General features: G+C 33.6%; 4 protein-coding genes and 1 long non-coding RNA gene across 10 annotated transcripts; 3 read left to right on the plus strand and 2 right to left on the minus strand.

Annotated features, from left to right (window-relative positions):
* Nucleotides 1-12212: 12212 nt before the first annotated feature.
* On the plus strand, nt 12213-20879 carry LOC114186802 (WD repeat and SOF domain-containing protein 1). Its single transcript, XM_028074824.2, has 17 exons — nt 12213-12444; nt 12555-12644; nt 12760-12871; nt 15212-15239; nt 15872-15970; nt 16066-16135; nt 16222-16256; nt 16358-16432; nt 16535-16630; nt 18361-18424; nt 18668-18721; nt 18860-18945; nt 19028-19088; nt 19177-19241; nt 19694-19799; nt 20327-20415; nt 20544-20879. Exons 1-17 carry the CDS (start codon nt 12379-12381, stop codon nt 20704-20706), a joined length of 1359 nt encoding a protein of 452 aa, XP_027930625.1. The 5' UTR covers nt 12213-12378; the 3' UTR covers nt 20707-20879.
* A 1740-nt stretch (nt 20880-22619) lies between these two features.
* On the plus strand, nt 22620-24487 carry LOC146885808 (uncharacterized). Its single transcript, XR_014995855.1, has 2 exons — nt 22620-23030; nt 24061-24487. It is a non-coding gene; the product is annotated as an uncharacterized LOC146885808 (long non-coding RNA).
* Nucleotides 24215-29013, minus strand: LOC114187946 (glucose-6-phosphate/phosphate translocator 1, chloroplastic-like). 2 transcript variants are annotated; one of them, XM_028076383.2, is made up of 7 exons: nt 28836-29013; nt 28731-28748; nt 27875-28563; nt 27183-27408; nt 26600-26822; nt 25435-25648; nt 24215-24624 (listed from the first exon to the last, which is right to left on the minus strand). In XM_028076383.2, the coding sequence occupies exons 3-7, from the start codon at nt 28379-28381 to the stop codon at nt 24613-24615; spliced, it is 1182 nt and encodes a 393-aa protein (XP_027932184.2). In that variant the 5' UTR covers nt 28382-28563; nt 28731-28748; nt 28836-29013; the 3' UTR covers nt 24215-24612. The 2 variants fall into 2 exon arrangements, with proteins under 2 accessions (XP_027932184.2, XP_085530940.1); XM_085674814.1 differs by having other exon boundaries at nt 28731-28984.
* An 8761-nt stretch (nt 29014-37774) lies between these two features.
* On the plus strand, nt 37775-44449 carry LOC114186954 (uncharacterized). 2 transcript variants are annotated; one of them, XM_028075039.2, is made up of 3 exons: nt 37775-37984; nt 39090-43430; nt 43736-44449. In XM_028075039.2, exon 2 carries the CDS (start codon nt 39094-39096, stop codon nt 43411-43413), a length of 4320 nt encoding a protein of 1439 aa, XP_027930840.2. In that variant the 5' UTR covers nt 37775-37984; nt 39090-39093; the 3' UTR covers nt 43414-43430; nt 43736-44449. The 2 variants fall into 2 exon arrangements, with proteins under 2 accessions (XP_027930840.2, XP_085530678.1); XM_085674552.1 differs by lacking the exon at nt 43736-44449 and having other exon boundaries at nt 39090-43616.
* A 151-nt stretch (nt 44450-44600) lies between these two features.
* Nucleotides 44601-53428, minus strand: LOC114187733 (Nucleotide/sugar transporter family protein). 4 transcript variants are annotated; one of them, XM_028076069.2, is made up of 14 exons: nt 53257-53409; nt 52735-53116; nt 51921-52612; nt 51643-51812; nt 50838-50923; nt 50456-50505; nt 49967-50034; nt 49045-49145; nt 48877-48889; nt 47218-47402; nt 46920-47006; nt 46070-46164; nt 45389-45532; nt 44601-45039 (listed from the first exon to the last, which is right to left on the minus strand). In XM_028076069.2, exons 3-13 carry the CDS (start codon nt 52442-52444, stop codon nt 45421-45423), a joined length of 1491 nt encoding a protein of 496 aa, XP_027931870.1. In that variant the 5' UTR covers nt 52445-52612; nt 52735-53116; nt 53257-53409; the 3' UTR covers nt 44601-45039; nt 45389-45420. The 4 variants fall into 4 exon arrangements, with proteins under 4 accessions (XP_027931870.1, XP_027931869.1, XP_027931874.1 ...); XM_028076068.2 differs by lacking the exon at nt 52735-53116 and having other exon boundaries at nt 51921-52734; nt 53257-53428; XM_028076073.2 differs by lacking the exon at nt 52735-53116 and having other exon boundaries at nt 44601-45070; nt 51921-52734; nt 53257-53428.
* Nucleotides 53429-53824: the final 396 nt, after the last annotated feature.

Raw genomic sequence — 53824 nt, forward strand, 5'->3', positions numbered from 1 at the left:
ATTGTTAAAAAAGCTTATTACACTTGTTTTTGCCTAAAAAGATGTGATATTGTAAATTTTATTTTTTAATCTATATACTATCGTGAACTTTGTTCTGACGTAATTAAATTGTCACGATGAAAAAAAAATTCCATGTAGACAATGTGAGTTTTTAAAATTTGGTGATACAGTTTTAAAAGTAAATTTTATAAAAAAAAATTCACAAAATTATTTAATTTTGGAGGAAAAAGAAGGAAGACAAACTTTTTTTTTGTAAATATTTCATATTTTTATTTTACTCTTAATTATGTTTTCAAATTAAAAAGAAGAAAAATATTTATATCATGACAAATAAATAGAATATGGCATTTAATATACACATTTCATGTTTCTATTTTAGTTTTGGTCAGATTCGTAGATGTCTAGAAAGAAATTACTCTATAGAAACTTATTTTGATTCTAGAGGGAGGGGAGAGAATCTGAAATTCCTCGTTTATTTATGGTTGAAAGTATACAAGAGAGGAAAGGTGAGGAGAGACAAGCGGGAGACAAGTAGAGAGAAGGCAGAGGTAGAGAGAGAGAAGGGTTAAGAGAAAGAGGGGGTTCAGAGTTCTTGCCCAGCATAAGGGACTTAAAGACTCTTTTATAGAAAAACTTTGAAACCTGTAACTTGTTGAACCGGTTTTCAAGTGACCGGTTACCTAGAGTCTAAGTCATCTGGTGACGTGGTCTGTATTTGAACGTTGTGTGTTTTTACCCTTCAGTCTATTACCCAGTTATGAGTAAAATTACTGTGTCACAGGTAAGAACACTTTACTGTCCTCTTTTGGAGACTACCGTAGAAATCATGTCTTCGGGATCTTCCTCAAGTATTTGGTCTGAGTCTTCATTGTCAGAAGGAAAGAAGATCCAGGAGTTCCTTGTCTGTGGCTTCCTGTTTCTTCATAAATTTCTCTATATATCCTTTCTTTTTCAAATCTTTTAATCAGTATTGGACTGACTTCTATAGGGAAAGGATGAAATTTGTTTCCCATAAACTTTTTCCAATATATTTTGGTGTTTATGGTTTCTTTTAAAAGGATATATTCGGTATTATCCTTTCTGGAGAAATTCCAATTTGACCCTTCAACGTAAGCTTTCCAAAGTTGGTACTGGATTTGATTCTGTGAATAGTTTTATGACATGTGTTGCCACACTATCAGGGGTTGTGGCGCTTTTTGGGGAAGAGGTGATTTGTAAACAGATATTGGTCATATATTTTGCCTGTATTTCATTTACTACCGAGTTTATCTCCTGGGTTAGAGAGTTGAATTTTTCGGTAGGTGGGATAAGCAGTGTTTGGAGACATCCTGCCTCTAATAATAGTGAAGGACATATGACTATGTCTCTATATAATTGATTTTTAAAGGTTTTTAAATCAATTTGAGCCTTTCTAAAAATGAATTTTATTTGGCATGTGCATTTTGTGGTTACTGTTTTGCAATAGTCCAAAGACTCTTGGCATGGTGTTTTTGTGTCAAAATAAGTCTGGGGTTTTACAAATAATCCATTGTAATTTTGTGTTTCTGCATGAACTTCAAACAAGAACTCTTGTATGACTTCGAATTTTGCAAGGAAAATGTTTGGGTTCATTTGTGGTGAGAAGCTACAAGAGGCAGCATAGGTATGTGTTTGGGTTCTTGGTTCAAATGTCAACCCTGTTTTTATTTTTTCTTCGTCAATAGTTCCCAGCTTTAAAGCCATTTGGGCTTCTTCTAAAGAATTAAAGCCTTTGTAAGTAGACCAAAATTGGTCTTGTTTTGCCTCAGAAAGGTCTTTGGAGGTCATATCCAAACAACGGGGATAGTTACAAGATAATCTCTCTGGAAGAAATGAATGGGAAGCTTTCTAATGGAAGTTTATCTAATGGGGTCATAATGTCTCCTGATCATGGATCAGGTAAAGGTGGATTGAGCCCCCAAGACCTTCTATACCAGTTGAGTCCTGAGTCGGGAAGTCCACATGCACATAAGGGTGGTATGAAAGGATGCATTCCTCGCGGTGCACAGAAGAATAGTTTGAAAGCACGACTTTTGGAAGCTAGAATGGAAAGCCAGAAGGTTCAGTTGCGCCATGTTCTTAAACAGAAGATTTAGTTAAGGGCATAGGCATATTGCACAGATTGGTAACCAAATGATTGACGAAAAGCAGTTCATTTTGGATTGTGAATGTACAAATATATGCTGCTCATGGAAAATTTGCTCAAAAGTGCTGAGGGGTCATGAATTGTTGCACATTTTCTGCCTCGTATTAGTTCTTATTTCAGTTCTTCATCATTCATATTAAGCTTTAAGCATATACCCTTTTCACTCTTGTGCCAAATGCTTCATACCTTGAGATATCTGGGCAAAACGCTCATTCTGTATTACTAGCCTTAGGTAGGGTCTTGAGAAAAATGATGAGGTAACTCCCATGTTAAATAACCTTTCAATAAGAATACAACATATTATGAAAGTAATGGAAGACACTTGTACACATATTGCAATACAAAAATAATTAAAAAATTCTGATTATGGAATTTGTAAACAAATATACAATCCACAACAATACAATCAAAATAAAAAATATATGCTCAGAAGAAAACCTAGACATAGCCAACTTTATAGTCATAAGTCTCAATCGACTGTACAAAGACCAACTAATTCTAGAAAGACTTATACTATTAGATCCTCAAATTCTAGGAAACTCACTCTAAACCCTGACAGGCACGTTAGAAAATTTAGAGAAAATAAAAATTACAAACAAACATTAAAATGTTATGCTTGTAGCCAAACTGGACATTTCTCAAGAGATTGTCCAAACATAGCAAATCTTTATACAAAAGAAGCAGAGCTCATCAAATCTTGCCACATGAATCTTCTTCCAATTGACGAAGATGTATCTACTGATTCTGAAATATTATCAGTAGTTAGTATAACAAAATACAATGATGAAATTAATTTAGAAAAACAACCCAAAAATTATGACTTAATAAATGATTTCACAAATAATGAATTTATCCAAATTTACCCTAAAGAATATGATTTCGAATTAAATGACAAATATAATGAATTGGGCGAAATATTAGATGATTCTGGATATTATCTAATGAATATAACTGAAACAAATATATGTTCTCATACATTACAATACTTTTCAGGACCAACATCTATTCCCTGCCAGTATTGTGATAGATATTTTCATAAATCACAAAGGGCTCATTGTCCTTTATGCTACAAAAATTTTTGTATAAAATGTATTGCAACACATCTAAAAATACAAGAAATACCAATTTTTTTAGAAGAAAAAGAAAACATAAAAGATAAAAACATAATTGATACTAGGACTTCAATTTTAGAAACCAAAATAAATAACCTTCAAGAAAAAATTCTTCGTCTAGAACAAATAATCCAAGATTCTGGAACAAGTATCATCTCAAAAAACATATGAAATAACATGATGGGAACCACAGAATGTATCCCATTAGTTTGCAATGAAAAACAACTAATATCTGTTAAAGTATTAGTAAAATTAAATTTTCCAAAACAAAACAAAAACCCTGCTAAAGAAGAAATCATACAGGCCCTCTTAGACACAGGATGTTCTAAGACAGTCGTCTGCAAAACAAAAGTACCTTCATATATGATTACTAAAAGTAAACATATACAAAAAACAAGAACTATGTCTGGAGTAGTAATGATAAACGACGAAGAAATAAACAATATTTCTCTTCAATTTAGTACAAATTGTGAACTATTTGGCCAAAAAATACACCTTAAAACCATGCGTGTAGAAAATTTAGTCCCTTCAAAACAAAGCATGATTATTGGTTTAGATTTTATTTTAGGCCATAATAGAACTATCACTATAAACAAAGATTATGTCATTATTAGTGATAAAACACAAATGTCACCCATAATTAGTGGAGACAGCTATACAAAACAATCTTCTGATGAATGTTCATCTACAAGCACCAAATCCTCAGAAAAATGTGATTGTATGAAAAAAGATTTGGAATTCATAGATTACTGTCCAGATGACACTATGGACTCTTTTTCATCCATAAAAATACCCAAAACAATCACTTTTGATAATATCCAACAGATGTTGGATAGGTTAAATAAAACTAGTATAATAGGAGAAGATCCTACAAAATTTTGGGATCGTGATCCTATTACTTGTAAATTAAACATAATCAACCCTAATTTAATTATAAAGACTAAAGATATACAGTTCAATAATTGGGAACATGAAGAATGTCGAATGCATATTGACCACCTTCTGAAACTAAAAGTAATAGCTCCAAGTGAAAGTCCTCACAGGAGCTCTGCTTTCATAGTAAATAAATCTTCCGAACAAAAAAGAGGTAAATCTAGAATGGTTTATGTAACACCCTCTATTTTATATTAATTATATTTAACTTTCTTGTTTAAATATATAGAGTGAAGTACTTTTATGATTTCATAAGTAAATTGACAAAGGGTTTTATACAATGTAAAAGATGATTTATTTTTTTGTGCTAACTACTTATTTTGAGTTGTGTAAGTAAAAGTGTGATTAAGGCTTCATTAACCATTGGATTAAGCTGAAATTTTTATAGAGCATTCTTAAAACATAGTTCTTCAATATGAACGGTGAGATTTTGAATTGGAGGTGTATGCAAGGATCAGTTACTTCCGCACTTTAGAGTAAAAGTAAGGTCTCCAGCTGCTGTCCAGTTCTGAGTTACCTTGGTAAATATTTTATTCCCGCTTCGTTAGCCGTTGGATCAAGATGAAATTTTTATACAGAGTTATTAAGACATAGAACTAAAGTTTGACCGTTTGGATTTGTATTTAGATCTCTGTGGTGAGAGAAATAAGTTTTACAGTTTGAACTAGCGTCAGTTACGTCCTGTTTTGGGTTATTTTAGTAAATATTTGATTCCCGTTTTATTAACCGTTGGATCGAGCTCCAATTTTTTCGACCAGTTCTAGAGACATAGGTCTTTAGTTTCACCGTTGGGATTTACAAATAGAGTTGTGTGTTAAGAGATATGAATTTTACACTTTGGAGTGAAAACAAGTCTTCTAAAAAGTCAACAAGTCTTCTTGCAACTACCATGAAGTCTCCTACAATGGGAATTTCGACCAAGCTTCTCTCTATGGTCAAAATAAACTTATCCTCACTAAGGAATCTCATAAATTTACCATCAATACATCCTTATCCCTTTGTCCAAGATTTTTCCTATAAATAGGACTTCACTTTACACATCTTCTTCACAAAATCCAAAACAATAGAGAAGGAAAGGTATAAACTCTTGTGAAAAAAATTGAAGTTGGAGAGGGAAATCCAGAATCTTGAGGTCTTCATTTTCATCTTAGAGTATATTTAGCATCTTCAAGGTATGGGGGGTCTATCTCAAATCTCTAAGTCTTTATCTTAGCAAGTTTTCTTTAAGTATACAATCTATCTTCTTGATTCTGAAATTTTTATACATTATCTTGAAATTTTGAGTTGAAAAATGGATTCCTTGGGTATGAAAACCTAGGGTTAGGTTCAAGAATCATCTTATTTGGAGTTTTACACAAAAAGTTATAAATAAAACAAGTTTGCTATTTTACTTATAAAATTTTATACGAAAATTATGTTTTAATTATGATTACTGTTTTGATTAATTTTCTGTAAAGTTATTATGAAAGAATGATTTATGCTTGGTTGTTTATTTTAAATTCTTTTTAACTTGTTTGTTTTTACTATTTTGAAAATTGTGACAAATTAAAAATACAGTTGTTATGGTGCTAAAATTTTGTGAAAGTCTCAAGAATTATAAAGATAATGCGAAAGGATGATTGTAAATTAAAGTACAGAAATAAAGAATAAAAAGGACTGTATGGATAGTACAGAGATACACTGGGTATAGAGTCCAGAGAAAGGTCTGATAGACCTAGGAGAATCGAGGGTGGTGATATAGATACCCTGGATTGACGTATACAATTAGCCGGGTATTCGAAAATTCACAGGCCTCACACTCTATTCTCGACCGTCCTCTTGACTATACTTTAAGACCAGGAAGGTGGAATAACGTTCACGTTGTATCCGTGAGAACGTTTAGCCTGCTGGCACTATCCATATTGGCGTAAGACCATTATGATTCGGAAAAAAATCTAATGGCAGTGTTTGGGACCCAAAGTATATAAAGAAATAATATGAGATGAATATACTGATGAGTTGAAACTCGGAATTATACAAATATGATTATTAAAAGATTGATAATGAGGATTTTGATATCCTAAATTTAAAACATACGGAAATGATTATTTTATTGATTAATTTGATTTTGATATTTTTGGCATGGTTAGTTATGACATTATGGAGATTTTAACTTTTGTGAAAATGTTTCATTCAATTGAAAGTTTATTCAAATGACCATACTTTGAAATGTTATGATGAAGTTTTGGAGTTAAGGGAAAGACTCACCCTTACTTTCTTTATTTTTCAGAGGAAGAAATTGCAGACCTAGAATGTAACAATGAGATTGTCTAGTTTAACTTTTCATGCAAATTTGGATTATGTTAAAGCTACAACTGATATGGTGTAACTTGTTTGTGATGTATTCCAAACTAAAAGTACCTTTAGTTGGTTGTAAAAGTATAAACAAACTTCTGTTACAAACAGTTATATATGTTAACATTTTATTCGCATAAATATCATGCATGTTTAACAGATGAAACATTCGAGTGATGTATTATTATATTTTTTTGTTTGGTATTTGTTAAATGAATACAAATAAATTTTTTTTTTTACATAAGTAAATGATACATTAGACAAGTAAAGAACATCTAGTAGCACCAAATTTTAGTTGGGGTGTTACAGTTTACAATTATAAACGTTTAAACGATAATACAGTTGAAGATGGATATATAATTCCGTCTAAAGAAATTCTTATAAATCGTATTCAAAATGCAAAATGGTTTTCAAAATTTGATCTCCAAAGTGGATTCTATCAAGTAAAAATGGAACCAGAATCTATAAAATGGACAGCCTTCTCCTGTTCTGAAGGGTTATACAAATGGCATGTAATGCCTTTTGGTCTTAAAAATGCTCCTGCAATTTTTCAAAGAAAAATGGATAACATTTTCAATGACTGCAAAACTTTTACATGTGTCTATATAGACGATATACTAGTTTTTTCCAAAACAAAAGAAGATCATTATCTCCATCTGAAACAAGTATTATACAAACTTGAAAAATATGGCTTAATTATATCAAAAGGAAAAATGGAAATTTGTAAAAATTTCATAGAATTCCTTGGAACAGAAATAGGTAATGGAACTATAAAACTCCAACCTCACATTTCTAAGAAAATTCAAGACTTTCCTGATAAAATGGAAGACATAAAAACCCTAAGATCTTTTTTAGGACTCTTAAATTATGCCAGGAGTTTTATCCCAGATTTAGGAAAATACACTGCCCCTTTATACAATAAAACTTCTCTAAAAGGAGAAAGAAAGTTTAATTCTGAAGATATAAAATTGGTTCAAGATATAAAACAAAAGGAAAATAAATTACCTACCTTACAATTACCATTAGATTCAGATTACTTAGTACTTGAATGTGATGGATGTGAATCAGGATGGGGAGCTATCCTAAAAAGGAAGAAAAATAAATATCTGTCAAAAGATAATGAACAAATATGCAGATATGCTTCTGAAAAATATACTGTGAAACCACAAGTTTATCAGACCAGCACTGATTATGAGGTCAATGCAATTATACACGCCTTAGAAGCATTTAAATTATTTTTGATAAATAAACCAGAAATAACCATTAGAACTGATTGTGAAGCAATCGTTTCATACGGAAAAAACCAAATAAATAATGACAAAAAACCTCATAGACGATGGTTACTTTTTAGAGACTACATAAATTATGGAAAAATGATAAATTTTGAACATATCAAAGGATCTGACAATATGTTTGCTGATATCCTTTCCAGGTACATCATACAAAAGTGAGACTATACAGTCATAATATATGAATATCTTGCGTATTCAAATTCAAGATCCTGAAATCCCTCCTGGATTTCGGATCAGAATACAAATACAACCACTAGGGATTAGTCCTGTCTTTAGCCCTAATCCTGCCATTAAAATCACTAAACAAATAAAAAAGTTTAAAAGAAGGATATTTTGCCAAAGGCTACGAAAAACAGAATTATGCCAACAAAATCCCTTCCAATATTATTCTACACTTACCTCCTACAAAGCTAACATCAGAGTTTTGGAGTATCAGCTACAAATGCTCAGACATTTTATTGCTTAACCCATTTGCTTCTATATTGCAGGTACAAATATTCCAAAATGGAATTTATACAAAACACAAAAAAAGGATTTTCAGGTCCTAAACCAGTCAAGTCCCCCTTTGTGGTGGAACAATACACAAAGTATGGCAAACAAGAATTGCCAATACTCACAAATACCTACCATTTTCCTGGTAGAGACAACACAAATGTCAAATTAAATGTTTTAATTGACAACATATGGAATATTTCAAAATACACAGTTCAAAATGAACACCAAGTCACTAAGGTCAAACAAAGCATCATTAGCGCACTATACAATTTCTGCAATGCAGATAACAAAGGAGTTCTGTTAACTTCACCAGCCTCTCCCTCTGGGAAAGGATTTACACATTATGCCCTAATTACAGGGCCAAATAAAGGAGTTTATACTTCCTTCAAAGACCTTTCTGAGGCAAAACAAGACCAATTTTGGTCTACTTACAAAGCTTTAAAGCTGGGAACTATTGATGAATATCGGTAGTAAATGAAATACAGGCAGAATATATGACCAATATCTGTTTACAAATCACCTCTTCCCCAAAAAGCGCCACAACCCCTGATAGTGTGGCAACACATGTCATAAAACTATTCACAGAATCAAATCCAGAGGCCCATGTCCATCTAGAACACGGTCTCTTAAAAGGTTTATCACTCAACAAAGAAAAGCTATACCAGTACCAACTTTGGAAAGCTTACGTTGAAGGGTCAAATTGGAATTTCTCCAGAAAGGATAATACCGAATATATCCTTTTAAAAGAAACCATAAACACCAAAATATACTGGAAAAAGTTTATGGGAAACAAATTTCATCCTTTCCCTATAGAAGTTAGTCCAATACTGGTTAAAAGATTTGAAAAAGAAAGGATATATAGAGAAATTTATGAAGAAACAGGAAGCCACAGACAAGGAACTCCTGGATCTTCTTTCCTTCTGACAATGAAGACTCAGACCAAATACTTGAGGAAGATCCCGAAGACATGATTTCTACGGTAGTCTCCAAAAGAGGACAGTAAAGTGTTCTTACCTGTGACACAGTAATTTTACTCATAACTGGGTAATAGACTGAAGGGTAAAAACACACAGCATTCAAATACAGACCACATCACCAGATGACTTAGACTCTAGGTAACCGGTCACTTGAAAATCGGTTCAACAAGTTACAGGTTTCAAAGTTTTTCTATAAAAGAGTCTTTAAGTCCCTTATGATGGGCAAGAACTCTGAACCCCTCTCTCTCTCTCTCTTAACCCTTCTCTCTCTCTACCTCTGCCTTCTCTCTACTTGTCTCCCGCTTGTCTCTCCTCACCTTTCCTCTCTTGTATACTTTCAACCATAAATAAACGAGGAATTTCAGATCTCTCTCCCCTCCCTCTGGAATTAAAGTAAGTTTTTATGGAGTAGTTTCTTTCTAGGCATCTACGGATGCCTTGAGTAATATTTATTAAAAGATGCGGTAATCATTTAAAGGCTTAAAAACATTTTATGTACACAATTTTATCTTTCTGTTTTTATTTTTGTTAACCTGAGATGTAAATTTATGAGAGAATATCTAATCGGCTCTGCCAGATTTATATTCTCATAATCTTACATTTCTCTCACTTTTACTTTTCTCTCTCTTTCATGCACAGAAAAACAAGAAAGCAGTGTAGTGGCAGGAAAACAATAATAAGTAGGCAAAGCGGAAAAGCAGTAGTAGGAGATAAAAGGCAGGAATCTACGGAATACACTGTAGAGAATTATACTATAAGATCCTCAAATTCTAGGAAACCCACTCTAAACCCTGACAGGCACGTTAGAAAATTTAGAGAAAATAAAAATTACAAACAAACATTAAAATGTTATGCTTGTAGCCAAACTGGACATTTCTCAAGAGATTGTCCAAACATAGCAAATCTTTATACAAAAGAAGCAGAGCTCATCAAATCTTGCCACATGAATCTTCTTCCAATCGACGAAGATGTATCTACTGATTCTGAAATATTATCAGTAGTTAGTATAACAGAATACAATGATGAAATTAATTTAGAAAAACGACCCAAAAATTATGACTTAATAAATGATTTCACAAATAATGAATTTATCCAAATTTACCCTAAAGAATATGATTTCGAATTAAATGACAAATATAATGAATTGGGCGAAATATTAGATGATTCTGGATATTATCTAATGAATATAACTGAAACAAATATATGTTCTCATACATTACAATACTTTTCAGGACCAACATCTATTCCCTGCCAGTATTGTGATAGATATTTTCATAAATCACAAAGGGCTCATTGTCCTTTATGCTACAAAAATTTTTGTATAAAATGTATTGCAACACATCTAAAAATACAAGAAATATCAATTTTTTTGAACAAAAAGAAAACATAAAAGATAAAAACATAATTGATACTAGGACTTCAATTTTAGAAATCAGAATAAATAACCTTGAAGAAAAAAATTAAAAATATATTTAAAGTCGTATATATTTGTATTCTTATTTTATCTTTCATTATATTTTAGAATTAAAATATAAAAAAATTAAATAAATAAAAATAGAATCGGTTCATGTGTTTGTGTTAGTAAGAAAACCGGTTAACGTGATTTGGGTGGGTTGTGCCAATGATGTTGGGCATGTAGTGTCAACGATTTATTTGATTTGGTTTGCAAAAGTAAATTGCGGACGTTGACAAAAAATTTAGGTGAAAGAGTAAATAGTGTGAGCTATAAATAACATGCATGTGTGATGTGGATGACTTTGTTTGCACTGCTTATATTACTGACTTAAAAATGATTTCGTATTAGTTTCACCATAAAGGATAATTTAATACATTTCATATTCTTATCAATTTTAAATTTTATTATTTATCACATTTCAGTTATATTATTTATAATTTTCACAAAATTTATTTCTAAATTCACTTATTTTAACCTCTCAATCATTTAAAAAAATACAAAAATTCTTCTTCTCGTTCCTCTTTCACCTATCCCTAAGAACACATCCTTATCAAATACTTTTTGTTTAAAAAGACACAATTTCTTTCCACTTTTATAATATAAAACTAATTTATTTTGTTACACCACTAGAAAAAGTAAAAATAAATTAAAATAGAAAAAATAAATTAATTATTAATTATAGTAATTAATTTGACTTATTTAGGTAACAAATACCTAATCTCACCCCAAAATTATCAAGTGGAACAAAGTAAACTTTTTAAATGAGGATAGATGTAAGGTTTTTCTTTTTCTTTTTTTTTTTCTTTTTAGCTGAGGGACTTTAATGTTATATACCAAAAAACAATTATTCAACTACAAACTCTGATTTCATCTGTAATATGTTATCCTTGTTTAACAAATAAATATAAACAATATATATACACACACGTGTTTACCTTTTTTTCTTATAATAATACAAAATTGATTATTATAATAATACTTAAAATAAATTTGTTTATTAATTTTATTTTGAAACAATAGAAAAGTTATAAATAAAATAATTATATTTTATTAATTTTGTAATATATATATATATATATATATATAATTTTATATTATGATGAGTAATTTTTTTTAAAAATTATCAAAGTAATAAAAATAATTACTTATATTTACAAAGACAAAAATAACAAATAAATATGTGTACAAAATAGTATTTAAAAAATAAATTTATAATACTAAAAACGATGAAAGAATGTATACACTAAGAAAATTACAAAACACAATTTCTAAAATCTACATATTATATATTTTAAATTAATTTGAGAAAATTAAACATTATCAAATTAATTTTAATTTCTACATATACTGATTCGATATATAAAATTTAATACCTGTATATGTTTTAATGAAATTTATAGTTATTATTTTAAAAATGTTTAGCTCATAAATTTATTTTTTGGCCCGACCCGTATCCATATGCCCGTGAACAAATTGAGCACTAAAACCCTTTCTTCCTCGTACCTTGGTTCCTTCCGCCAATCTTATTAGGGTTTTTCCGCTCTCTAATTTGGAGGTTGAAGAACCAAAACACAGTGACTCATTGTTCTCACTTCCTCCGCTGCTTCAACGCGCAATGAAGGTCAAAGTTATATCACGCTCCGTCGATGAGTTCACCCGAGAACGAAGTCAAGACCTTCAGGTGATTCAATGCACACGACCCTTTACCAATAGCTTTATTCTAATTGCTTAGTTCAATCGAATTTTCAATCTTTTTTCTTTTTCTGAAACCTCCCCTTTGATTTTGTACAGAGGGTGTTCCGGAATTACGATCCCGGCCTTCGTCCTCAAGAGAAGGCGGTGGAGTATGTGCGGGCTCTTAATGCAGTGAAGTTGGACAAGGTCCGCTTATATGTTTTTTTTTTTTTTTGCTTTCAGTTTCGTAATCAGTGTGTTTCTATTGCATGTGAAGTTTATCTGTTTCTTATTGTGTGTTTTTTAATCTATGAGGGTTTAGATTTTTGCAAGACCATTTATTGGCGCATTAGATGGACATATAGATGCTATTTCGTGTATGGCGAAGAACCCTAGCCAGTTGAAAGGGATATTCTCTGGTTCAATGGATGGAGGTAGTTCATTTTACCTTTTTTAGTTATGTCCTTGCAGCTATGTGTAGTTGTAGTCGTAGGAAGTAATGGCTGAATCATACTCTTGGTTTGGAGATAGAGAAGAGGAAGAAATTTGTTTTTGTTATATGATGGATAAAAAAATTTGAATTCCGGAAGTGGTTAAATTTTGTTATGAAACATAGCTCTTTAAAGAAGTAGCGTGATTCTTTTTGCATAATAGATTGTATAAATAATCAACATAAATAAGAAATAATTGTGTGGGCATGTTAGGAATCCAGAATTGAAAAGAGAAAGAAGAGTAATATTTTTATTGAATAGACGGAAAAGAACACAAAATAGGAGAGCACTCTCTCCTCCAAGGGTTTCCCTCCACAAAGAGTTAAAGCTCAATCTACAAAATTTTCATTCTCCCCCTCTCCTCTCCCATACATGACAATATATAGACTTTTACAAAAAGTCTTCATCTCATTTCACATAACAACTAACAGTTAACCAATTAACTGTTTCTATTTTTATTTTTCTGCCTATAGTATACTTTCAAGACCCCCTCCTTTTTCCCTTGCCTATCATTACTCGTACTTCTGAAACAACCTTGTCCTCAAGGATGAATTCAGGAAACTGTATCTTCCCACATGGCTGATTTGGACTTGCTCCTTTACCATTGCACCAACACTTGTTGTGGTAGCTCTTGTGCTTTTGCTTCCATGACCTTGTCCCACAGTGCACATCTTCTAAAACAAATTGTTGAGCAAGATGAAGCTCATCCAACAAAAGCCAACAGCCCTCCTCCAATGCTTCTTTGAGCCCAAAATCTTTTCCCCAAGCAATCATTAAATTGGTTTTCCTTACACCTAGACTAGCGTCTAGTGGAACATACTTTGGAAGTTGCATAGTTCGCAAAACTCTCAGTGCATTACTGCAAGCAGTTGGCACCAAGAAATCAAATCCACCATCCTCAAGAATGCCAATATCTTTATGGATATAGAGAAGATCAATGTCTAATAAACCATCATGTTGTGTATTATTACTAGGCGGCACATCAATAGCATAACCAAATTCACCCCAATTATTGTTTCTCACTTCAAATTCTTGAATGTAATCTTCCACCCTTTATTGTTGTCTAATCGCTGCCATTTTTTCAACAATGGCTCTGCATTCTATGCCCCCAAACTTTTCAAAAATGGTGCTGCCTTCTCTGCTCCTGAAATCCTACAGAGGGCTTTAGAAAGATCTTCCCAAGAAGGATTCTTGAATTTTTGTTGCCAGATTTTTAATCCCTCGACTGCATTTTCTTCCACGCAGATGAGGGCTAGGTGTGCTTTTGTTGATCCTTTGATGTTTCGAATTTCCAAAACATTTGTTGATCTGACCTTGGGGGTCATTCCCTTCCAGTGTGGGCAACTCCACCCTTTTAACCCCAGGGCAAAGTGGTTATTCCTCACCCTTATTAATTCCGTTATTGTCAATGGCATCCTCTTCGCTTTGCTTTTCCTGTTCGATTGAATTTTCTCCTCTTTCTTTCCTTTGTTGATGTCTTGAGGCAGATCTTTGATCTCTTTTATGTCCTGCAAGCCATCTTTCACAATACCCAAACCAGTCTTTACCTCTTTCTTTCCTCTGTTGAGATCTTGAAGAAGTTCTTTAATCTCCCGTAGGGTATCTATGATAATAGATAGATCTGTCTTCATGTCCACAATCACTCTTCCTTGGTTGCTGGCAAATCTTTCCAAAGAACTTACTCTACTTTCCAAAATTCTCCCTTCTTCAGATCCAGCAAGTCGGACCAATTTGTTAGAACCCAGAATTGAAAAGAGAAAGAAGAGTAATATTTTTTATTGAATAGATTGAAAAGAACACAAAACAGGAGAGCACTTTCTCCTCCTAGGGTTTCCCCTCCACAAAGAGCTAAAGCTCAATCTACAAAATTTTCATTCTCCCCCTCTCCTCTCCTATACATGACAATAAATACACTTTTTCAAAAACTCGTCATCTCATTTCACATAACAACTATCTGTTAACCAATTAACTGTTTCTAATTTATTTTTCTTCCTATAGTATACTTTCAAGACTTCCTTCTTTTTCCCTTGCCTATCAGGGCATGTCTTACATATCCATTCACTTTTACTATTCATCTCTATCTTGTAATTTTATCATTTCTTTCTTGGTTCTTTTTCGTTGGTTCTTCTACATGGTATTAGGTTTTATGCGTTACTTACACTACCATCCTTTTAAAGATTTGGCTCAATCCACTGTACATTGTTATCTTTGTAAAATGGTGGATGAGTTGAGTTGCATACATATAAAAGAAACCTATAACATTTGTCTTTGTTGTTTTTACAGATATTCGTCTCTGGGATTTAGCATCAAGGTAATTGTTTCTTCATTAATTTGTTTTTTTTACAGAAAGAAAATATTTGTATTGGGAATTTGAATCAAGTTTATGGTATTTAGTAATCTTTTTGAAATGAAAAGCATTTCTTTGTATACTGTACATTTCTTTCCATCTGTCCGCTTAGAGGATAGCACAAATATTAAGGAGTATAATTACTATTCTCTTCTATATTAAAATTGCTGTTAACGCCCTAGTGATCTTTACAGTTATTTCTGTCATGTATGATTATTTTTTTATGTATTTAAGATTTAGTTAGATCCTTAGAGGGCATATATGAAAAGAAATGGGTGCTGTAGTAATTAACAATACAGAGCCACTTCTTTATATCCTTTCTGTTTGCATTGTATGGACTATCAATAGATAATAAGTTTATCTCAGAGGAAAGTAATAATTTCTGTCTTGTTAGTTATGAATGAACTGTAGTTTACTGTATCAAATATGACTTGAGATTTTCTTATTATTTCTCTGTTAAGGGGGTATGTTGGCTTACTGAAGACTGGTAGTTCTTGTATGATAAATTTATTTGCAATATGCATGATAGTTAATGCTACAACATTTTAGACTACTATATGTATCTAATTTGGTGCCCATTGTATTTGATATAAAAGACAGACAGTTTGCCAGTTTCCTGGTCATCAAGGTGCTGTACGGGGTTTGGCAGCATCTACTGATGGACGCATTCTTGTGTCCTGTGGAACTGATGCCTGGTAATAATCAATCTTTTTCCCTATTATATCTATTTATCAATCATATTTAGCCTTCAATAGCTATTTTTCTGATGTAACCTGGAATTTGAATTCAGTATCAGACTCTGGAATGTTCCTATTACTTCTCTTATGGAGTCAGATGACTCAACCAAGAGCACTGTTGAGGTGAAATTTTGTGCTGGCATATTTTACTTTTACCTTTTTTTAAGTATAAGTGTGAATTTTATGAACCTTTTTTTGTTTTTGTGCAGCCAGCAAGTGTTTATGTTTGGAAGAATGCATTTTGGTAAGTTTTGGAGTGAATTATCCCGGAGGAAGATATTGAAGTTTGTTATTTTACTATACTTTTATGCTTACTGAACCTTGTTTTACTTTCTTAATTTTTAGGGGCGTTGATCACCAGTGGGATGGTGAGCTTTTTGCCACAGTTGGTGCTCAAGTAGATATATGGAATCACAACAGGTGCTCAATTTCTGTTTGGTTTACTTGTTTTGCTAGAATCACAGTAGTTGACCATTCTAAACTTCATGTTTATTTCATGTTGTTGTTACCAACTTTCTGCAGGTCTCAGCCAATTAATAGTTTTGAATGGGGGACAGATACAGTAATTTCTGTCCGGTTTAATCCTGGAGAACCAAATCTTTTGGCCACCTCAGCTAGGTACGTGAGATTGCCTATAGGTCAAGGACTACAATGTTAATCACAATACAATCCGGTTTTTTCACCCAATAGATATACTGATCTTTTATTTTGTGTTGCTTGTTTGCTCTTTGGTTGTCTCATTGAATTTGTGTTTTTCCTCCATTATTTAATGAGTATTTATACTGTTTTAATGAGTTAATTTTCCTGCTTGTTTACTATCACATTTTAATGTTCCATTTCCAAGATTAAAGCCCTGGTACTATCAACTTGATTGAAGTTGTAATTGAAATAGGTTCCTGAGTATGAGAAAAATCCATTTTATGTTTTGTTGTGGATGGAAGAGATTGGTACTAATCTAATAGGTTGTTGTTTTTTGTTGAAATTATTTGGAAGAAGGAAATTTGAAAAATAAATATTCAAAATAATATAATGTGTATAATGATGTGGTAAATAGAATCTAAAAGACAAAGTACTTAGTGTAATTACATGTCTTGTGCCCCTAATTATATCCAGATACAAATCATCAATGATGAAATATAAAGAATATGGAAGCTAGTTCCTAGAGATTATAGATGCTCTAAACTATTTTAAAAGATAATCATAATGTTATAAGGTATCCTGTTATATTTCAAGAGACAAAGATGAACAGAGAGAGGGGGAAATTCTTTATTCTGAATTGTGTTAATAGGTGAGTTTTGAAGGTGAGGTACTGTTATTTATATGATACAAAGGAAAGCTTCTCTAAGAAGCTTTCCAGCTAGCGAGCTAGTTAACTGAATACAGTTGCCAAGGACAGAAAACGCAGTAGGGGTTGAATACTCCTCCAGCCACAGTAAGGCTTAGCATGCTAAATTAGATGTACAGAAAACGGACTGATGCAAAGTCATTCTACATAAATAAGCTGGGGTGATCTAAATAACGCATACCAGAATATGATAGCCAAAACCTCATTACAACTATAGCAAAAAGAGAGACATTGAGTGGAAACCGTTTCTGAGACAACATGGATGCTTTATTTATGTTGAGAAAACGGAATCAATATAATACAGAGAGACACATTGAGCTGAAACCATGTTTTTTTGAGACTGAATGAAAGTTATTTATATTGAGAAAACGGAATTAATTAATACAATAAACAAAGGAAATTTGATATTCTCTCGTCATAAGGATATGACTTAGGATTTACCCCTTATAATTATAACAAAACTTGAAAACGAGAGTAGGAGCAAACAATGAACAAAAAACTATAGTGCGGTCATCAATTTCCTTGAACACAACTCAATGGAAAGGGAAAGCATTCTCAAGGTGCATTACAGGACCCGGATACGATGTTGGCGTTACAGGGATTTAAGTATTGAAGGAGAGGAAATGAGGATATCATTCGAAAGACAATGCTAAGCTCTATATATACTAATAGTACACTATAGTCTAAACTAAGTGCGGAAAGAAATTGAGAAATATAAAGATATATGAAAATTTTCCTGAGGGTGTATTTAGACATCTGCTGTATATTCCAACAGTGTCATTTATCTGGTGAAAAGTGCATTTCATTCATTGAATGGAAAGGAATATCTAATAAGGGGACTTTGTTTTGTTTCTTTTGGTATGCTTTTTTTTTTCAGGTTTTACTTAGATTTTGAATGGTTTTACTTTAATCTACTTTATAAGTCCTGACAATGTTGGTGGCTTAACCTACTTTACTCTTGTATGTAAATTACCTGCCTTTTTAACCCGTTTTCTTATTTCAGTGACAGGAGCATAAATTTGTATGATTTACGTATGGCTTCCCCTGTGAGGAAAATGATAATGATGGTAATTACTTTTTTTTTCATTGCTTTTAAATTATAACATATGGTTGCTGTTTTTTATTATGTTATTTCTAAACATCATATTTTGTTAACGGAAGTCCCTAATATTTTGTGGTTCTTAAATTGCACATAGTATTATATCATTGCAACATTTCTCAACATCATTTCTGCTGAGTTGTCCCATCCTCATTTGGCTTCTATTCCAAATATATTCATGACTGCACTAACTATTGCTTCATTGTGACAGACCAAAACCAATTCTATATGTTGGAATCCAATGGAACCCATAAATTTTACAGCTGTAAGTTGATCATATGAATTCATTCAATGGTTCTCAAGCTATAATTTGGGGTTTTCGTTAAGGCTAACATTAGATATTACTGGGTTGAGACATCTTCAATAGAGATATGTTATATTCTTGTCAACAAATTTTATGCAGGCAAATGAAGACGGCAACTGCTATAGCTATGATACTAGGAAGTTGGATGAAGCTAAATGTGTTCATAAAGATCATGTTTCTGCAGTGTAAGATGATTTTTCTTTGAATGTTGTGTTCTCGTAATCCTAGAATTTTATCATGCATGCTTTATCATATTTTATTCTACAGGATGGATATTGACTACTCACCAACTGGGCGAGAATTTGTCACTGGATCTTATGATAGAACAGTTAGTTCCTTGACTCTTGTTTTCAGTCATCTGAGGTTTGGTCTTACTAAGAATGGTTTCCTATTTATTGATGATTTCTCATTTGTAGGTGAGACTTTTCCAGTATAACGGTGGTCACAGCAAAGAGATTTATCACACTAAGAGAATGCAAAGGTTCACTTAATTTATATTAGAAATTGAACATTATATTGCTTTATTACCCATGTCACTTTTCAACTAATGTAAACCTTGGATGTGTAACGAGATACTATTTCCAACAAAAGATGTTACGAACCAAGAATTGAAAACAAATATTTTTATCTAGTAATATGAAAATATCAAGAAATGGGAGAACACTTTCTCCTCCAATTGTTTCCCTTCACAAAGGCTTTCTCCTTTCACAAAGGGTTGACGCTCACTCTAAGAAGTGAAAATCCCCCTTTGCTATGGTATCCTCGTATTTATAGATATGATTGGCCTTACCCATGATATCCCTCTAATTAGTAACTTCTATTCTTCCCTTTATTCTACATCCCAACAAAATGCTATTGCTGTTTTTTCCAACTTTTTCTGCTGAAAGATTTCTATCTTCGTATGGTAGGCTGATCTTTATCTTTGTTATGCAGGGTATTTTGTGTCAAGTTCAGTGGTGATGGAAGTTATGTGATTTCAGGAAGTGATGATACTAACCTTAGGATTTGGAAGGCAAAGGCATCTGAGCAACTTGGAGTAGTAAGACATCTTCCTTGCTTCTATTACATAGATTTGAGTGAAATAATTAACGTGTTAGAGCATATCCTCAGCATCATGTGGCAATGCTTATTTCATAGAAAGATGAATCTCAATTTTGTTTGTTTATATATATTTTCTTTACATTTATTTGAATTTGAACCTACTTTCATCTCCCGACATGGCTGTCATTGTCATCTTAGTAGTGAGATAGACACCATTTTTTAGTACAAGGGAAGGGAAGGCCTATCTTACCTCTTCATGGTTCCAAATTCCTTCTGGTCTATAAAAATGCTAAGGTCATGCTTGGACTAGAGTTGGGAGGATCCAAATACATTTTATAGTTTAGTTGAGTTTCATTGTTCCCTGACATCCTTGTCTGTCGTACATTAAAAGATGAACAATGATTAAGATCCTTAAATCATCATAATTTGGAGTCTTGTTTGTTTTCCAATTTGCTACCCCTGATTATTTTTGTTCTTAGAAGCCCTTCATTGACTGATGATTATGTCTTCGTAATCATGCCACAGATTCTTCCAAGAGAACGTAAGAAGCACGACTATCACGAGGCCGTAAAGAAACGCTATAAGCACCTCCCTGAGGTTAACCGGATTACAAGGTGAGATTTGATCAAGCATTTATACTATGAACCATACCTGAAAAATTGTCATAAATTACATATTTCCGCAATAAAGTTTTTCCTGTGCATAATCGTCACGTTTTGCTTTTTTCTGATTTGCTCAACAGACATAGACACTTGCCTAGACCAATATTCAAAGCTTCTGCTTTAATGCGTGTTATGGCTGATGCCAAGAGGAGGAAGGAAGATAAGAGGAAAGCTCACAGTGCTCCAGGGAGCATTACAACACAACCCTTACGGCGACGAAGAATTATCAAAGAAGTTGAGTAAGATTTTTCTGATCCACTGTCCAAACAAAATATAACAAGTATTTAGGTTCTCACTACTGATATCACCATTCTCTGCTCATTTCTTGGCTTAGCTGAGAGTTGCATGTTTAGTATGGCATCCTATATTTATGTATGTACGTGAAAGATTGGTGAAATGAGGTTGTATTTTTGTTATTCTTCTTCTTGGTTCAGTTTACTCCCAGTGCAAGAAAATTTTGTTTATTCTTCAATTCAGTTCCTTTCCCTTAAAGCATGTTTTCAGGTTCTTCATTTTTGTTCACTTTCAATCTCAGAAGATTCCAATTTGTATTAGAAAATGAAATTAAAGAAAGTAATCATCCAATCAGTTCTAATTGATACGAAATGTATGAAAAAAACAAATGATATTAAACGCTATGCATCATTATTCATAGAAGCCTAAAATTGATATAAAAATATAGAGAAAGAAAAACATCTTAACTTAGAGTTGTGTCCATGTGAAACCATTAAAAGGGTAAGTTTTTAAATCTTTCACTGTAAATCTCATTGAAAATTCTTCCAGTTTACTTTGAAAAATAAATCCCTAATGAAATTCTCGTGATATTAATTTTTTTTGTATTTGATATATGAATTTAGGTATATGAATTTGTAAACTAAAATATTTAAATCAAAGTTTAAAACTTTCTACTTTGTAAAATTTTACTATTTATCACGTTATTTTATTACTTAATACAATTTAACCATAACATTATATAGGTCAAATTATCCTTTTGGTCTCTCTATTTGTCATGAAATTTTATTTTGGTCTGTTTTTCGTTGTCTCAATTTGGTCCTTATTTTCTTAAAAATGACTCAATTTGGTCTTCATCGTTAATTTTGATCAGGTGTTAAAGTCAACGTCACGTGTCAATTTATGGTTTTTTTGAATTATTTTAATATTTTTTGAATTATTCTTTTATTTTTTTGAATTTTTTTTTCTTGACACGTGTCACTTCACAGTTGTCATGTGTCAAAATAACTCAATTTGGTCCCTATATTTGTTTTTAGTTTCAATTTAGGAACCAAATTGAGTCACTTTGACATGTGGCACGGTGAAATTATAGGTGTCAAAAATAAAAAAATTCAAAAAATTCAAAAAAAATTCAAAAAAAGTATTAAAAAAATTTAAAAAAATTAAAAATTGACACGTGACATTGACTTTAACACCGTTTAGTCAAAGTTAACAGTGAGGACTAAATTGAGTCACTTTTAAAAAAATGAGGACCAAATTGAGACAACGAAAAATGTGAGGACCAAAATGAAATTTCATGACAAATAGAGAAACAAAAAGTTAATTTAACCCATTGTACACTACTGAATGTCACTGTACACTGATATGTATAAATTACAGCAATAAGAGAGGTAATGTTGCCCAAACCAGTAATGATTCGTATGATATTAAAGCTTTTAAAGCGTAAAATATGATGTGAAACAAACTTTTATTAGATGTAATAGACGTTTCATTAAATTTGATTAGAATTCTTATAAATAATACTTAAAATAGTTTTCTTACAAAACAATAGTCTATCGAAATTTGATAGAGTAGGGGTGAGAATAACACTTCTCAATTACCAACCTAAAAAGTGAAGGCCCAGTAGCTATGTTGTCGAAGGCTTTTACTTCCTGCACTCCCACATTTTCTTCGCACATCTCATCAAATTTTCAAAATGGTCATATTTTTTCTATTCAAAGTGATTTTTGAATTATATATTCTGAAAAATTTTTGAAATAAGTTTTTTGAAATTTTTTTTTAAAAAAAGAAAGATTTTTGGAATAACATTTTCAGAACGCATTCCAACCCTAGTGTTTCGAAATGGGATGTCCAAAAAAACTTTCTTAAACACAAATAATGTCTCAGAATGAATTTTCTGAAACCCTCATACATAAAATGAATTTTTTTTTTCACATTTTCTCCTTTTTTTTCCTTTTAGAGTGGTCTCCCACACATTTTCCAGAATGAGGTTTTCTGAGTATTTATCCTATTATGGTGGAGGTGCAGTTATTAATTGTGGAGTAGCAGGAAGCAACAGGATTTGTTGAATTGGAGAGGGTGAAACAAATTCTTGTCCAAGTTTAATTCTGGTTTCTATTGAAATCTTATCCACAAAATCCTTATATTAGAGGCTTCAATCACAACAAACAAAATAGTGTTTCTTCAACATTTTAGTTCACCATTTCTTGTTCTTCTTATCTACAATGCTTTCTTATAAGAATATCATTAACAAGAGCAATTCCATGGAAGCTCAACTATCAATAATATGGAACTTCATCACTGAAGTATGCTCACAGATTGTCTCCATCAAACTGGTTCACCTCTCTCTCTCTCTCTCTCTCTCTCTCTCTCTCTCTCTCTCTCTCTCTCTCTCTCTCTCATTTCTCTCCTTACATTTCTACCATTATTCCTTTACAATTTCTCAAATTTAGTATTGGTCTTACTTTTTCTCCTCTAATATGCATTTTTTTTTAATTTTGGTTGTCAAAATGTTTATAATTAACATATTTAATGGTAGTTATAAACCCTCACAAAATAAGAAAAAAAATTGCATAATTCTGGTAAAGTGAAATTAAGATGAAGCTACTGGAAAAATGAAACCGAATTGGAGAAATTTTTATCCAAATTCAATCTGAAGTCAGAGTTAATTAGATTCTCCGGCGATTTTAATATCATGCACAATCAATTTTCAACGAATTGAAATTTATTTTATGAATTATGTTTTATTAATTTTGATTCTTATTGAATTAAGGTGTATCTATACTATCAGTATTTTCAAATTATATCCATTTTTTTATTAAACTAAAATTTTACTTTCTGTGGACTTGTTATATCAAATTGAAAAAACACGTTAGTCTTATTTAGACTCTGATTTCAATTTATAATTAACTAGTTAAGAAGCTTACCATTTTGTTTTAATTAACCTCGTTATTTATTTTACCTCTTACACTTTCTTTTAATTTTCTTTTGGATAAAAAATGACCTTTATACACGAATTTTGTAAGAGAAACAAAAAATAAATAAATTAAAGAATAAACTAATATACTTAAAATTATATACAACTCCATAAACATTGTAATTTTTCCCTTATCATTAATCAAACAACTAAGTTTATTGAACATTCTAACGACTTTCACTTTTTAGATAAAAAGTAACTTCAAAAGATTCAGTTATACACCATCACTATTTTTTATCAAAAACAACTATAAAAGACAAACAAAAAAATTATACAGCATGTCAAATATAATTGATGATGAAACAATGAACCACTAACAACCCCAAATATACCCCACACATCAGGAATCAATGCTGGAATATTCTCTGATTAATTATTCTATGAATTAGGTTAGAAATATCAACAATGAACATAGACATGAAGAGTGAGAACATGTCCATTAGAAAAGTGAAGAGTCACTTTCTCACTACAGAAAGCAAAACACCATCACATGGGAAGGGTCAAAGGGCATAGAAATGGAAGGACCATAATGCACCTCTCAAGTTTCATCTTCACTAACAACATCAAACATTTATATATTGTGAAACTCAAATTGATCATGGGATTCATCACATTATTGCAAGCTCCTTACAGAAAACAATGTTTTGAGAGATTATTCTCAAAACACATGAACATAAAACATTTATTTCAAATCGTAGGCATTGCAGAAATTGACAAAAAAAAAACTCTACCTAATGATAATAATCTGTATTATAATAATGTTTCCTCAGCAGCAGCATTCTTATTATTATATCTATCTACAGATGGACTGACAAACCGGATCATCCTAGTCTTACAAAAATCCAGCAGTGTGACACATTCCAAATTTAACTTTCTTGTCCCTGGTTGAGCATGAAGAACAGTAACAAACAAATCCATAGAGGAATCATAGTCCACCAAATCTATTGTTTTGCCTGCAGATATAAGAAGAATAAGAAATAAGTATACCTACCAAACAAAATCATTATTTCTGACAGAAAACCACATGTTTGTTTTTGTTTAAGAAACTGGTAATCTAATTGTTATTCTCTTTGTCTTTAACCCTTTTGTTTTTTCTTAATTTTCTAAGATTCCCACCCACTTGACAGCTATTTTCAAGGAACATGCCTAAGATGCTTTCATTAGAAGCCTCATTGTGAAGGTATGAACCAAAGCATGTGGTAAAGTATATGGTGTGGACAACTTTGGAAAGTCTACAAGGTAAGCTAACTTATATTGAAGATTGACTTAGAAAAGAAGTTGGATGGGTAGGTTCAATGTAAGAACCAAAGGAGTTAGGTGGCAATTTAAAAGGCTACTCACCAATAAAAACCAGATCACCTAACTTGAGCAGAATATTATTCATTAGATTGGGAAGGTAAAAACATAAGGTACATTCATAACCAACTCCACCCTATGAACCATGTTTTTTCTCCATGGTAAACTCTCACCAAATCATTCCTCTTCATGGTTACACAAAAACCCTTTTAAAATTTGACAGTTTGAAGATCAGACAAAGTAACAATGCAAAGGGTTCAAGTTCACATAAATAGGTATCAACAATCAACCTAAACACATTCTCTCTCTAATGGACCCTCGGACCAGTATAATAGGTAACACAATGTGTGTTTGATGTTTCAAATATAAATAACATTTTTCTTTTGGTGGTAAAAATATCACCTGCCAAAGGACATGATAAACAATGATAAACATAACAACATTAAAATGTGAAGAACAGAAAATACCTGTGAATATAAGAAGGTTCCAAGGATAGCAATAGCGGCACCAAGAGCATTGACAGGTTGAACTGGAGTGTGGAAGATAATAATTGAAGACACTATGACAGATATACGTTTCATGGTGTTTCCAATGCTAAATGTCAAGGGAGAGATCTCATCCAGAGACATGTATGATACTTGGTTGTATAAATGATAGAATACACTTTGAGCTGCTATCCACCTGTGGTGTACAATTACCAGCCAAAAATTTAGTCATAAGATTGAGAGAGCAGAAGCTTATGATCACAAGACAAAGAGCACAAACAAGAGACAGCTCAATAAGAATGAAGAAATTGAAGTCAGATGTTTGGTTAAAATGTTAAAACTAAACTTTACAACAGGTATAAGCTTTTCTTCAGATTACGACACAAAATAAAAAAATCAGGTATTTGATAATCAGTACATTGGCAAGCACAGTTGATCTATCAATCTACGAGTCTTAAATTAGCATAGGGACACGATCATCAATTAGTAGCAGAAAAGACCAAGGAAGTTGACATTGGTGTCTTCTATCCAACAGTAAATGTCCTAATGCATTCTATATATAGATTGAATCTCTGAAGTTAGTTTATATTTTCTCCAATTTATAAGGATAGATAAATAGGTAATCAACCAAGGTATAAATATGCAAGCCAACTGAATAAAGCATTTAATACAGAATCTCCAACACTAGGAGAGATGCAAATATCTCAGTCACTTCAAAATTACAAACTATCAAGTTGACCCCGAACAACTAGAAAACATTCAACTTTATTAAACATAAAGATGATGAAAAGGACAGTATTCTAAATAACTACCAACAACTCAAGTCATCTTCAGATTGATGGTCAGGAATTGGGACCAGCAACAACACCTTCCCCCATACTGTTGTTAAATGTCACTCAAAAACAAATGAACTTTGAACTTTGAACACTAGCCATATATTATGAAAAATATAAAATATGTTGCATTCCCACATAAGGATAAAATAAAAGATGTTTGAACTTTGAACATTAACCATATATTAAGAAAAAATCAACATATAACCTTAGAGCATGGAAAGTGGAGACACATACAAATAGAGATGAGTGTGAACATGATAACAACACAACAAGGATATCATCATTACAGTATGCAGTCTTCTTGAAATTACCATATGAGTTGGTTTCCGATCTGAGAGATGGATGTTTTCCATCCGGCAATCCACATCTGTGGCCCTTCCACGGCAATTGCAAAGGGTGTGAGAATTGCAAGGGATAAAATAGATAAACAAGCATAGTAATTCATTCCACTGACAGACTTTCCCTTCATTCCCTTTTTTGAAAAGATATTACGGAATACAAATGCCAAATTCGATATCATAGCACCCATGAAACCTGAAAAAGAATGATGAAAATTAAGTCAGAAAAGTGAAGAGCTACTTGCAGCAAACTTTATAAGAAAGCCATTTCAGCTCAAATAGATAACCTCTAATGACACCATTACTCAAGTTAATTATTAACAAATTACCCTTGCTCTTGAGAGATAAACTCAAGCAAGAATAGACAACAAAGTGTAGTAAAGGCCAGTTCACTAACACTAAAAGAAAAAAGTAATAGCTAAAACATAACCAAATTTAATTAAACACAGACAGGTTATCTTTTTTCTAGTCAAATTCAAGATCCAAATCATTTTATTACTGTGCTTAACAACAATATTAAAGATAAACAAAATCCTTCAAAGGAAAAATTTATTACCAGTCATGTTGAAATTGAGTTCAGTCACAGCTGCAAGTGCACACCCACCAATGATCGGAAGTAAAGACAGATAGACTGGCACAGGGAAGGTCTCACCCAAGAGAAATCTTGAAACCAGAACACTAAAAGCAGGCTCACCACTCTTGATTATATGTGTAAATGATACCGCAACTTTTGACATACTAACAGTTGCTGCCACATGTCCTATTGTATGTGCAACGGCAACCTGAAGGACAAACAAAACAAAAACTAAGGTCTCCATCCATCCAAAATGATAAATAAATAAATAAAGAAAGGAGAGTGATAAAATTGATCCACAACTTTTTGGAAACAATTATACAGGCATACCAAAAATTTAAAGAATTTTATAGGGTGGAGGAAGAAACTTTGCTGATTGTCCAGCTAAAGTAAAACCACTTTTTCAAAACTTGAAAATTGTTAGAATTGATAAACCAAAGATCTCAAAATTAATTCAGTCCAATTGAGCCACAAGGTTTGATAGGAACATACTCAGTTTTCTCTACTTTGTACGTTTCTGGAGTTAACCAACATAGACATCCAGATATGTGTCCAAAATTGTCAAAATGAAAAACATTTTTTGCAAGAACAAAAAACACAAGAGCAAACAAAACAAAGCCATCACTTCCTTCCATCCATAAGAAACAAACAAACAAAACCAATTCGATACTTACAGGGAACAAAGACTTCCAAAACTCTGGATCAGTCTTCGGGGCTTCTGCAATCCCAGTGGCCCAAGAGATCAACATCATAAGAGACCCACATGCAAGTGAGAGAGTTGAAGTCAGCCATGGGAAGGGGTAGGCATTCAACACCTTCTTGTTATAAATATTAAACACCACATTCAGAGCCCACCAGGTTGCAAAATATATGCCAATCTTCACCTTCTTTGAAGCCTCTGATGGTGTGTTTGAAGACTCAACCTCTGATCTGTCTGCCTCATAGGCCTCACACTTCACCGAATCACCCTTTCCATTACTCTTCACTGACACAAAATTTCGACCACCAAGAGAAGAAGCAATGTGCAGTGGCTTATGCACTGAAACCAGAGATCCCTGCCCCTTTTTCCTTGCCAAAGAAGGCAAAAACGACCGTGCCTTAACTGGGGTTGCATGTCTTTGCCTCAAAAGAAGATCAGAACCACTGATCCCCACAACAGGCTGTCTCAAGGAAGAAATCATTGTAAAGGGCAGGCTCAAAATTCAAACTTTTCTGACAGAACCCTGTGGGGTGCTGAAAATTTTCAAGGAGAAAAGAAACAAAGATCAAATCAGAGACACTCTTTATATGTGAGAGTGTGTCTAGGCTTTGATCTTCTGCCCCTCTGAGATCTTGAAAGGCTAATTTATGTCAAACCAAAACCCTGCAAAACAATAATAACAAGAATAATAATAATTAAAATATATATATATATATATATATATATATATATATATCAAAAAAGGATTTTTAACAGAAAATTCAAGACAAAACCCAAAAGCATAGAAGAAAAAACAAAAGGAAAGAGGGAATGATTCCTTGGAATCTTACCTTCCAATGAGATGAAAACTGCAAAAAAACAATGTGTTTTGGTCAAAAGATGTTGGTGTCTGGTGTTGTTACGTATAAATAATAAAAAATGGCTGAGAAAAGTACTGTATTTGTGGGGTTTGGTGGCGGAAACGTGACCGTGAGGGTCAGTGTTCTTACTTCCTTCCTTCTCTCTCGGGCTTGATGATGGCTTTGAATCAAAACACGAAATAAACAAAGTTAACAGCTTTGAAATCTCAGTCCAATTTGGAAAATTTCTCTGCAATGACAAACATCACATGATTATTTAAACATGTTTTAGTGATGTAAATATCATATATCTCTAATTTTAAATCTGTTAATATTTTCTTAATCTTTATAATTGATATAATCATTTAAAATAAAAATATTAATTAATATAATTAAAGTAACAAGCTTTTCAAATAAGACTTTTTCAACGCACATTTTGATTAAGTGAAATATTTATTATTTAACATAAACAGAATAACTTTATAGGCTACTTTTACGTTTAATATTGTATTATAATTAAAAATAGTTATATTTTACGGATAACTTTTAAGTTATTTTAATTTTAATTTAGATATAATAATAATGAAAATAAACTTTTTTTAATATATTATGAACGGGAATGTCATCTAAAGATAAAAGCAATAACCCATGTTTCTTATTTTCTGAATAAATAACTACAATATATGATAATTCTATTTTTGAACTAATAATTATAATATATAAAAATTGCATCTTAGAATAGAAACTTCAAATTTAAGTTTCAAAATACAATTTTTTCAAATAGTTTCTAGCATATAATTTATAATTTATTTAATTTTTTCTATCGCTATCATTTATATTCTAATATATTTTCTTATTATATGTATATCTAATATATTTTTAGCTAGTTTGTGAAAACTGTTTTTATTAAAAGTTCCTTTAAAGTATAATATCCGTCCATTAGATATTCTACCAAATGTTTTCTATTGTCCTTTCAAAAAAATTTCCAAACCCTATTCAACCTGCATTCTCAGGTTAACATGTTATTTCATTGATTATTTTTTTTTTTTTTGTCAATGAAGCCACGCCGATGTCCACAAACCTTAAAAGCAATTTTTTATAGGTTTAATTGGTCCTTTAATCTTTGTTAACAATTTTAATTAGGTTTCTTATTTTTTTTATTAATTAAGTCATAGTTTTTTGAAAAAATAATTTAATTAGGTTACCAACACTTTAAAGACATGGGACATGCCAAATCATATAATTTTTTCTTCTGTTTTTTTTTAAGTTGTCCAATTGTCAAGTCTGGGACGTGCCACATACAATGTCATGTGACATTGTTAGTGCAAGACTGATGGAGCCCCAACATGAGGTGGATGCTAGAAACTCCATAGGCAACGGAAATGGAAGGCAGACAAGTGTTTAAGACTCTAGTAGTAATGATATTTGGAGTGGTGAAAGGAGAACTAAACTAGAAACTAGGCTAGTGAAAGGTGGCTAGAGGAAATGTGGTAAACCTCTAGTTTAGGTGCTCCCAAAATAATAGAAGAGTGGAGTGATATCAACAAAAACATTTTATTAAAAATTTCAAGAGTAAACTCTACAAATTACTATAGGACTCTCTTTTATAAAAGAGAAGATCACTAATGCACATGCACATGAAATTACATTGGAAATGAAATGCAAGTCTTAGAGAAGAAGTCTCTCTCGACCCTTGGATGTTCATGATGGCTTGGATGTGTGACAAGTGGCATGACACTCCTTTGCAAGTTAGAAGTCGCACCTCCCTTGTGGTAAGTGGATGTCTTGGCCAAAGCTCCCTATTGGGATTGGATTAGCCCAATTAAAATCCAATGAACAAGTTTATTTAGCTTACTCTTTATGAAAGCAATGCCTAAACAATGGACCCAATTTTAAAAGCTACTCTAATGCTCAATCATGCAATCTCTTCATATCTCCACATCTTCTTTGGCCCATGAAAAGAGTAATTGAAGCCCATGAGAAGTGTGACCATTTTGAGAAAAGCTCATTTGGAACTTCTTTAAGATGTTCCTTGTTATTTGGCCTCTTGGTGGGCTTTGGACTTGAGATGAATGTTGGTCATGAATTGAGCCTTGAGCATGATGTGGGCCTAGAGGGTCTTTATAAAAGACCTTGAGAAATTATAATAATTAAAAAATAAATAAACAAATAAGGTTAAATAGATATTTTAAATAAAAGATAAAAATGTGTAGTAATTATTTAATTAAAAAGATATAAGATATTGTTAGATATCAATAAGTGATAATTAAACATTTTAAAAAGATTTATTTACAACATTATTATAAGAGATATAATGGTTTATTAATTAAAAAGAATTATTGTATTTAAAAGATTTTTTTAGAAATTAAAAGATTTGGTGAATAATTAGTTATAAAATATTAAACATATTTCTAAAAGATATATAAAGTGGTTATTATAATACAAGTTATTTATGATAGTTATTTCTTAAACGGGTTTATTAAAAAGATATAAGATTTATTATGTGTGTGATTTTAGTTATATACAAGATATTTTCCAAGAAACAGAAACAAAAAAAGTAGGAAAAAATATATTTAATATTTCATGATTGTTAGAAGGATCACTTAAAATCTCTTAAGAATATATAAGATTTTAAGAGTAAGAGTGAATGTCATAAAAATATACCAACTAAATGAGTGAGTGAGTGTTACACTTGGGTGAGAAAGAACACAAGTGAATATACTTGAAGGAAAAGTTAGAGTAAGATTCAAATATAGAGAGAGAAGACCTAGGATATGGAAGTTAATATTTCATGTGATTGTGAGATGAGTATCATTATTCATTTCATGTTTCTAAGTTGATGAATTGATGGTATGATTAGACGAGTGTGAGTGTGTCTCCATGAGTGCTCTTAGATGTAAGAGCAGGTCCCCACATCTGTTACGACTTGGGCAGGTCCCCATGGTTTGGGCAGGTCTCAATGACTACTACGGTTTGGGTAGGTGTAACATCCCGTCAGGATATTACGAATTTAATAAAATAATTCAAAGTAAAATAATTGCACTGCATTTATTAATACCTCATTTCCTAATAAACACGGGAAATTTAAAAACATTAATTGCAGCACAACTCAAATATTCGCAATTACTTTAATATAAAATATACCAAAGTTCAACATAATCATAATTTACATCAAAATCCTTTAAATTAAAATCCTTTCAAAAGCCCCAGGTAGACCCTGCTCTCCGTCTCTAAGTAGCTCCTGGCCCACCTGTCACATCATCTGCTCCCAGATAACAAGTTACCCGATCATCGCCACACACACAGAAAGGGTGAGCTATGCACAACATATATATAAAGAAACATGAGTATAAATATGTTTCCCAACCCAAAATAACATAACTAATTTCATAATCACCCAATCATGACCTCGTAGTTCGTCATGAGTCATATGCATGAACTAGGTCTTGGGACTTCCCTGTGCTCCCACGAAACTGACTCATTCGTGGTCCAACCCTATGAGCCTATCCCGCTCATAGTCCTGCCCTATAGACTCCTCGTCTGTAGTAAAAACATCCAAGTCTCTCACTTGGACCCTGACACGCACGCAATCACCATACTATGGACTCCTCGCCCAATAGTAGCCGACGGGAACATCACAGTTCCTTGCCCATCGTGCGCCCGACACATGCAATCACCATACTAAGAACTCCTCGCCCAATAGTAGCCGACGGGAACTCAACCAGTTCCATGCCCATCGTGTGTCCAACCACCGAGCACATCCCAAACCCCTAATGGACTTAGTCCTTCAAGCCCAACACACCACAACACATGCATATACAATCTAACCATGGTATAACAACCAAACCCACTCACAAGCACATAGAAACATAGTAATTAGCATAAACTCGCTTAGGCTAGGGACCCCTCGCCCAAGCTAGACCCGCAATCTCGCTTAGGCTAGTCCACCTCGCCTGGGCGAGTTTAACTCAGCAACCAAAACACGCCATCTCGCTTAGGCGAGATCCTCTCGCTTGGACGAGTGACACGTTCGCCCAAACACCCATTCCCACCTCGCCTAGGCTAAAATACAAGCAAAACACCACACCTAATCAAGACATCTCGCTTAGGCGAAGTCATCTCGCCTGAGCGAGACACTGATTCGCTCAAAATCCATAAAACCCTCGCCTGGACGAGAAATCGCGCTCAACACGCGCAACTCCCTCACTATCTCGCTTAGGCGACCCTTACTCGCCTGAGCGAGAATCTATGTCGCTCAAAACCTATCCTTTTTGCCTGAGCGAGAAGCTCGCGTATGGCACTAGGGTACACGTCTCTGCTAATCTCGCCTAGGTGAGCCAAGCTCGCCTGAGCAAGAAATGCAGGTTCTCTCACTGATCACGCACTCGGTTCACTCTAAACATGTCCAATTCGCACCACAAAACACACCAAACAGAATTCGAGCATACCAAAACAATTTACACATTACAAAACATCACATTGGCATAATATAGACTCCCTATAATCCCCAAATTTCCAAATCCCATTCCATTCCCGCATATACCATGTATATACCCCTTTTCTCATGCATTTAGTCCAAAATTCAACACACAGCAATACTAATTTCTCCACCCCCAATTCCCATCATATGCATCACGAATTTCAGCACACATTTTCACCAAAACCATGCAATACGCACAACAACATGAACTTTTGGGTTCAGCTCCCCTAACCTGGAATTAGTGACCAAAAATTGAAAAAGTAGAAGCCTTGATTCGCAGTCCCCGCTTGGTCCAGCCCTTGCACACTCACAACTCCACTCACTCTCTCTCAAATTCGTTCTCCTCTCTGTAGGCACAATAACCAATTGCAGAAACCCTATTCTCTCTTCAATTTAGCCTTTTATAAGTGGCTGATGGTAGGTTAATGTAAAAAAAAAAAAAACGAATTGAACTTAAGTGTGGGCTTAATAGCTATTCAAGTCACTTAGTGGAAATATTTTTCAACACCTAATGGTTATCCTTCTGCTAGGTTTTCTTTACCCCTTCACATTCATACCACCACTAATAGTTAGCAAAAATAAAACCTACTTTATGCCTTAAAAGGTTTGAACCCGTGACCTTCCCCTCATAAGGCCCAAGCACAACCACTATGCCAAACCACATTTGGTGATACTCATAATTCAACAATATCTTACAATACTAATCACATACTCATTCATATCCTTAAAAATCAATAACAAAACAATCACACATAATTGGCATACATAAGACTCGAACCCAAGTCCTCTCACACAAACCAAGTACTCTCAACCACATGAGCTAGTACTTTTCCACATCACATTAAACAACAATTAATGCCATAAAGGTGGCTTCTACCCGCATTTATTAATTAATTAATTATTTAATTAATTAATTTTTCCAGGGTCTTACAGTAGGTCCCCATGATTGTCATGGTTTGAGCAGACATTTGAGTAGGTCTTTACGTTTGCTATGGTTTGGGCAGGTCTCTGTGACTACCATGGTTTGGGTAGGTCTCCATGACTGTCATGGTTTGAGCAGGTCTCCATGACTGCTACGTTTGGGAAGGTCCCCATGATTGCCACGGTTTGGGTAGGTCACCATGGCTACCACAATTTAGGTAAGTCACCATAACTGCCACAATTTGGGTAGGTCCCCATGATTGTCATGGTTTGGGTAGGTTCCCATGATTGTTATGGTTTAGGCAGGTCCCCATGATTTCCATAGTTTGGACGAGTCCCTATGACTATTACAATTTGGGCAAGTCCCCATGATTATTACGGTTTGAGTAGGTCCCCATGACTGTTATGGGTTTGGCAGGTCCTCATTATAACGTTCTAACCGGAAATTACTTAAATAAATATTACAATCAGAAAATAGAATAATAATCCTCATTTATTAATAATTGCTTTTCCAAAAATACGAGATATTTTAAAACATTTATTTCAATGCGCCAATTATAATTAAAGTCCAAGGCGTTCAAATTATTACAATTATCAACTAGTTATAAAACCATTACAAAATAGTCCATATAACTTTCATGAAGAAAACTAATATTAAAACTCCCGTAGCTGGCCCTACTTCGGCTCTAAGCATCCACGTGCTCACCTGCATCCACATCTGTTCCCATGTAACAAGTTACATGCTCATCTCCAAACATACATAGATAGGGTGAGCTCAATTACATTAAACAAAATACGATATGCAGTAATAAAGCATTCAAAACCATGACTCATGTTAGCACCCCACTATTCAATCCTCACTTCCAAACCTTCTGTTGGACGCCTCTTGATTCTACACTGATCGATCTTTGTTGCACGAGTGTCTATTCACCCCTCTAACTACAGGCCACCACCTAATAGTCCACACGCGGGAATAAATTGCCACGGCCACAATCTACGACACCAAATGGAATTCTCCAAAACAAACTGCAGTCTATAGTTGTTCCCAGACTACCAAACTCATTCAGTTGCACTAAAGAGGGCAATCTTTCGGAACCTCGTCGTATGAGCCACGATCTCGCATGCTCCACTGGACTTCCTAAACCACCAGGCTACAACCTCGAGTGGCCACGTGTCACCCCAATACAAGTTACACTCGTAACTGGCTCCCAGCCAAAGCATCACATCATGACCTTCATCCAAAGCTGTGTAGAAATCCTCCTCACGATCCAACTCTGCACCCAAAACCGCCTAACGCACCTCTCGCATCGCTAGACAGAACTTGGTTCTAGACCGCCTGGCGGGCCCCTCCTGCCACCAGGTGCCAAGCGCCTTTCAGTGCTTTTGTCACACAGCTTTTGCCTGGCGAAACCAACCCTTCCACCAGGCGCCACACACATCTAGTGGCCACTGCCACTGTTTTGGGTCACTATCGCTTGGCGGCTCGTCCCGCGTCGCCAGGCGCCATACCAGTAGCGCAACACTACTGGTGTTTGACATATTAAACAAGTTCTAATGGATCCCAATCACACCATACACAAATTATAGCACATTCACACTTATCCACACATAACCCTAGGACAAAAATACAATGCAACACATTCGTAGTTTCACAATTCGAGTTATGCTTATGCTTAAATATAATGCAATTCATCATGTCGTCATTCCTTTACCAAATAATACATGTCACCTCAATTGTAAATCAACATCGCAATTGACACGTAATTACAGTTTTCACAGTCACTAAGCAACATCACAGTAAAACACTATATTGCTTTTACCCACATAACATCACAATTACCAACTTGTCATGCATATAGTTAATTATCTCACACGCAAGGTTTCCTCCTCACACCTTATACTCATTTACCCAGTGTGATGTGCCAATTTTTCCAGATAACCTTACCAAGAAATCCAACACAAAGCAAAATCTGGGTTCTGCCCAGATTTTTCTGCACCTACGTGAACCCTAAACTCCCAATTACCAATTCCAGTAAGTGTTTTGGTATAATTTTAAATGTTTAACATCACTCTAGTTCCTACCAGCCAATTTAATATTATTTTCATGCAAACAATACATCAATTCTAACCCAACACATATTTCATCGTTTCAAAATCCCATATTATCCCATATAATGGCCGCATACTGTAGAGGGGGGTATCTAGCATAGAGTATGCGACCCAGATGACAGCTGGTGACCGCATACTACAAAAGGGGGTATTCAGCACAGAGTATGTGGCCCAGAGAATTGCTGGTGACCGCATACTGCAAAGGAGAGTATCCAACACAGAGTATGCGACCCAGAGGATTGCTGGTGACCACATACTGCAAAGGGGAGTATCCATCATAGAGTATGCGGTTCAAAGGATTGCTGGTGACCGCATGTAAAAGGAAATATCCAGCACAGAGTATGCAGTCCAGAGAATTGCTGATGACAGCATACTTGGGTGTGATAAGGACATATAACACGAACACTTAACACATGTATTCACCGGCATATAAAACAAAAAGATGTGGTTCAATATATCAGATTATTAAGAATTATTTTAATCTGATAATCAATATTTATTTATTTAAAACCATCTATAAACAAACAAGGTTAATCAAATATATTGATACGAACGTATTGTCACCTAATATAAAAAAATGAACTTAATTCATCTAACATCCAAAAAGTAAAGAAGAGGATATAATTCATTTAAAATATTTCATCCTTTTTTTATCATCATCATTAAAAAAACACTTTAATCCATGATTTGCTCCTTATTTTTATAATTATAATACAAACTTAAAAAGTTTATTATTTTTTAGAAAATGATTGTATTTATCATTAAGATTGTGTTAGAATTGTCTCAAAAATTATATCACAGACAAAATATATATATATATATATATATATATATATATATATATATATATATATATATATATATATATATATATATTTATTGAGTTGGACACTTCGTTGATATGTGTCGAGTGTCATACTTGTGTGAGTATGCAATACATGTAAGACTCAGAAACACACCATTTAGAAGCAGTTTCCAAGCTTCATGGTCCGTGCATTCTGTATTAATTCAAACCTCATTACGTTGATGTTGTTGATGATGATTCATGCCTTATCTTTTTAATGGCAACTAGTTTTAAGAAATAATTAACTCTTAAGATTTTAGTGATTTAATATGATAAAGCTTTAAAAAATTCTCTACAACCAATCAAAAGTTATTATTGGTGTGGTCACTGATGAGTAACAAGTTACTGTAAAAGTTAAGGAACTTTTCCAACATAGTATTTGTAATTAAATAACAAAGTACATAGACGGTTTACTTTTGGTTATTAAATTCTCTTATAGAACAAATTAATGAAAAATAAACACTTTTATGAGAAAATAAATTTTGCCCTAGTAATTTAAAACGATTTTACTATGCAGTTCAGCTTGAACAATTATGCATGTTAAGCTTGTTGTCTCATATAATAATGGTAGGCAACTTGCGATTGGAGGATAATGTCGTCTTACACTAATATTAAATAGTCACTAAACTCTTTTTTATTCTAAGTTATTAATTCTTTTGATTGGAGAAGTTAAGGACACTTTAGTGCCCACCATCATCAGACATGAGTGTCCCTAAAGGTCAAGTCTTCGTCAACTGATACTAAGTTTTTGCCTATTGATGAGTAAACCTTTCTCAATAGTAGCCTCTCTCAAAGTCATTTTGTTCATTCTGCAACCTAAGCCTGGTAAAGGAGAAGAAACGTGCAACAATTGTTCAGGGAATTTTGGTTCATTAGTAATCTTAATCCAAGGTTTGTTTCATCCTCATTCATTGCATGTTTAACTGCTTCATATCTGCAATACGCACTTGACTTCTTTTTTATTGGATTTAATGTCAAAAGATAGAATCCAAAACAGCATTTAGGAATCAAAGAAGCACACATGTTTTGAATGATTTTGTTTTACACTCTTGGATTCTGGTTTTTGGTAAATAATGTGTATTTAGTAGCGGAAAATCAAAGGAACATGCATTATCTTTCCGAAATCACTTGGCTGTTGGCTCTGCGGCTTTAGTTCTTGAAATGTTTTTTCCTAAAATATTGAAACCAGAAATTTGTTTGAGCTCAGACATATTTTTCTTGAAATTTATAATTTGGTGACCTCTTCAACATTCAGGCAGTTGATACTTTCCTAATGTTTAAGGTGCAGTTCATTGAGATCATTACTTTGAATATTCCCTCATAATTTTCATTATTATGTCATAGTTGTTGTTTTAATGTGCAAATACAAAAATTAGTTGCAGTATGCATAATTATTGTTCATACCACTACGTGAATAATAAACCCTGTATTTGCGAGTCTTTTGGTAATCAACTGGTACTTTTCCTACATGGGGTTGTCTAACTTGCCTCAACCAAAAGTGAAGTTAAACAATCCCGTTGTAAATCATTGGTATAATTAATATCAGCCACCGATTAATAGCAGCAGTTCAATCTGTTAGGCTGTTTGGTTTTGGAAGTGATTATCATGAAAAAATTTGCAACATGAATTTAACGAAGCTTAAGAAAAGAAAGATAGCTATTTGGCTGAAACTGAAGAGAGATTTGGTAATTTTTGTCATTGTTTTCTTCATTATCATCATAGAAAGACCATATTTTAGTATGTCAAGAACAGCTGTTCCAGAGTATGTATAATCACTAGAAAGCTCTTGTATGAGAAAATCCACCCGTTGAAAATAGTTTGTAGTTTATCAATAAGTTCAATATAAACATTACTTTACCGTTATTTAATTGCTATTATAGTAACATAATATAAAGAGAGGATGTTTATGACTTTTACTCAGACTTCTTATCATAAAAACCTATGAAGGCTTACATAATGCTGAAAAAATATGAATCTCGAAGTCTTTTGGTTGCAGGGAAATGGCTGAAATAGGTACAGCTGTGGTTTCAACATTAATAGAGCGTGTGGTGGATGCAATTATAGGTCGTGCTCGATGTTTATTCTATTTCAAAAAGTCTGTTGTTGATCTTCGAAAATCAAAGAGAGAGTTGGAGAAGTCATTGCAGCACATGAGAGAACGTGTTAAAGAAGCCACTACAAATGCAGAGAAGATTGTGCAACCAGTTGAAGAATGGCTGAAAGATGTGGAAAGGGTTCTGGAAGATGTGCAGGGGCTGGAAGAAAGGGTGGAAGAAAGTGAATGCTGTTTGAACATGACATTTAAGTATTCTCTAGCAAAAGAGGTGATATGCATGACGCTGCAAATGAATGTGGTGAACAACAATAACAAATTTGAGCCATTTTCACACCCCATTAAACTCTCAAGCATGAATTACTTCTTTCCCAAAGACTTTGTGGCATTCGATTCTAGGAAGCCAGTTTATGAAGAGCTACTGCAGGCAATCCAAGATGAGAGGAGCAATGTGATTGGAGTAGTTGGTGTTGAAGGTTCAGGTAAAAGCACTTTAGCAAGAGTGGTGGGGAAGCAAGTAGAGGAATCAAAGGCTTTTGACAAGGTGGTTATGACAATTGTGTCTCAAGATGTAAAATTGAGAGATATTCAAGGTCAAATTGCTGATCACTTGAGCTTTTCATTGGTGGAAGAGACAGAACTTGGTAGGGCACTACGGTTATCTCACAGGTTAAAAACTGAGAAGATTCTCATCATCTTTGATGGTGTATGGCAGAAGCTGGATTTGGAAGCTATTGGCATTCCATTGAATGAGAATGACAAGAGATGTTGTGTCCTCCTCACCACCCGCGACCAAGAAGTTTGCACCTCAATGAACTGCCACACAATGATTGAACTCTCTGTGCTAGATGAAGATGAAGGTTGGGATTTGTTCAAGCAGCGTGCACAAATAGATGATGATTCTCCAGAAGAAATGAGAGAGGTGGCAAAGAGAGTTTTTGACAAATGCGAAGGACTGCTAGTTGATATTCTGGCAGTGGCAAGAACATTGAAGGGAAAGACTTTTACTAGTTGGGAATTGGCATTATTTAGAGTAGAAACTTCTGAATCAATTGATGTTCAAAAGGGCTTGAACAGTACCTATGAATGCAACGAATTGGAGGAAATAATTTGCTTGGATTGGAAGGATGCAGGTCAACTTAGATACCTGTATGCTCCTTCCCAGCCAGTTTTTCCCAAACTGAAGAAAATCTTAATCAAAGGATGCATCAAATTGACAAAAATCTTCTTCCCAAGCATGGTTTCAAGCCTCCCAGAGTTGAGAGAGCTGTCTGTACAAGATTGCAATGAATTGGTGGAAATTGTTTCTTCAGAGGAAGCTAGACAATTGGCAAATCTATCTTTTCAATCTCAACAAGTTTCTTTCCCCAAATTGTGGGTGATTGAGATTGAAAGATGCAACAAATTGAAATCAATTTTCTTTGCAACCATAGTTTCAAGCCTATCAGAGTTGACACAGTTGTCTATACGCAACTGCAACAACTTAGAGGTAATCATTTCTTCAGATTCCGAGGAAACAAAGAAGCACAGGAATGTAAATGCTCCTTTCTCACAATTTTTCCCCAAACTAGGGAGGATTAGCATTGAGAATTGCAACAAATTGAAAACATTCTTCTCTGCTACCACCGTTACAAGTCTACCAATGTTGCAACAGCTAATTGTAAAGGACTGCAACACATGGGAGGAAATAATTTCTCTAGATTCAGATCAAGCAGGACAGTTTAGAAACCTATATACTCTTTACAATCAAGAAGACTGTTTCCCTAAACTTGGAAGCCTCCAGATTGAAAGATGCAACTCGTTGAAAACAATCTTCAGCATGGAATTTGTTTCAACCCTTCCAGAGTTGCTTGAGTTGACTGTAAAGGATTGTGATGAATGGGTGAAAATAATGTCCTTAGGTTTAAAGCAAGCAAAACAAGCTGGAAACCTATCTGCTCATTCCAAACAAATTTGTTTCACCAAACTGCAGAAAATTGAAATTGAAAGTTGCAAAAGGCTTAGAACAGTTTTCTTTACAAACGTTGTTAGAAGCCTTCCGGAGTTGGAACAAATAGTTGTAAAGAACTGTGATGAGTGGGAGGGCATAGTTTCTTCAGATTCAGAGGAAGAAAGACAGTATAGATTCCTTTCTGCTTCTTCCCAAGAAGTTTGTTTTCCCAAATTGAGGAAGATTGAAATTGAGAAGTGTAACAAATTGAAAGCAATCTTTTCTACAACCATTGTCACAAGCCTACCGGAGTTGGAGCAACTGATTGTAAAGGACTGCGATGAATTTGAGGAAATAATTTCTTTGGATTCAGATGAAGCTGGAGGACTTAAAAATTCATATGCTCCTTCCCAACAAGTTTTCTTTCCAAAACTGGGAAGTATTAGTATCGAAAGATGTTCCAAAATTAAAAGAATGTTTTACATGGTTATTGTTAGTATCCTACCAATGTTGGAACAATTGGTTGTAAAGGATTGCAATGAATGGGAGGAAATAATTTCCTTAGATTCAGTTGAAGCAAGTGAACTTACAAATGTTTCTGCTCCTTCCCATCATATTTGTTTTCCTAGACTGAGAAAGATTGAGATTGAAGGCTGCAATAGATTGAAAGCAATTTTCTCTTCAACCACAGTTACAAGACTGCCAATGTTGGAGCAACTATTTGTAAAGAACTGCAGTGGATGTGAGGATATAATTTCCTTGGATTCAAAGGAAGCAAGCCAATGCACAAACCAACTCGCCCCTTTCCAACAAGTTTGTTTCCCCAAACTGATGAAGATTGTTATAGAATGTTGCAACAAATTGAAAGCAATTTTTTTCACAACCTTAGTTACTAGACTGCCAAGGTTGGAGCATCTGAGTATCGACAACTGCAATGAACTGGAGGAAATAGTTTCTCTAGATTCTGTGGAAATAAGCCAACTAAGAAACCTGTGTGATCCTTCCCAACAAAGTTTTTTCCCTGTGCTGCAGAGGATATTGATCAACAGATGCAACAAATTGAAAAAAATCTTCTCAGCAAAGATTGTCACTACCCTTCCAGAGTTGGTGCATGTATGGATTAACAATTGCAATGAATGGGAAGAAATAATTTCTTCAGATTCAGAGGAATCAAGTAAGCAGGGAAACCTATCAGCAGCTTCCCAACAAGTTTTTTTCCCTAAGCTGGAATCACTTTATATTGAAAAATGCAACAAAATGAAAACAATCTTTTGTGCAACGGTTGTTACTAGCCTACCCAAGCTACGACGTCTAAATGTAAAGGGATGCAACGAATGGGAGACAATAATTTCTTTTGGTTCAAAGAAAGTAGGACAGAATAAAAACTTCCTTAATCCTTGCCAAAGCAAATGTTTCCCTAAGCTACAAAGTATTTGGGTTGAGGAATGCAACAAATTGAAAACAATCTTCTTTCTAAGCATCGTGTCCAGACTACCTAACTTGGAATCCCTGTTTGTTGACAACTGCAACAATTTGGAGGCTATAATTTCGCCATATTCAATGGAAGCAACGCAATCTAGAAACCTATCAGGTCGTCCAAATCAAGTTAGATTCCCCAAACTTGGAAGTATTGTGATAAGGAGATGCAGCAAAATGAAAAACCTTTTCTCTACAATCACTTTATCAAGATTTCCAAAGTTAAAACAACTGTTTGTACTGGACTGCAATGAACTGGAGGATATAATTTCTTCAGAAGCAAAACCACTGAGAAACCTGTCAACTTCTTCCCAACAAATCTATTTCCCCACACTACAAAATATCCAAATCGAAAGATGCAACAAATTGAAGACAATCTTCTCCTTCATCATTGTTAGAAGCCTGCCAGAGTTGGAATGTGTGAGTGTAGAGGATTGTAATGAATTGAAAGAAATATTCTTTTTCGGTTCAGAGGAAGAAGGACAAGTTGAAAATATATCTGATCCCTCCCAACATGTTTGTCTTCCAAAAGTTCGAAGCATTAAAATCAAAACATGCAACAAATTGAAGTTTATATTCCCATATTCCGTGGCTTGTCAATGCTCTTCACTGAATTTACTAGATGTAGAATCTTGCCCTCAACTAGCGCAGATTGTTAAATTTGAACATGTAGGTACAAGTGAAGAAGAAGGTTCAGGGGTGGCGATTGATGATAATCATGCTAAGCATTTATTGTTTCCAAATCTTAGTTCGCTAGAGCTCAAGAAGTTGCCAACTATTACTGGGACTTTCCCATGGTATGAACCCCAAAACTGTCACTTGATCATACAAGAGTGCCCCAAGTATTTGTGGTTCACTTAGTGTGCCTCAGCACACAGGTACACAACTAATACTATTCTGCTACATTTTTCTCCGGTGCTGGTTTAAAATGGCATTCATCAATTTAATTAATGAATGTCAGTAGTTATAGTTTAGGAAATCTAAGCATTACAAATGAAGCATGAAATTAACTTGTTGGATTTAATTCCAAGTTGTGAATGAATTTATCAACCCAAAGATGTAAATTACAGTGATGGTTTGTGAATTAAAGTATGATTATACAGTGAGTACTGGACTCTTTTTCCCTGGATATTTAATAAATCAAATCTATACTCAAAGGAATACATGTTTTTCTTTATGTCAGTGGCTAAGCAGGGAAGCTAGCTGGTGGTGTAGTTCCCATGGCTGCTAGAACTCTTAATCTCAAAGCCTCTTGGTGTCTCAGTTCCTTCGTACGTGTGGTTCTTTCCTCCACATGCAGCTTAGCTCTGTTTTATTTCATTGCTTAATTTAAGTGCTTGTTTATTTATTTTGTCTCTGAAATTTAAATTTAAAAGCGTGTGTTGCATAATGGTCCCAGTAATTATTGATTGGTTAATGGAATTTGAAGGACTTTGGTTGAAGTATCCATCTTCAAGAAATTATTGTGACATTGTCGATCGAAGTAATTAATATTGCTCATCTTATCTCAATTAGTATTTTCCTCGGGATTTAAGGTAAAACCGATTTTTTTCAATGTAGAAAAGATTTTGTTAGAACCCCATGTATGTTTGGGATCAAAGAGTTCTCTTTTTACCTTTGTCCCAGTGGGATCATAGAGTTGGGGCATTATACTTTTCTCGACTCATTGCATACAAATTATGCCTCAATTTAGTTGCATTCTTGAATTTGAGAGAAAGATTGCTTGGTTAGTGACTGATGATTCTTTGATTTCTTCAACATTATTGGAATCAAGTGGTACACAAGGATCCCAGAGTAAGTAAACACTATTGTTGGCCAAATTTCAAGAATGCTTAACTGATGCATAGTCTTTTACTTCCAACTAGGAAGTCTAGAGGTCCTATAGGTGCCTAAAAGGGAACTCTACATAGATGCTGCAATAAATGCATAAAGGTCTAATTGATGTTAAGTTACTTTCCCATAACAATGAAATTCAAATTCAAGACCAATTTGTGTTGATAAGAAATAAAGAACTGGATTTAGTATATACAACAAAAATTCTGGTAATGTGATCAAAATACAATTTCATTACTAGAAAGCAAAAATGATAAAATTTTATCAATCACAATCTGCTGTGTTCTGCCAACATATATCTAAATCTCTCGACAGATTCCGTACGTACTTTTACAGAATAAGTGAAGATGATTGTAGAAAGGCATTATATCCCAAAAAGTTGTTGGCTTACAAACTTCAAAAGAACTTTGATACCAAGCAGTGTCAAAATCTCTTCACTGATTGAGTACATATTTTTACAGAATATAAGTGATGTTGATCATAGGAAGGGGCATTATATCCCAAGAATTTGTTCACTCAAAGAAACTTCAAAAGAACTCGGACACCACAATTCCAAAGGGGAACATAAACATGCGTCTCTTGATGAAATGTAGCAAAACAAGTGGCATGTCGCTGGAAGATTATTATGTGCCCTTTGGTCTCTAGAGAACATTGCTTCGATATACATATAAGTCATGAAAGCAGGCTTCAGTGAATAGTTAGCCAATAATTTAATCAATAAAGACATAAATGTAATTTCTGCAAAATTCTCAAAAATATGGACATTTGAGTGACAAAATAGAATCTATACTTCATAATTAACATGCACTAAATATTTCCTAGAAATTGCAGAAATGGGAAATACCCTATGATATAAACTTCAACTTGCATGATTCCAATTTTCATTTATGATAACATGAAACATGTATGTTTCTGGATGACAAGACAATATATTCATTAGTGAATGAATAAAAGATTAGGTGACGATTTGTGCCATTAAACTGGCATCTGAGAAAAGGCTTACTTTGGCTGTGAACTGTTTGCTGGTTAATGGTTTCAGATGACATCTTCGTCCATCTCCTCAAGAATAACATATTTGGCTGCAGAATCTATTGAAGGTTCTGCCATGTCACTTCCACCAGCATGGCCCTTCCGAAGCTTAAGGTATCTGATATTTAAAAAATAATAGAATAAACCACTCAACGGCTGCCATTAAATTGAGAGGAAATATCACAACATTTGAGAGAAACACCAGTATGGCAACAAGATAGTATGAGTATAAGAAGAAATATATAGTAGCAGGTTGTAGTTTAAGCTCTGACGTTGTATTATTAGATCAAAAAAATACTTTCATCCATTGTTTTACATATAATAAATTGAGTATTAAATTGGTTACAAATGAGAAATTCAGTACTAAACATATGATAAGGCATTGAACTTCCCAACTATGCGACCTATTAGTACAAGCAAATAAACTTTAAATATCATGTAATAAAATCTTTCCTTCTTTATGCTCTAAGCCATGTCTACCTACCCTGCAAGTTTTGGAAGTGGGAATATAGACTATAATAATTATTCAATTCAATTGTTCCCCTCAATGAGGCTGAAAGCTTAGAAAATAATGCATTTTATTGTTATCAGAGCATAAATTAAAAGTTCAGACGAGAAGAATGCAGATTTAACTGCTTTATGATTGATGACTTACTTGTACCAATTAAACAAACTGACACCAACAATAATAATTAATAGACCATATGCTTTCAACCAAGTGAATTGATCGTGGAAGTATAATACTGCAACCTACACACACAAAAAAAAAACAAAAAACAACATAAAACCAGAAGAGTAGTTCAAATGTACAAGCAGAAAACCCAGATGTGAGGGGGAAACAAACATATGCATTCATCTACTCATTCAATACACAGCACTATTAGTAGAAATGTAGAACAATACATATCTGTTGCATTATACGCATAAATGCAAATCTATGTATTATGAGCAGATGTTGAAACTCAAGAATCAGTTAGTGCTCTAGTTAAAATAACATGTTAAAAATTATACTGCAATATCGAATTGACAAATTTCCCTAATTCAATAAAAGTACAACAACTAACTAGAGTAGAAACAAAAAGGACAGCTCTAATCAATAATTTAAAATATTACAGCTGGATTCCAACATCAGAGTCAAACCAAAATATGAAACTTCTTTGTTTAAAGGTTTCTGTCTGTATGATCGGTAACCAATTTCTGTCTTATATGCACTAACAAGAGTAAATAAAAGAGAGAAAAACTTATGCAATTTGTTTTGCAAATAACTAACAGTTCCATGAATGCTAATTTTTTCCCCTTTTTATTAAAATGAATCCCAGTGTTTAGCTCAGCAACTATTGTAATAAATATCATTGCTATTTGAAAGCATACGCTGCAAAAAAGTAATCCTGATACATTTACAACACAGAAGTGGAACTTGGTAGTATAGAAATACTTGATTGAATAATAAGAGGGAGGGACAGACACTGGATAACAATATCAACAAATGGAAATATAATTGATACCAATATGGTGACTGCCTCCTTAACAACCCCAGCTATTGTCACTGTAACAGCACTAGTTACTGAGATCAGAACATATTCTGTTAGTACCTGCAAGAACATCAGGATCCAAATGTAGGTGTGAAGAAATATTAAAGCTAAGCAATGTGACAGTAAACAAAAGCCTATTCAGGACAGGTGTAACAAGCAAAATTAAACAATAACTAACGAGCATAAAATTGTTAGACATCTCTTTCAGTCTTAGGAGGAAAGAGAAAAAAAATACTATACACATATCTTAAAAGCGAACACGCAGCCTTACCATAAGAAAGGCAATTGAACCACCAAGAAGCATCAGCAAGCAACTTCGAGTAATATGCACTGAACTATCAAAGTACTGATTTTCTCGGAATTCATCCCATGGATCTAAAGCCAGGGAAAGAAGGGCAGTTGACACTGCCATTACTGGAGTTACATAGCTCATCAGGGTAATTGGATTTTTCAGACCTGAATTATTTGAAAAAAGCATAAAATCCTTTTGTTAAAATAGAACAGCATTTACAAAATCTTAACTCGAAAGTAAACTTGAGCAAAGAAAAATGATTCAATGCTAGATAGAGTGAGAATTAAAAAAGATGAAAATACTAGAATATGTCAATATAAAAAATTAGCCTTACTATGTCTTCAAATAATTACTAGGCTCTATAATTTTAGAACTTCAAGGCCCACATCAATGCTTGGAGTGCTCTAAATCTCTTTAGTCGATTTGGTCTTTTCCTTTATCTTTTTGGCTTTAACCAGGATTTCTGATCCTCTTCCAGTATTTTGTATTCATTCTATTATGTTCTTTTATTAAAAGAAAAAAAAATCAATTTCTTGATGCTTAATTAAATGAACAGTTGCATATCTTCTTTTCTATTTATTAACTACAACACATTTATTAATTTCTTCAGGAGCTTAATAATCAATAACCTTGTGTTAAAATGGAAGATTTCAGGATTGAAAAATATATCGATTGCAATTAAATTCAGATTTCAAGTTAAACAAGGTAGGCAATCTATGTGGTCTACAAGATAGTTGGTTTAAAATATATGGAAGGTAAATATAATTTTGGATTATAAAATCTACCGTGAAGCAACAGAACTATTTAGCTGATGAGCTGACGGAAAAACTAACTGAGAGGGCAGTACAAGCTTTCAAAAGAAGCAATATCCCTCTGACAGTTGAAGTCACCATTGTTGATGCATCATCAACCATCCAGCAAGGAGACTCCAATAATAGGTGTACAATTGATATCTTAGAGCTGCAGCATTAATCTTCTCTTTTTCAATATTTTCTTCTCTTTTGTTTAGGAGGACTGCTTGTCCTCTTTACTCTTTGAAATTATTTCTCTTGATCTCAATAAAATTATTTCTTTTACATAGAAAAAAATAGCTATTAAAATATATGGTAACTAGTATTTTCAAAGCTTCAATGTCTAAAATACGTAGGCATAATGCACCATTTTCTGTACCAGCAATTTACACTATTTGGTCACATAAATTATTAATGTGTCCAAAAAGGGCAAAAAGAATGCATAGTCAACTGGCAGAAATTAATGTCAGATTAATGAATTCATGGACCAAAACCACCAAAAATGGTGCAGCTCTAAGATATTAATTGTACATGAATATGGTAACTAGTATTTTCAAAGCTTCAATGTCTAAAATACGTAGGCATAATGCACCATTTTCTGAACCAGCAATTTACACTATTTGGTCACATAAATTAACGTGCCAAAAAGGGCAAAAAGAATGCATAGTCAACTGGCAGAAATTAATGTCAGATTAATGAATTCATGGACCAAAACCACCAAAAAATAAATAAATTTAAATAACCAATTATTTAATTAAGCGAAACATTTCATCCAATATATCATATCAATTTAATAAAATTAATATTCTCAACAAATTATTGACATGAAGTTATGCAGGGCACATACCGTAGGCTTCTTTCTTTCAATTTGGTTTTCAGTTCAACACGAATGGCAAGAATGCAAATCAGGTTCCAATACAATAAAATGAAGCAATGTATCAGAATACATGGTTGACAAAAGCAGGAAGAGATGTAGATATCAATATACACAGAAATGAAAATGCAAATACGATACCTGTAAAAGGATCTGAGTCATACACCAACGAAACCCAGACATAACAGCAGCAAGCATTACAAGAACAAACCCCCAGAAGTCAAACTCAGTCTCTTTTGAAACTGCACCACACCAAAATAAATTAGGGATGGAAGGTTTGAATTCTTAATGTGCTATAAATTCGTAAATCTTATAAAATGCAATTGAACAAGTTTTGGTTTAATTCTAAAACATTAACAGAATAAACCAATACTTTTAACTGGTGGAGATTTCCAACAAAATTATGAAGATTTTATTGGCTGTTTTAGATTCTGAAAACATTTCTGTTGTTTAAACTTCAAACTAAATTATAAGAATAAAATGTCTATCCTAACTTCTACTGGATGCTATTTCATTTTGGAATTGAAGAAAAGTCCTCCAAAACAAAAAAGAATCAGAAGTATATTCAATAAGACAAGCAAAGATGGAAAAACCCTTGATAGCTATGCTGCTTATTCTCAGAAGGTTTCCATGCTCTATACTTTATCACTGAGCATGTAGGCAGCCAAACTGGCTCAGGTGCTTGTGAAAATAAACGCATATAAAAATAGCACATTATGATAGATACCAGAAATGTAAAAGGGAAACACAAACAGAGGTTCTTCAATATATCTCCTTCCTCCCAAATCTTACCACTCGATTCTTGCTTAACCCCTCAATCCCCTCATCAGTACATTTATGTATCCTACCCTACAGAATGTACTTGAAATGCCACCTCCCTGCTACCACACCCCATGCACAAGCAGTCACTTTGGAGCCACACATCCTACCTAACATCCCTTACCAATCTGTTCCAGCTCTCATCAGCTTTATCCCAATAGCCTTCCCTTTATCCCTTAAAAATTTAATAATAATGGGGTATTTATCATATTACTATCACAAAAAGTGAAGGAAGATATAATACCTGTTAATAATATGCCAAAAGAAATGATTAAGATGATGCCTGAGAGTCTAAAGCTTGGTGTCTCCAACCTTCCAACCAAAATTTACAAACAGATGTCAAAAAACAGGTAGAAATGAATATATATCACCTACAGGATGCATAACCAAACATGCAATCATTTGAGAGAGAAAGAAAGCAGCATGAAAAAGTATAACCGAAAGTAGAAAATAAAATGTTAATTGAAATAATTGCTAGCATGTCAATTCTAAAAGAATTCCACCTCATGGAATAAATAACTATTGCTGAAAGTAATGATTAATGAAAGCACATACCTAATGCCTTCAAGATTATGCAAGATTTCATGATAAAAAGTGTGTTTTCATTAATAAAGAAAGCCCACAAACTATCTTGTTGATGCAGCTGCTTAAATTTTAGTATGTTTAACATTTAAAGCAATCACAAGAATCATATAATCAGAGTGATTATGAAGGCAAAATGACTGGAACACACCTTAAAGCAAAAGCAAACAGAAGGAGAAAAATTGGAGCAGCAGATTTACACTGCAAGAGAAAAGGAAAGGTCAATAAGAAGAATAGTTACTTTGCTTCCATTAAAACGAGGTACAATGTAGAATCAAATCTACTGAACACTACAAAGCAAAATAGAATTAAATTAACACACACACACACATACACACACACACACACACACACACACACACACACACACACACACACACACACACACACACACACACACATATATATATATATATATATATATATATATATATATATATATATATATATATATATATATATATATATATATATATATATATATATATATATATATATATATCATTGTTCATGAAAAGAGAAATGTCACAAACCATTGTAGCAAACGTGACAGAAATGAAAACTAGAGATGCATTGCTCAAGTTAACATCCATTGCAGTTCCAAAAGCAGTTGGTACAACTGTTAAAGGCAAAGTCCATCTGTGGCATTAGTTGATATAAAAGTTAATGTAATAAGTGATGAGAAATTTGCAGAAAATGTGTGATTCAAGGTATAATGTCAGCAAAAAAAAACAAATAAAAAAGAATAACAGAAAAAATGGCACAGTCAATCATCCTAGGAGTTATCAATTCATATTGCTAGCAAATTTGTGCATACTCAGAGCAGCAAATAACAATAATTGCTGTTTGCTGGAACATAGCTAAGCTCCCCTATTGACAAACAGAAATACGGGAGTAGCTCCACAAAATTAAGCGCCATATGTTTTAATTTTTTAGTAGAAAAATGTGATAAGTTGAGCTAATTTGTCTCACCATATAAACAGACACTCAACCTACAAACATGAAAGTGTCTATGTTTGAGTCTGCCTTTATTCCAAGCTACAAAAAGTTATTAGTTTGGACCAAACTACTACTAGAACCTGGAGATTCAAGTACAAAAGAAATTAGAAAAATAATTCCTATCTTGAGAACAGTTATCACCACAGAAAAACAACAAATGATTTTAAATCAAAACCAGCGATGTAAAGATAACTGAAGTCATTCCGGATTTATAAGTTATAACAGTCCCCAAAATGTATTTAGAAGATACAGCAATACATACCTTTTCTACATAATAAAGTGGTGGGGAGAGTTAAAACCTATTATAACAAGAATTAGATACAGGAACCGCAAATTTACCTCTCAAAACGTAATCCCTCCAAGAAATGACAACTTTAGTCTCAAACCTATGAGACCAAAACCAGGTGATAAATCTTGAGAAAACAGCTTGCATTGTGAAGTGGATAGTATTCATTAAAAAAGGAGCTGGGAACTTTCCCATATGATCTCCCAAAAGACTTTTATTATACCTGTTCAATATATTTTAGAATAAGAAACGGAGGAAAAAAGAACTTGCATCAGAAACACTAAACAGGATAAATACACCAGCAATGAAAAAGGGTAAACAAGGAACTTACACTGTCAAAAAGAGACTGAAAGTGTACCACATAAGTATCAAAAACAATGTCTTCAAGATATTTGCTAAAAGAATAGGATTCTGGGAGCTTTTATCAAATGATTCATCAACATCCACAGAAATGTAGGAATCAACTCCATTTGTTCCTCCTTCAGACTTGTCCTCAATGTCAAAAGATGCATATTTCTCAGGTGCATTCCCTCTCCGGTGAACAAAATCATCATCCATGGTACCAATACCGTTTGTTTGCATACTCCTCTGCTGAAACTTTGGGTGAAAGAATCTCTCTCTGTCTAATGCTCTGCTCTGCAGCTCATTTTTTTGAGGAATAGGTAACTCAAAATCATAGCCCTCATCTAAACTAACATCTCCATTACCTAATTCCTGATCCAAATGGATGTTTCCATCATCATCACACCAGCGTGAAAAGGAAAGTTCTCTACGAATGCCCAGACCTAGGCTTTCACGGCCAACATCATCAACCTCTGTGACACCATTCTCTGAATCCAATTCACTCTGTACCATCTCCTATTATCCATGTAAGTACTCTTCCATCCAACTCATGTTTAATATCATCACTTTTTACCAAATCCAACAACATAAGTACACTTCAGTGCATAACACAGCTAGTGCATGGACTGCTGTTCAGGCACAGGACCTGCCTCTATGATCAAACCTTCACGTGGGAACCCACTGATACAGAGAAAATAAAAGTAGGCTCTATTTATTTCGGTCCAAAAAAAGAACCAGCTCCACAGCTCTCAGATACCCACTCTATAGTATGGCTTGGATTAAACTAAAGACTAGAACTTTACCTGTACAGTTCAAGAAGTCAGAATTTCTTGGTAGGTGACTAAATCTAAACAAAACCATATTACAATACAAACCGGTGAGAACGCATAGAGGAAAATAAAACAACTCCTTAAAATTTAGATTGAAATTGATTGAAAAAGTAACCAACCCCTCAACTGCCTATTATCACGGTAAGCCCCAAAACTGCTGTAACACTTAAAAATAATAAGAGAAATCAATGAAAACTTTCCTTTGCAACACAAGAATAGGTAAAAACACATTCAAGGTTTGTTCTGTACTGCCCTTTTTAATCGGCCCAAAATCAGCTCATAGTCACCAAGCGTGAAGCTGAATAAAAAGATCATTACTTTGATAGAAGCTGAGAGATATAAACACCCATTTGAGCTAAAATTACCTCGTGCAAGTCAAACAGGAAAAATTCCATAAAAATGCAATCTTTAGGATATACAGGGGCTTTTGATCATACCCATCATGAAACATTGATTATAGAAATTAATTCTAATTTTCAGGAAGCAGGAACTAACCTGGGGATGATCGAGAGAGAGAAAATGAACGAAACAGATCTGAATTTGAAGGCGTCGGATCTGAAACTTGGTTTGAATGAAAGGTGCGTTGGACGTTTCGCGGAATTTGTTTGAAGGTTATTGTCTTGCACAGAGTCACCAACCTGTTGTTAATGCTGATGATTATCGATTTATTGCCCATTAACTGAATAATTGTTTTTTTTTTGTTATACGTTATGCCACATAAGCAATGTTGGTATATAATTTTTGTTTCTGTTTTATTTTTATTTGAAATATAAAAAACTTTTCTTTCAATTTTGGAAAAATGGTTTGGGAAGGTAAGGTTGGTGGAAGAAACAGAATTGGTGACACGATTTTCAGGTTTATGATTGGAGGCAAATAATGAAATTAACTTTTACACAAATTATAGAATATTTGAGTTAGAAAAATATATTTGGACTAATTTTTTATTAAAATTAATCATGATTTATTAACAAACACATATGATTACATTTTTATTAACCAGTATTAGTTATTATAGCTTTGCATAAGGTAAAAGTAAATTTTAGAGTTATTTTACTAGGAAAGA

Source organism: Vigna unguiculata, chromosome 6, assembly GCF_037176805.1.
Source record: "Vigna unguiculata cultivar grain cowpea cultivar isolate G323 ecotype 2 chromosome 6, ASM3717680v1, whole genome shotgun sequence".
NCBI classification, from domain to species: Eukaryota; Viridiplantae; Streptophyta; class Magnoliopsida; order Fabales; family Fabaceae; genus Vigna; species Vigna unguiculata.

Excerpts from the sequence above, each read along its gene's own strand:
- LOC114187733 (XM_028076068.2), bottom strand. The coding sequence starts at position 52,444 with ATGGTACAGAGTGAATTGGATTCAGAGAATGGTGTCACAGAGGTTGAT. Across the intron at positions 51,813-51,920 it reads TTCAGTCTCTTTTTGACAGT|GTATAATAAAAGTCTTTTGG; the intron begins GTAAGTTCCTTG and ends TATATTGAACAG. Across the intron at positions 47,007-47,217 it reads GTTCAATTGCCTTTCTTATG|GTACTAACAGAATATGTTCT; the intron begins GTAAGGCTGCGT and ends ATGTTCTTGCAG.
- LOC114187946 (XM_028076383.2), bottom strand. The coding sequence starts at position 28,381 with ATGATTTCTTCCTTGAGACAGCCTGTTGTGGGGATCAGTGGTTCTGAT. Across the intron at positions 27,409-27,874 it reads TTTGGAAGTCTTTGTTCCCT|GTTGCCGTTGCACATACAAT; the intron begins GTAAGTATCGAA and ends TTTGTCCTTCAG. Across the intron at positions 25,649-26,599 it reads ATCGGAAACCAACTCATATG|GTGGATAGCAGCTCAAAGTG; the intron begins GTAATTTCAAGA and ends TGTACACCACAG.
- LOC114186802 (XM_028074824.2), top strand. The coding sequence starts at position 12,379 with ATGAAGGTCAAAGTTATATCACGCTCCGTCGATGAGTTCACCCGAGAA. Across the intron at positions 16,136-16,221 it reads CAACCAAGAGCACTGTTGAG|CCAGCAAGTGTTTATGTTTG; the intron begins GTGAAATTTTGT and ends GTTTTTGTGCAG. Across the intron at positions 16,257-16,357 it reads GTTTGGAAGAATGCATTTTG|GGGCGTTGATCACCAGTGGG; the intron begins GTAAGTTTTGGA and ends CTTAATTTTTAG.
- LOC114186954 (XM_028075039.2), top strand. The coding sequence starts at position 39,094 with ATGGCTGAAATAGGTACAGCTGTGGTTTCAACATTAATAGAGCGTGTG.